A 72,089-nucleotide genomic window follows, 5' to 3' on the forward strand; every position below is an offset into this window, starting at 1 on the left:
TGGTTTCCGTCACGGTGTCCTGTTGCGCCAAAGCAGTTTAGTCATGCTGGCCACGTGACCTGGAAAGCTGTCTGCAGACAAACGCCGGCTCCCTCGGCCTGAAAGCAAGATGAGCGCCACAACCCAATAGTTGCCTTTGACTGTACTTAGCTGTCCAGGGGTCCTTTACTTTTACCTTTACCATGTCCATGACAAGAAATCTTTCATAGTAACTTATTTGCCTTACTGGTATTAGTGTGGATTCTTGCTCCTCGCAAGCAGGATTTAGTACGGTGATGCCATCCTTTCCCATTCTTCTACAGTACCTCTGCCCCTCCAGTTTTCCACTTTCCGGTTCCCTGCAGATCACAATATAGATTAATACATCCTTTCTTTTTTCTTCTTTTTTTCCAAAAGAAATTATTGGTTTTAACAGATATAACATATAAGACATACAAAAGAAAGAAACATTACACTACTAAAAGAAAAAAAAAGAAAAAAAGAGAAAAGAGAAAACAAAAATAACACACATTCCCTCCGAAATTCATTTTGAATTCCATTATTGACTGACTTCCTCAAATCCCCCCTAACTGAATTTCATTGTATCACCTTGTAACAGTTCTCCAATATCATCTTTCTACTACAATTTACTCCTTCAATTTACTATCTTCATCTCTTTTCTTATTGACTTAAATCCATATTACTATTCAACATTCTTATTTTAATCATAGGCCTATTTGATACTTTAAAGTACCTTCTAATTATCTTATATTACAATATTTAGCTAGATAATCTTTAAATTTCTTCCAATCTTCTTGATGCTCCTCTTCTTTCTGATCACGGATTTTTCCAGTCAGTTCGGCCAGCTCCAAAAACTCCAACATCTTCATCTGCCATTCTTCTACCCTTGGTATTTCTTGAGATTTTCCATTTTTAGCTAATAGCAGTCTTGCCGCTGTAGTGGCATACAAAAATAGTCTAACATCTTTTTTGGGCAATTCCAATCCTATTATTCCAAGTAAAAAGGCTTCTGGTTTCTTAACAAATGTATTTTTCAACATCCTTTCTTAATGGTGTGTAATTGCAAGTAATAATAATAATAATAAAAATTATTTATATCCCACCCTCCCCAGCTGAAGCCAGGCTCAGAGCGGCTAACAACAATAAAATAGTACAACATTCTAAAATCATTTCATTATAAAATTAATTCAAATCAAATTGATGGCAACCATTAGGCTAAAGTTCTGCGAAGATTGCCAAAGGAGGGAGTCAGGCTGTGACCTGACCAAAGGCCTGGTGGAACAGCTCTGTCTTGCAGGCCCTGCGAAAAGATGTCAAGTCCCACAGGGCCCTAGTCTCTTGTGACAGAGCGTTCCACCAGATTGCAGCCACAGCCGAAAAAGCCCTGGCTCTAGTTGGGGCCAGCCTAACCTCTCTGTGGCCTGGGACCTTCAGGATGTTTTTGTTTGAAGACCGTAAGTTCCTCTGAGGGACATACCAGGAGAGGCGGTCCCGTAGGTACGAGGGTCCTAGGCTGTATAGGGCTTTAAAGGTTAAAACCAGTACCTTAAACCTGATCCTGTACCCCGCCAGGAGCCAGTGCAGCTGGTATAGCACTGGGTGAATGTGATCTCACAGCGAGGACCCCGTAAGGAGTCTCACCGCGGCATTCTGCACCTGCTGGAGTTTCTGGGTGAGTCTCAAGGGCAGCCCCATGTAGAGCGAGTTACAATAATCCAGTCTGGAGGTGACCGTCGCGTGGATCACAGTGGCGAGGTCAGGGCGAGAGAGGTAAGGAGCCAACTGCTTAGCTTGGCGGAGAGGAAAAAATGCCGCCTTTGTTATAGCTGCAATCTGAGCCTCCATGGAAAGGAAGGTGTCGAAGATTACATCCAAACTCTTAACGGACGGTGCTGGCAGTAATTGCACCCCCACAAGAGATGGGAGTTGCCCCCCCAATCCCATATCGTCCCGTCCCAGCCAAAGGACCTCTGTCTTTAAAAGATTTAATTGGCTTTAAAAGACTTCAATCGGCTCCCACGTAACCATCCAGCCACAGCTTCCAAACATCTGATCAGTGTGTCTGGGGCCGAGTCAGGATGGCCATCCATCGACAGATAGAGTAAGATCTTGTAGTCTCTCGTTCAAATTTCAGCTCGGCTATGAACTCACGAGGTACATAAGAAAATCCCTGCTGGATCAGACCAAAGGTCCATCTAGTTGAGTCGAGTATCCTGTTCTCACAGTAGCCAGCCAGCCACCATCTCTTAGCCTCATCTACAATAATATGGAGACACAGATGATCATAACACTGACCTATCTTGTGAGCACATTCTTACTGTTACAGAGGAGAATCAGTGAAACACTCAAGTGCTAAGCCGTGTCATGCAGTGCCTTCATGTTTAAAATGAAATGAGTTGGCATCATTTTCATGAAGGTCTGCTATGGTTAAAGAGAAAGAAAGAGCAGGGTATTAGACTAAACTCCTCACCGATGACCAACATTCAGCTTGAGTGCTTGCTTTATGGAGACATCAATATTAGCTCTTAAAAGAAATGGCTTCCAGTAACTAACTTGGGAGCCGAGTTATGATCTGGCACAGTCTTGTTCACTCTAATAAGGGCCTCAAACATTTAATCCTAGTGAAAGTCCAATGCTTGGCACCGCGCACAATGAAAGGATTATTATTATTGCCAGTAGTTAATTTCTAACAACAAGGATACTAGGGCTCAAATTTGTCTGGAAGACATGTTCTCTCCCAGAGGAAGCTTTGCCCACCAATCCCAGATGTGTAGATAAATGCTCTGTGTTATCTCTTAAAAACTACAGTTCATTGCCTTGTTTCTACTGGGGGTGGGTGGGAATTGTCCCATTAAGAGTTTCTGAAGTGTGACTTTCACAGAAAGCTTCCCAAGATTCTCAGTGAGCAAGCCGAAGAAAAAAAAGGAGAAAATAGAGGGTGGGAATTGGAGAAAAGGATACAATAAACAAACAAATAATTTTGTGTGTGTAGTGATGGCACCAAATCTCCTTCGCTCTGAACACAAACTTTGGCAACTCATAACGCTTCTCCTAAAAACAAAGGCGAGCATTGAGAGTTCTGAATTATTGTGGCTCCGGTTTTAATTTGAGCCCTAGAATTCCTGTCTCCCTCCCTCTTTTGCCAATCGCACTGCAGGGAAGGCCAGCAGAGGCCAGCAATGCAGAGTGGGACACCAGTACACACAGAGAGAGTCTGGAGGAAAGTCGGTTTGGAGTGCACCCTTAGTGAGTGTCACGTGGTTATTAGAAATCCTCTCTGCTTCACAGCGGGGGGCAGTTGCACTGGACCCCGTGGCCGCCCACTCCCCTCCGGGGGTGGGAGACTCAGTCCCACATCACCTGGTGGTTCCTGGCCACGTCATCCAGCCAGCCAATCCACTGGCTGGGGAGGCGTGGCCAGGCATCATTTAAACTGAGGCACGAGCAAGGGAGCTTCCTCTCAGCTCGTTTCCTCAATCTCCCGTCTGCTCTCCCTAATTTGCAGGTTTCGATATTGGCCTTGCTATGGACTTCGGTTGGTCGCCATTGAGGGGCCTGGTAGGAATTTTTCCACTTGGCAAATTGGCATGGGCCATTTGGTTTTTGCCTGTCTCGTAGAAATCGTCACAGCTTTGTAAGGTATGGCGGTTAGGCATTGGTTGATCATGTGATGGGGAGGGAAGGTGTGGCCATCACCTGCCCCTCCAAGCTTAAGGGTATTCCGTTAAAGGAATCCAGGGGTGTGGATCTTGTCTGAAGACTGGGGCAGGGCTAGGGCCATGACACGACCCCATCGGTAACCCTGGGGGAGCTCAAGTTAGTTTGCATCGACGGGGCTCCCCCTACCCTTGACCCTTACTGGACTTCCTGTGTGACGGGCAGGAGTCAGATATAGTCGGGTCAATTCCAATGCCTAAGCCAATACTGCTCACATTCTGTAACCAATAAAGTTGCGGCCAAAATTTGCCCAGTAACATTAACCTTATTCATCAACGATGGGGTGGTTTCGGGGTCTCAACACACGAACAGATGAGCACAATGCTGAAGTTAACTGCACCATCCTAATTTGTACTAGCTGGGGCTGTGGCCCTTGATGATCTTTTCTAACCTCTGGGCCACATGGGAACAGGGGGATGGTGTGGTCTTCCAAGCCCCTTTGGAGTCCTGGAGAAAAGAGTGTGCCTTATTTGACCCCTGTGAGTGATTATCTCTGTTCTCAAACAGCCAAGTTGCTGAGCAATAATTGGGTGAATTCCTTTTCATGCATTTAAATAGATCTTGATGCAGATGCAATTTATGTATATGCTGGGAGCTTAATCATCCAAACTATCACACATACAGGAGAGATGCATCTAAGAATGTCACTGCCATGTAAACCAACGTGATCTATCATAAGAGAATTTCCAGTGTCTTGCACCTGCGGTTTCATTTCATGGTGATAAATAGGATTTCCATAATCCAATATTGCTACTGTACTTGGGATAGTAGCAGCCGCCAAGCTATGTTAGGCACATAAAATCTGCCAGGAGATGGAAAACAAAGACTTTTATAGGGTGTGTGATCATGCCGTTCTTGTGGAGTGTGCTCTTTATCATTTTTCTTTTTTAAAATCCTGGTCTTCAATCATAAATGACTTTATCAGGTAGGAATCATACTGATGTCATTGGAACTCATTTTCACATGAAAACCCTGAGTGTATGAGGCCAGGATCTCAAATGCCACCAATAAATTCAGGAGGCTTCAACATGGTCTGAAGGCAGATGAGGCCACTCCTTTGCTGAAGTGAAATAGGTCTGGTCAGTGTCTGGGCAGCTGAGGAGCCATAAGTACACTGCCTTGGGTTCCATGATGGAAGGAAAGATGGATGGAATTAGTGTCTGGGGGGGGATACTGGCAAAATGTGCAGAACTCCCCCCCCCCACAAAAAAAGCTCAACAATGTTTTGAGTGATTTCCCAAAAAACGCTCAAAACCTTTCCAAAAAAAGCTCAATATAGCAACCCTAACCCTATCAACAAACTGCTGACTAGCAGTTTAGTAGGATGAACTAAAATGAATATAACCCAAATAAAGTGCAAATAAAGTCTGTAAGAACTGAATACAGTGGTACCTTAGCACACAAATGGCTTGGCTCCCAAACAAATTAGCTCCTGAATGCCGCAAACCCAGAAGTGAGTGTTCCAGTTTGCGAATGTTTTTTGGAAGCCAAACTTCTGATCTGGCTTCTGATTGAGTGCAGGAAGCTCCTGCAGCCAATCGGAAGCCGCACCTTTGTTTTCAAACCGTTTTGGGAGTTGAATGGACTCCCGGAATGGATTAAGTTAGAGAACCAAGGTACCACTGTACATAATCACACTGTGGCTGATGGGAACCTGGTCCCTCGCAGTTAGAATGGTACATGCTTCACCAAGTGCAATTGCCACCACAGAACTTTGTAAACTAAAACTGGCATGAATGACACATACCTGCCAATCACCTGGAGGCAGCCTGGGTGCATTTGTGGGTGAGGAATGGCAGCGGGCTGAGGTGGCCCTAACGGTGGTGGCATGGTGCGCAGGTGTATGCCAGTTTGGGGATAAAAACAGCTGGAGGAGATGCTGACAGGAGAGTAAATCCACTGCCACTTCTGCAGGAACTCTTGGAGATAGGCTGAGGATTCCCCTGGCCACAGTGCTGTTGAGTCTAATCGAAAGCATGGCCTCTCAATGTGCCCCTGAACATTTCCCATGAAAGGACTTCTTGTTTCCTGAAGTGTGTTTGTCCAAATATTGATACTGTACCGCATAACCAGTTAGACTTTCAGAAGGCCACAAAATTCAGACTACATTGAGACTTTTCAAAGAGAGAAAGACTAGAGCCTGCTATGTTGAAGTACATTTCAAGAGCCCTTGCCGTGCTTTGTGGATGAATCCAGAGAATTTGAAGAGGCTGCTAACTCCTGGTTGACAAGCATTCACAACTCAATATTAAGCCAAGGGTGCTTTCCATGTGGAATAAAAGAAGACCGGAAGGGAAGGTGGAAATACTGTTTTCATGCTTTGCATGCTGTTTTTTTTTTTTTTTTAATTTTAAAAAGATCAACAAATAGTTGGCTAGGAAATATGCAAATGGTGGTGGATAGAGTCTCAGGATCAAATTGCATGTGATATAGTTCATGTGCTTTGTCTGTGAGCTCTGTGAGCCCTTTGATGGCCAATATGGGGAGGTCACATGGGCTGGGACTGTAGCATGGGCAGCGGTGAGGGAAGAAGAAGAAGAAGAGTTTGGATTTGATATCCTGCTTTATCACTACCCTAAGGAGTGTGACTAGCCCAAGGTCACCCAGCAGCTGCATGTGGAGGAGCGGGGAATCGAACCCGGTTCACCAGATTACGAGTCCACTGCTCTTAACCACTACACCACACTGGCTCTCACTGGGAGGGGACTTTAACCCAGACCCCATGATATGGTCTCGACGTTAACATATGAGAGTGATGGAGGTGAAATAGTTAAACAGGTTACCCAATCAAAACCCAGGGGGGTGGAGTCAGAGGGACTATAAAATCAGCTCTGGGAGGGGTGAAGGGGGGAGTTCGTTGGGAGTTGGGTGGTTGGTTGGAGTGGGAGTGAATTGAGATAGAGTCTGTGGGTAGGTTGAGTTAGTGTAGTGAAATAAGCTGAGTCAGGAACAGTTAGGAACTAGGATGACAAGTAAATATCTGAGAGGTGGTTTAGTGAGTGAGAGCAGGTAGCGGAAGTTATAGGGCTGGATAGGCACCCCATGATTGTAATTGACAGATACCGTTTATGAAACCACACGCTTATTAAACTGCAATAAATACAGTGGTACCTCGGGTTAAGGACCTGAAACTGTTCTTAACCTGAAGCACCACTTTAGCTAATGGGGCCTCCCGCTGCTGCCGCGCCGCCAGAGCACGATTTCTGTTCTCATCCTGAAGCAAAGTTCTTAACCCGAGGTACTATTTCTGGGTTAGCGGAGTCTGTAACCTGAAGCGTATGTAACCTGATTCATATGTAACCCGAGGTACCACTGTAAACAGAAGTTTATGTTCTAATTTAACCCTGACTGGACTCAGTATTGTACCAGGTAGGGCCTAGGTGGTGGCAGCGAGAAATAAATTGGTGGCACAGGGACCAATAGACGGTGAAATGTCCGGGGACCCTATGTGATCACCACACCCCACCCCACCATTTGCCGTGGGTGCATGGGAGCTTCCATTGGAGTGAATGGGGACTTCTCACCAGCACTACAAACATCAAGCAGGGATGGCGGATGGGGGGCTATGAATCAAATCAGCCCCAGTGCCACTGTTGCTCACTGCAGCCGCCTGGCATTCCTCTTGGTGCATTTGCCGCTGGTGCCCATACTGCCCCTGCTCACCCCATTGGCAGCTCCGGCCATAAGGGCCCATCAATTTTGAAGGGGCTACTGTAATTGGGTGGACCCCGAACATGGAGGGCACCCCCAATGGCACTCTGACCAGTGCCCTCTCAAACCTAAAGACATCCCCGTTTCAAACTTTTAAACCAAGAGCTCCCATTGCATTCATTTTGCATGCTGTTTCCTTCTGACTGTTTTTCTTTTGCTGCATTGGGGAAATTTGACTTGGGCTGTATATCATCCATTAACGCCGCTGTTTTGGCGTACTGTTCTTCTTATCTCAATGAATTTTTAATGAACAATTGAATAGGGGAATAAATTATCGGTTTTCCACCCAAACCACCACTGTCTGACAGTTTCTAATTGAACATAATGATTTTATTACTGTATTTGACTGGAATTTAATCAAGGCTCGTTATTGTTAAAATAATTTCCTGTCTTTGATGGTTCCGCCTCTCTTTTATGTGCTACATCCCTGAAGGAAGAGAACAAACGGGAAAACTTGGACTCACCTAGCAGGAGGTGTTCATTGGTTTCTTCCTGCCAAATTATGAATGCAGCGTATCAGTTTAGCTTGACGAGGAGATATGAGTAGAATTTGTTTTCCCCCTCCTATGTAAGACAATGGGAAGATGTTGAATAGGCGCAGAATGACTTTTCTCAGTGAGAAGCTTTAGAAACCTGCGTTCTCAAAATCCCTTCAAATAAACTAAATTCAGGCTTTTTAAAAAAGATTATCTGTATACATTTGTTTCAATGCATTTCAAAAGAACAGTTTTGCTGGATCAGCGTCTAGTTTGGCACACTCCAGTAGGGACCAAGCAAATGCTTTTGTGAAGCCCTGAAAGAGGACAAAGTTTCCCTTTGAGACACTATGCCAATCTTTGGACAATGAGGTCAGGGGCACAGGGGCACAGGGATGTTGGGGGTGCGAGTGGTCCCTCCATATAATTGAACAGATCTATAATCTTCATCTTCATCTTTGGTGATCATTTGTGGCCAAGTAAGCCAAAGAATTGATGCTTTTGAATTATGGTGCTGGAGGAGACTCTTGAGAGTCCCATGGACTGCAAGAAGATCAAACCTATCCATTCTTAAAGAAATCAGCCCTGAGTGCTCACTGGAAGGACAGATCCTGAAGCTGAGGTTCTAATACTTTGGCCACCTCATGAGAAGAGAAGACTCCCTGGAAAAGACCCTGATGTTGGGAAAGATGGAGGGCACAAGGAGAAGGGGACGACAGAGGACGAGATGGTTGGACAGTGTTCTCGAAGCTACCAGCATGAGTTTGACCAAACTGCGGGAGGCAGTGGAAGACAGGAGTGCCTGACGTGCTCTGGTTCAAGGAGTCACAAAGCGTCGGACACGACTAAACGACTAAACAACAACAAGATTGTCAGTTTTAACAGTGGGTCCGTAAGTGACTGTGGAGGCCAGTTCTGGATCCACACGTCCTTCCACAGTGGGGACATAGGTTTCCGGGAGGGAGTTGATCATGGTGAGGGTTTGCCAAGCGTGTCTTCCTCATAGCACATTTCTCCCTTTCATCCTGAGTTCGAGCATCTTCAAAGCCCATGACACCTTTGGTAAAGGCTGTTCTCCAATTGGAGCGCTCGCAGGCCAGTGTTTCCCAATTGTTGGTGTTTATACTACTTTTTTTTTTAAGATTTGCCTTGAGAGAGTCTTTAAACCTCTTTTGTTGACCACCGGCATTACACTTTCCATTTTTAAGTTCAGAATAGAGTAGTTGCTTTGGAAGACGATAATCAGGCATCCGCACAACATGACCAGTCCAACGAAGTTGATGTTGAAGAATCATGGCTTCAACACTGTTGATCTTCGTTTCTTCCAGTACACTGGCATTAATTCCCCTGCCTTTCCAAGTGATGTGTAAAGATTTATAATCTATAATCTCTCCAGCAGTGTTTCTCAAAGACTGGGCTAGGAGTCACCAGCGGACTGAAGGTTGCTTTTCAGGTGGGCCTCAATACCACAGCCTGCCCAGTGCCTCCTCATTCGATGGCCTTGCTCCCTGCCCATATTCTATGGTAGGCAGATAACTCAGTAGTAACGGTATAACTGAAATGGAGCTTACAGAGAAAAGCTACAAGAAGATGGTGTCCTTCCTTGGATGGCCATTTGCTCCAATTTGCAGAGGACAACCCTCTATTTGAAAGGGTGTCCAGTTCAAGTTTAGTTTAAACACAAAGAAGCACCAGAAAGTAAAGTCAGGATCTTGAAGTTCCCAACCAACAGTTTGAAGAATGTTTATTGCTCAGATAAGCCTTGGCGTCCAGCCCGCTTCGGCTGCGCAGTTCTGCTAGGCCTCCGGACTTCAAAGGTCACATTCCAAAGGCTCTGAGCAAACGCAGAGATTAAGCAGCGGTAAGAGAAAGCTGTAAACTCAAACGCTTTCTTCAGTGTGCTTAAATAAAGGCCACTCAGGATATTAGCAGCTAGAAGCAGTTTTTATTTACAGCAGACTATCCATTGTCTATCACAGCGAACAGCATCGTGAAAACACGTCCTCTCTCCTCAAAAGCGAAAGTAGAGAGAAAAAACAAAGGCTGGAGACTCTCGGAAATGACGCATAGTCTCCCCCCTCCTCCCAAATTGTAGGCAGGGCGTACACTCTCAGCTGTTTAACCCTGTAAGCTCAGGTTCTCCTCACACAGTTGGGGCTCATCCGCACTTCTCCTTCTCCCGTGCCCATGCTTTTTAGGTGTGAGTTAGAGCCCCTTTTCAATTACCCCACTGCTTTCCCCATAAAAACCCACTGTTCATTGCTGAATTGGAACAAACATCACTCTACACGAAAACACCCATTGATGTTCGTTCTCATTTAGTGGTAAACGGTGGGTATCCCCAGGGCATCAGGGGCTGGCTGGATGAAGAAGGGAGATGCTAGAAGAATCAATGGGGGTCAGAAGAAGAAAGAGGGCCTTCCAGGACAGGGTTAAAGGCTGAGAGTTGCAGTGTGAGCACAGACTCAGACAGAGACAAGTCAGAGATTGCCCCTGTTATGTATTCAGTGGTCTGTGCTTGCCTGAGCTTGAGTCTGGACTAAGGATTCTGAGCCCCTGTATTCTGATTCGATACCTGATATCCAATCACAGAACATTTCAGGATTTGGGCCACTGCCATTGGCCCTTAAACTCTGCGTTATGATTCGCAGCTTGGGAGTTTAGACAGCCAATCACCTTGGGAGTGGGAGTGGCCCAGGCCTTCAGAAATGTACATAAGTAGTTGCTTTGCCCCTGCTGTCCAGTTCTGTTAGTTCAATAAAGGTTTTTTATTATCACTGTGTCTTGCTTCGTGAGAACCCACCTACACTTCAGCTGCTGCTACCCAGGACAGTTCCAGTCCTGGCAGCTCTCCTCCCACCCTGACACCTTGATCGAGAAGAGTCCTGCATGTTGCTGAGCAATGGGCCAGACAGGCCCAGAGGAGGAGCTCGCCCCTTTGACACAGCCTTCGTTGCTTGGGAGGGATCCAGAGTGAGAGGCTAGAGGGGCGATGGAGCTAGTGGTCAGTTTCAGCAATGTCTCAGCTGGATTGCATTCTGTGCCTCCTGTGTGTGTGTATGTGCCTGCCCTGTGGTTGACCTGGCTTGCTTGCCAGCTCCTTGACACGGGGGAAAGCAGCAGGACAAGCAAAAGTATGGACAAGTCCTTTGCATCTGGACAACAGACTGAGCAGGCAAAACAGGTCACCTGGCCACATTTTGCCCCACTTCTGTATTATATATAGATATAATTTCAAAATTTGCATCACCACATAGAAATCAGCATATGTAGCTTTTGTGCAAAGTTGTCTTTTGTCCTTTTTAGGTGATGTGTAAGTGGCAATTCTGGTCTTTCACACTAAAGCAGGAGTGAGGACTTGTGACCCTCTAGATCAGGGGTCAGCAAACCTTTTCAGCAGGGGGCCAGTCCACTGTCCCTCAGACCTTGTGGGGGGCCGGACTATATTTTGGAAAAAAAATATGAACGAATTCCTATGCCCCACAAATAACCCAGAGATGCATTTTAAATGAAAGCACACATTCTTCTCATGTAAAAAAACCAGGCAGGCCCCACAAATCACCCAGAGATGCATTTTAAATGGAAGGACGCATTCTACTCATGTAAAAACACACTGATTCCCGGACAGTCCGTGGGCCAGATTGAGAAGGCGAATGGGCTGCATCCGGCCCCCGGGCTTTAGGTTGCCTACCCCTGGTCTAGATGTTGATGGACTATGCCTCCTGTCTTCTCTGACCACTGGCCAAGATGGGAACTGTGGTACAGTGGTACCTCTGGATGTGAATGGGATCCATTCCGGAGCCCCGTTAGCATCCAGAAGTGAATGCAACCCACGTCTGCGCGTGTGCAGGTCGTGATTTGCCACTTCTGCGCATGTGCATGACATCATTTTGACCATCTGCACATGCGCGAGTGGCAAAACCCGGAAGTAACCTGCTCTGTTACTTCCAGGTCGCTGCAGCGCGCAACCCAAAAATACTTATCCCGAAGCTACTTCAACCAGAGTTATAACTGTACAACATCACCTAGAGGGCTTCTCCAGCCCCTGTATTAAAGCAAAATTGCAACCATTTCCACTCAGAGCTCTTTCCAGAATGCAGTACCCTGCCTGAGTAGGTTCTATACAGTATTCCTTTTCCAGCAATTGCCTATAGATTCCATATCCTATTGGCGAAAAGAAAGCTGCCGAATTAGTTAGGGGGTATTGCCAACGTACATATTTAGCCTCTTGTCTGTGCATTGAATTAACACGAGATCATTTGTAACCATTTTCACACACTATTTTTAGAAACATTTTCCCACTAATTTACCATCTGCGATGGTTTGGCCCCCCTCCCTCAAGTAAACACTTCTGAGAAATAATTAAAGTGTTAAGAGCCTGGAAAAAAAAATCTGCTTGGTGAGCAAACACACTCCTCCCCCTGCCTCATCTGTCCCATGTAATCCTGATAAGTGCTGCAAGCTGAAGACAGCTTAATTAAAATGAATGCAGATTTAACAGCAAGGAGCACAGCAAAGATGGAATAACTGAAACAAACATTTGCTCCTCTATTTCATCCCTCCCCCCCCCCCCCACTTTCAAATAAATGTGCAGAAAATTCTAGCTAGCAGTCAAAATTTACATTATGTGGGGATGGAGAGAAGATTTGTTGCGGAAGCAGGGTAGCCATGTGTCCTACTTTACAGCAAGCAGTCCTCTATTTTCTTAGCCGGTTAATGTTTATTGATTTTCCAAATTGTTAACAAATTAAGCAAATTTAATACAACCTTTCCAAGAAAAAAATTCCCGCCTCCTTCTTAGATGTGTCCAAAATTAACCCTTATTGCTGTTTATAAAAAGGTAAAGAGACCCCTGACCATTAGGTCCAGTTGTGGCCGACTCTGGGGTTGCGGCGCTCATCTCGCTTTATTGGTCGAGGGAGCCGGCGTACAGCTTCCGGGTCATGTGGCCAGCATGACTAAGCCGCTTCTGGCGAACCAGAGCAGTGCATGGAAACGCCGGAGCGGTACCTATTTATCTACTAGCATTTGACGTGCTTTCAAACTGCTAGGTTGGCAGGAGCAGGGACCAAGCAATGGGAGCTCACCCCGTCACGGGGATTCAAACCACCGACCTTCTTATTGGCAAGTCCTAGGTTCTGCGGTTTAACCCACAGCGCCACCCGCGTCCCATATTGCTGCTTATATTTCATAGTTATCTCTCATTCACATTTCATTTCCCCCTCTTTTATCCTTATCCATCAACTATCCATTTGTTAATTCCTGCTCGTACATTAGTTAATATTTCCAGTATTGTCAAGTGTGGATTACTCATCCGTTTATCAATCCACATTAATTCATTAATTATTATTTATGAAATAAATAATAACGTTCACGCAGATGGAGGGAAAATAAATAATAATCGTCCCTTCACCTGTGTATATAAAAACCTACTAATTCCCTCTCTGTCATTGTTTTCCATTTGATTCTTAGCGGCAGCGGGCAGTCATATACTTGAAGTCTGTTAGAGGATAGTTCAGAAGCAGCTCACCCGGTGGGGCAGCACTGCTACGCTAGCTTCCTGGCTGGTGGATCACTGTTTCTCATTGGATGGGAGAGGGGAGGCAGGTGCGGTGCCTACCCATCAGCAGGAGCACCAGGTTGGCTGCGCTGATGCGTTTGCACCACACTGATTGCCCCACCATGTTGCTCTTCTCCATCCCAGTAAGCAAAAGAGGCCCACCTGCCAGATAGCTAGTGCAACAGCTCTATGCGATTTGGTGAGCCGCTTCTGGCACTGTCCTCCATTTGAAGATCAGTGTGATGGCCTGGGATTCAGACTCGGATGCTGAACCTGAGGGATCCCAGCCTGCACAGGATTCCCCACCTCCAGAACCAGCTGAGCCGGGACTGGGGCATGAGCCCGAAGCGTCCTCATCTGTGTTGGATCCTCAGGTGCAGACATCAGCTGAGTCTGCTCTGGCTCCTGAGGTGATGGAGGACCCATTGCCTGCAGGTGCTCCACTCTCTGCCCCGTCAGGGGACGCTGAGGTTGCCTCTGGGTCCAGTAACCCTCCAGCCTCTCCTGAGCTGCAAAGGCTCAGGGCTGAGAGGCGGAGGGAACTAAGTTCCTGCAGGAGGAGTGCTCGCTTCCAGGCCAGGAGAGGTGAGTCACCAGAGGATTGGGGCCACCCTATGCCTCGAGGCAGATAAAAGCCAGCTGGCCCTAGTCCCAAGTTGCGGGAGCAACATTGTTGGTTGCTAGTTCCTGCCTGAGCCCTGTCCTGCCCTGGCTCCCTGCTTGCATGTCTGTTCCTGACTTCACCCGACTCCCTGCCCTGCACCCAGCTTCAGCTACTACAGGCTGCCTCCACATCACACCTTTGACCACAGACCGGACTTGGACCTCACCTCTCGGGTAACCCACGGGACCAGCACAATCTGCCTGGTCCAAGTCTAGATTAAAGATGAAGAACTCCTAAAAGGGAAAGCAGCTGCCTTGAAGTTGCCCATTGGCAGCTCGTACATGGACACAGCAAACCTGGTCACAATATTCTCCACGGTGGTAGGACTTGAACCAATGGCTTCAAGTCCCAGGAAGGAAGATTCTGACTAAACATCAGGAAGAACTTTCTGTCAGTAAGAGCTGTTTGACAGCGGAATGGTCTCTCTCAGGAGTTTGTGGACTCTCCTTCCTTGGAGGTTTTTAAGGAGAGGTTGGATGGCCATCTGTCATGGATGCTTTAGCTGAGATTCCTGCATTGCAAGGGGTTGGAGCCGGCATGGTGTAGTGGTTAAGAGAGGTGGACTTGTAATCTGGTGAACTGAGTTCGCTTCCCCACTCCTCCACATGCAGCTGCTGGGTGACCTTGTCACAAGTCTCTGAAGTCTCTCAGCCTCACTCACCTCACAGAGTGTTTGTTGTGGGGGAGGAAGAGAAAGGAGATTGTTAGCCACTCTGAGACTCCTAGGCTTAAGCGGAATGAAAGGCAGGATATCAAGTCCAAACTCCTCCTCCTCCTCCTCCTCCTCCTCCTCCTCCTCTTCTTTCTTCTTCTTCTTTGACTAGATGACTCTTGGGGCCCCTTCCAACACTACAATTCTATGATTTTATTATTGTCTTTCTAGTTAAGTTACAGCAAATAATTCTAAATTTGCATCAATACATATACATTATGCAGACTGGATTACTGAAACCTCCTTGGAATCCGTTATGGCTGAAAAGCAGGCTATGAATGCAATTTTCAATGTACATTTAATCTTTGAGGAAGGGGAGTTGGGTTAGGATGAAGAAAAATGTGCATCACTTGAGCCATGGTCCAAACTAGCAATGGGCTGAAAGTTCAAACCCCCATATATTATTTTATTTTTTTGGGGGGAGAGGTCTTGGCAGAAGGAATCTATTCACCCATTTCCCCTTTTGCCTTTCCACTCTGACACACATACCACCACTAGCTTGCAATAATGCCCATTCGAGCAGCGCCACATCATTCTTTAGCATCATTCCTGGGTTATTCTATGGAAAAACAAAGAGGGATCTCTAGTGGGAGCCATACTTTTCTTCCCCTCCAAATGCCCTGTGAACGATCCTTGATGGTGATGTAGCTTCATATAGCATCCCGGGAATGAGAGATAAATGGATAAACATTATAGGTTCCTGGAAAAATAAAGGATTAAATAGTCCAAACCCTGTCGAAAGCATGGAGAAAAGGGTGAAAATCCACACTGGAGCTGGAGATGTCTGAAAAATGGATTTTCAAAAAAAATATATGAATCCGTTCTAAAGAGACAGCCCATGCACTATTGTTGGTTTCATGGATTCCTTTTATTGCAAGTTATTCCGCAAAGCTAACCTGATTGTTGCCCAAGGTATGTTTGGAAAGTACCGTATTTTTCGCTCCATAAGATGCACCTGACCCTCTATTTTTTAGAGGGGAGATGCAAGAAAAAAAATATTCTTTAAAGGGAGCGCTGAGCAGAGCCTGTATGCATCCCGGGCTCTGCTCAGTGCTCCCTTTCATGAGCCGCACGGCGTGTGTGTGTGGCGCTTGCAGGCTTTTCCCCAAGGAGGGAGAAGGGCAGCCCATCACTGACGGGTTGCCCTTCTCCCTCCTCAGGGAAAAGCCCCCAAGAGCCGCACACACACTCCGCACAGCTCTTTAAAGGGAGCGCAGCTCTTGGGGGCTATTCCGGGAGGTGGGGGAAGGAACTGAGGGGCTAAGCCAGAAGCCAGAACAGCAAGAGGGAGCGCTGCACAGTGATCCCTCTTGCTGTTCTGGCTTCTTGGATAGCTGTGCAGCCTGCATTCGCTCCATAAGATGCACACACATTTCCCCTTACTTTTTAGGAGGGAAAAAGTGTGTCTTATAGAGTGAAAAATACGGTAACTTCCTTCAGTGGCTGGACTTATCCGACTGGCTGGCTAAATCAGGTGAAGGCAGCAGATGGGTCTCAAACCCTCGGTGAGTTAGGGATTTCCCCTGCATGTGAAGACAGGCTCTGGCAGATTGAGTGGGTGAGACCAGTAGTGGGGCCAACGGTCAAGAAGGCAGTTTCTGCATATCCTGCAGGGGCACACGCTGTAGGGGCAGATGTGGCATGTTGACCTGGGAAAGTAGCCCACCTAGGAGAAGGAAAATTCTGATCCTAAACCTCTGCTACCATGTGGGACATCTTCAGAAGAAGAAAAGGACTGGGAGTAAACCCTACACAAATCTGGAATTGTGTCCTAAAATGGATGGATGGCACCTTGTATGCCTCCTTCCAGAAATCTCTGCAGCCAAGCTGGTACCAGACATATTGCTCTGCTTTCCTTTGGTCCACATCAGTGAGGCTGAGAGGGGTGTCTTGTTGTTTGAGTAGCCCAGAACCTCCATACACATTGCCCTAGGTTGGCAACCAGGGAGGTCACAGCAATGCTTCTAGCAAAGCAGTTGGACTTCGCCCCTAGAGGTTCACTCCATTGTCTCTCGAGACAAATGGATGCGAACAGCTATGTTTGGAAATTCACTGGGGCAAGATGGTGGCAGGGGAGAGAAGATTACTTACACTTCATATTATTTTTTCACTTTTTTTCCTAACATCCCAAGGAGAACGTACATATCTGCCTGCATGGAGAAGAAATCAACAAGTCAAAATTGCTCATCTTATGAATTTGAAATGGCATAAAATATGCTATTCTCAAACATTAACCTGTGAGAAAAGGATGAGAAATTGAAAAAAGTGGCTATTGAATAGCAGGCATTACCAGGTTCCTTCTATAATTATAACGGCTCCTTGGTCCGCCTGTCGCTTGAATGACCAAGTTTTCATGTGTGGTTTGGGTGATACCGAAAACCACAAGTGAGTAGTTCTTGGAACTGTTCTGAGCATAAGCAGTGTGTTTTTTCTAGAAATTTTGTAAATATTTCCCTATGTATAGTGTATGTCTTAATTACACAGCTACGCAAAAGACCAGAATGACTGAGAAGACCCATTCAGAAACATAATAAGGAATTTTTAAACATGCACATACACGAATTATATAATTGCTCTTTCCGCAGTAGCTTTTCTAAAAGAGACTTCTTGGTTCCTTCTCACTTAGACTTTTTGGGCTGGGTGGGTTTGCATGCATTTCATTTAAAAATATAGGCTCTGCAACTCATCATTATGTGACTATTTTGAGGTTCCTCTGATGTCTAAAGTAGGATTGGGAAACCTGTGGCCCTCTAGATATTATGGAACTCTACGTCACATCAGCATCAGCCAGCCCGGAGACAAAGTAGTATAGTTCAACCACAAAAATGGGTTCCCCATTCCTGATCTAGAATCATGGAATTGTAGAGTTGGAAAGGACCCCGAGAATCATTTTATCCAACCCGATGCAATGCAAGAATATACAGTTGTCCCATATGGGGATCGAACTTGCAACCTCCACATTTTCAGCACCATGTTCTAACCAACTGAGCTATCCATGTCTCAAAGGAAATTAAGACATTTGGCAATTGCCTGCCACATTCATAGAACCAGTGTGGTACAGTGGAATGTCTCAGTGGGCTGAGGGAGACCTGATTTCAAAGCCTGGTTCAGCCATAAAGCTTAGTGGGTGACCTTGGGTCAATGACTGTCTGCCTACCCTACATAGCTGTCAACCGTCCCTTATTGGGTGGGAAACTCCCTTATCCCAGCACCATGTCCCGCTGCTGTCCCTTATTGATGATGTCCCTTAAAATTCCCAGGTTTCAAAGGAAGCAGCTCCTCTCCCTCCCTCCCTGCCGGCCAGGGAGGAGGGAGGCTCCAACTGTTGCTTGGCTGCCTGGCCTGCCCCCCTCCGGTCTCCTCTCACCAGCCTCGGCCCCCGGGAGCCTCTCCCTGCCAGGACTGGCAGGAGCCTCGAGCCCTTCTGCCGCCATCCTCCTCGCGGCCACTGAACTGAGCATCTCTGCCTGGGGCCTCCCCTCTGCCCGCCGCCGCCACTCCTGCTAGGCCGTACTGCGTCTGCGCCACCGAAGGACCTGGATGAGATGGGCAGCCTGGCATGGCCTATGAATTGCTGAGGAGCCTTGAGAGGAGAGTGAGGGCAACCATAGAGAAAGCAGTTCAGAGAGAGGAGGCGGAGGCACGGGCAGGTGTTCCACGGGCTAACCATAGAGGGGGAAAGCGGAGGAAGGACCGCAAGCACTTCTCACATAGATTTGTAGTGGTAGACTAGCATAGATGGTCTCATCTGCGGGTTTACTTTAGGCGCTATTTCCCCCCCCCCTCTTCCTCCCTCCCTGCCTGATGGAACTGAGAGCTACAGATGGAGCATGAGAGAAAAGATACAGAACTCCAGCAGCATCTTCGTAGCTTGGACCTTGTTTTGCACGAAAAGTGGTTGCTGCTTGTAGTTATTTAATTGTAGTGTTTCATCAGCTGGTGTCTTGAGCAGCAACCTTTGGAAACGAAGGGCTAAAAGCCCGTGCTGCTCTCCAAAATTATCTGGTCCCTTTTAACTTCGTATTTCAGCTGGTTGACTAAAATCCCTTATTTTGGCTGCTGATCCCTTATTTTTGAGGCTGCTGGTCCCTTATTTTCAAATCTGTAAGTAGACAGCTATGCTACCCTACCCTAACTAAACAAGGGACCATGACTGAGCTCCTTGAAGGAAGGTTGGGCCATAAATACCAGTGATTAGGATGATAAATAAAATTATGATGATGAAGAAGAAGGCCAAGATATGATACCAAGGGCAGTAACCACAATGATAACACTGCATGAAAAGCATAAATATTAATTTTATCCAGTGAAATATTTCCACTCACTTCATCTCCATTCCAGGGGGAGAAACAGCTTCACTTTTTGAATTTCTGTTTGTATTAGACGAAGCCCCCTGTACTCAACTAGACTGGGCCAGCATCTAAACACTGGGTCTTCTCCTCTCATTGTCTCTCTCCTGTACTTAAATTTCTTAAATGCCACAGCCTTCATTACTGAAAAAGAGGGATTTAAAACATGATTTAAGCAAATATCAAGTGTAGACTGGATTATCAAAAATGTCTCTCAGACAGTCAAAAAGCACTGAGGGTAACAGCAATGCACAGACTTCCTCTCAAGCTGTTTTGCTGTTCTAGAACTCTCCGCAGGGCTAGACAGACAGATTCGTATGGTCCAGACAACATTTTTTGAGCAGCCCACATAAAATATGGGATAATTTGGTTGAGGCCAAGATTTTCAAACTGTTGTACTTTTTAAGATATTGAACTAATCAGCCAATCGAACACATGCCATTATAAAAATGTGAAGTTGACAAACTTTACAGATGGAAGCTGAGAACACGTCTCACGTGGAAACAAAAAATGTTATTCAGTGAGTGATTGATTGATTGCCCAACCCTAAAGTTCCAGGGTAGGGTACAACATTAAGACACAATACTTAAAACTTTAAAACAGCTTACAATTGCAAAAATAAGGCATGTCCTAAAAACAGGCAGGAGCAATCCCATGTATAAAGTTTTGAAAGACAATGGAGTGACCCTGTGTCTGTCTACTCAGAGACATTCCATTGAATTCAATGTTCCTTCATCCCAAAATGGGCTGGACCGAGACATTTTGCTGCTATCGGCAGAACAGCAAATGCCATCTCCCTGCCACCTCTCTTCTTGAGTTATCCGCCATTCAAAATATCTAGAGGCTGGCTTATTGAAGATCTAAATCCATCTTGGTCAACAAGTTGATGAAGGTGCAGTTGTAATCTCCTGGCCAGATGAAGATGTTAAAAGGCTGTCTTGGCACAAGCTGCTACTCTATAAGCTCAAAGCTAAGTAAATTATAGAAGCAGATGGTGGACAAATTCCCTATATCAAAGGAGAGGGAGTAAGCCTCACCACATCTGGGGTCTTTGCTCAATTAGCTACCATTGTGCCATCTACTTTAGAACGTTTCTGCAGTAAATATCATACATACAGCCACCACCGCTCCACCCCCTGCAGCCCCAAATACTGTGTAAGCTAATTTGAGCACTTAAGGGAATGCCAGCAGTATGGTGGTGAGTACTGTTGTACAAGAATCTCTGCATCCCCAGCTTGAATATAGTCAGAACAGTTCTACATCATTATTCTAGGCTTTTGCCATCTGTGCACCATAGCCACCCTGAGCATTGTGTTTAACAACTGGAAGAAAAGCATACAGTTCCTCATAAACACGCAAACAAATGGGAACCCTAAGACAAAACGTTGTGAGGCATCATCACCCCTTAGGAGGAAGTTACAGATAGGTAGCCGTGTTGGTCTGCCATAGTAAAAAAAATTTTTTTTCCTTCTAGTAGCACCTTAAAGACCAACTAAGTTAGTTCTTGGTATGAGCTTTCGTGTGCATGCACACTTCTTCAGATACCTTAGGAGGAAGTTCTTGTGCAGGGCTCCAGCCAACTGGCCTGGCCTTCAGCTACGTGATCCAGTATTTCAATGGGTCTACTCTGTTTCTGTGTGTTGCAACATTGCATTAAAAATGTGCATATTTGGGGAAATGCGTATTAAAATGCTGATGGATTTCCACGAGGACTATTTGAAAGATAATAACTTGCAAACTGACGTGGAAATGCAGCAAACTAAACTTACGAATGGAAAAAACTGAGAATCGGATAAGACCACAATTGGCAAATTTGTCCATCCATAAGCTTGGCACATAGAAACGAAAGCAATCTTGCAACACTCTGCAAGATTGGCTCTTAATTTCTTTCCTGATCCTGATTTTGAAAAGTTCCAAGACATAGTATTTCCCTATTTTGACAGGAAATTTACACATCTGTAAGAGCACCAATAATCCATAATGGATTTGAATGAAACTTCAAGCCAAAGGCACATCCCTTCCAGTTTTTAAAATACAAAGTGGCAAAAATGTACAGAATTTATCCCCAAAAAGTGTATTTTTAACATTGGCAAGCGATGCCTATAATTTTATTCTGGAACTTTCTTCCGTAACCTCTCATTAATTGCTAAATTACTCTTTTGGCAAAGTTTGGGAAATAAAGTCAAGCTATAAGCACTTTTGCTACATGCCAAGAACAAATTAATGGTGGCAATTACCAAGCTATAGTAGATTTCCATAGAGTTAGAAATTAGGTGGGCAGGTCATAAGTTAAGAACTGTATCAGATCTACATAATATAAGGGAGTCCATTCTAGGTGAACTATGTGACTTTCCTTTTATCAGTATGTTTACCAGGGACACTAACATACATTTCTTTTCTTGGGGGATGCTGGGTGGGTAGGCAAAGGGATTTCAAGGAGGAAGAGGAGAGGAGATTTACAGCCAGGCTGAATCTTCTGAGTCCTACTTTTGAATACCTTGAAGATTGCATTTCAAAGAAGTGTGGTTTGTTCTACGAGCAATTCTTGTGGGTGGGTGTGTATTGCTCCTATATGTTTGTGTGCATACATACAAACAAACACATACACACAATGCTATTTTTCTGGAAAGCCACTTCCGAGCTGGAGAGGAGGTGGGGTTGCGGGCCCCATGCCCTCCCCACGTGCGCGGGGGCTGAATCACAGCCCCCGCGAGACTGGGGGAATCCTCGGATGCGTCATCTCCCTGGACCAGGCTATTTAGGGCCGGCGCGGCCGAGGATTTCCCTCTCTTCTTATTGGCAACTCGGTGTGTGTGTGTGTCATTGGCCACCCCAGCATCCAGTTCAGCAAGAGTTGATGGTGTGCATCTTTCAGATGCTGGAAATGATATTTGGTTGGATGACATTTCTTCTGGGATTAGGGATTGATTGCAGGTCTGAGGGTATTGGCGGCGAGCTATTGCTTGAGTGGCGGTTAGGCATTGGTAAGGGTACTGTTATGCAGATGAGGGGGGGAGGAAGTGCCATCGCCTTCCCCCAAATCGAAGGGTAGTCCGAAGCCTATGGAGGGGTGGGCCTAAGGCACGCCCCTGAGCGGTGACCCCGGGGGAGTTCCTAGTTGATGTACATCAGCAGGACTCCGCCTGCTGGCGGGGTTAACCCTTGCCAGTCTTCAAGCAATCAGGCTGAAGCCGGTTAGTCGATAGGACCAATGCCTAAGGCAATACCGCTCAATTCCTGCAATCAATAAAGTTGTGGCCTTTTTCGCCCATTAACCTAAAATGCTGTGTCAGTGGCATAGCATGTGGGAGGCACAGGAGTGGTTGTCCCAGGTGCAAAATTGTTAGGGCATAAAAATATCAACATCTGGAGCTGCACACTTCCATTGCTGGGCTCCACTGAAAACAGCTTCTCCATGCGAACCAAGAAGTCACCTCTCCAGGCAATGAAATGACCCTTCTTTTCTTATCTCTGCAGCTGCAATCTCCTGGGTGACGCAGACACCAATAGGCAGTTGAATGTGCATCCATTTCACACCACTCCACGTGGCCCCGAGCACTGGTAACCCAGGCTACGCCACCTGTTGTGGTGAGTTCCAGCTGGAAAAAGTCATATACAGTGGTACCTCTGGTTATGAACTTAATTCGTTCCAGAGGTCCGTTCTTAACCTCAAACCATTCTTAACCTGAGGTACCGCTTTAGCTAATGGGGCCTCCCGCTGCCGCCGCACAATTTCTGTTTTCATCCTGAGGTAAAGTTCTTAACCCAAGGTACTACTTCCAGGTTAGAGGAGTCTGTAACCCAAAGTGTTCGTAACCCAAGGTGTTTGTAACCCAAGGTACCACTGTATAACATAGATGAATATATAAAAAATAATTAAATCTCATCCAAAATTTGGTGGTGGGGAGAAGAAGGAATAGTGACATACTGTCCCTCCCATACTGTTTCTTTTTAATCTATCACACTTCTGTAGCTTGATATATGTAATAGTAGAACATGAACCGAAAATAAGGGTAATTGTAAATAATATTTCGGGGGGGGGGGGGGAATCTACATTAATAGAAACCTTGGATGGGAAAACTTTAAATTGTTGGTTTATAAAAAGTAATCCAATTTCACTCATTTTTTTTAACTTCCTTTTTGGCCCACAGAGAGGTTCATAATTTCTCTTTTGGCGGCTTTTACATCCAATCATTCTTATTAATTTTATTTACTTTCTTCAGTTGCCTGTCAGCATTTCCATTATAAACCTGTAGTTTTACTCCTTCTGAACTCTGCCATAATAATTTGCTTGGGATGGATTTTGGCATGCAAGATACACATTTATTTTCACCGCATGTGCTCCACATTGGCACATGCATTTTAATTTAAACGAGAAAATAAGAGTAGAGATGCCGGTACCTTCATATGCCACTTTCCATTTTTAAAACAATTTCAAACTTCCAGTTTGAATGTGAGGAGAGTATTTCATCACAGGAATTGCTTCCACCCATTGAAAGAACACCCACCCACACAAAATGCACAAGAAAACATTAGTGTTATATTTTCTGAGGCCATTCTCAGATGTAGGAGTCTTGCGACTTTTGACCCACAATGCACAGCATCAGTGGTTCTGGAGTTGTATTAATCAGCCCTCCTGAGCATCCTTTTTCTTCTTTGACTTCAACTAAGGAGGAGGCAGCTGACAGGCAGCACCACTTCCTATGATTTTCTACAGGGGTGGTACCATATGTAGAATTTCCTCAACGCTCTAACACAGTCATACAGAGACAGTATATCTGAAGGAGCGTCTCCACCCCCATCGTTCTACCCGGACAATGAGGTCCAGCGCCGAGGGCCTTCTGGTGGTTCCCTCACTACGAGAAGCCAAGTTACAGGCAACCAGGCAGAGGGCCTTCTCAGTAGTGGCACCCGCCCAGTGGAACGCCCTCCCACTAGATGTCAAAGAGAACAACTACCAGACTTTTAGAAGACATCTGAAGGCAGCCCTGTTTAGGGAAGCTTTTAATGTTTGATGCATTGGTGTATTTTGATATTTTGTTGGAAGCCGCCCAGAGTGGCTGGGGGAGCCCAGCCAGATGGGCAGGGTATAAATTATTATTATTATTATTATTATTATTATTATTATTATTATTATTATCATCATCATCATCATCATCATCATCATTATTATTATTAGTGAAAACTATCTACAGTATTTCCCTGCTGGCCCAGGGTGAGAACTTCAGTACATAACAATAGCCATCTTGAAATATCTAAAGCGCTGTGTCATGTGAAGGATGGAGCAAGCTTGTTTTCTCCTGCTCTAGAGGGTAGGATCTGAACCAATGGTTTCAAGCTACACGAAAGGAGTTCCCCACTAAACAATAGGAAGAACTTTCTGATGATAAGAGCTGTTTGACAGTGCAATGGCTTCCCTTGTGAGGATGGACTCTCCTTCCTTGGAGGTTTTTAAGCAGAGGTTGGCTGGACATCTGTCATGGATGCTTTAGTTGTGATTCCTGCACAGCAGGAGTTAGACAAGATGGGCCTCGGTATCCCTTCCAGCTGTACAATTCTATAATTTGCTGGGTGTGGCAACACCTATGATTTGAAATTAGGCAGGTCCCCCCTCATGTTCCCAAACTTCTTATTTGGGAATAAGAGGGACATGGGTGGTGCTGTGGTCTAAACCACAGAGCCTCTTGGGCTTGCCGATCAGAAGGTTGACGGTTCGCGACAGGGTGAGTTCCCTGCTACTGCCAACCTAGCAGTTCTAAAGCACATCAAAGTGCAAGTAGATAAATAGGCACCGCTCCGGCAGGAAGGTAAATGGCGTTTCCGTGCACTGCTCTGGTTCGCCAGAAGCAGCTTAGTCATGCTGGACACATGACCTGGAAGCTGTACGCCTTCTCCCTTGGCCAATAAAGTAAGATGAGCGCCGCAACCCCAGAGTCGTCTGCGACTGGACCTAACGGTCAGGGGTCCCTTTACCTTTATGCAGACACATAATTTACTTATGTATATTTGCTTTAAACATTTGCTGATTTATTCTGTGAATTCCTGATCATGGTACCTCAGGTTAAGTACTTAATTCGTTCCAGAGGTCCGTTCTTAAACTGAATCTGTTCTTAACCTGAAGCACCACTTTAGCTAATGGGGCCTCCTGCTGCTGCCGTGCCGCCGGAGCACAATTTCTGTTCTCATCCTGAAGCAAAGTTCTTAACCCGAGGTACTATTTCTGGGTTAGCGGAGTCTGTAACCTGAAGCGTATGTAACCCGAGGTACCACTGTACATTGCTTTGAGGGTTGTTGTTTTATTAAGTTGCGGGTTGTTTTATTAAGTGGTTCTTAATAATAATAATAATAATTCAGCTCACATAAGTGCTTGCTTAATGCATGGCTGTCTGGATGCAGCCATTCCATCGTCATTCCATTACATGAGAATCCTGTGGAACTGTGTCTTCAGGACTGTCGCAAAGCATAAATTCCTAGTGAGCGACAGACTCCACACTGTTAAGGCTCTTAAGTACTTTGAAAGGGAGTTCTTTCATCACAGGCATATCGAACTGTTTCTCTGACAGCGAGGCTCTCAGCATCTGCAGAAAAGAAAGTGTGGATTATTCGCAGGGAAGCTGACAGTCAGCCATGCCTGACTGCGGCACTGGTACCTAACGGAAGAGGAACTGCGCTAGATGATGCCGCAGATTAATAGATAAGTCACGACGGCGCATTGAGAGGGAGGCAGAAGGTGGGGAAGCTCGTGAACTCATGGGAGTGATTCATTCACGGAGCATGATAAGCCATGAATCATTGTTCAGCTTTGCGATTCCCACACAAGCAAGCTAAACGCTCCCATCTTGGGGATGGCCGTTTCCAAACCAGGAGCCAGTAAATGGCATGACCAATCAGCTGAGCATGACAGAATTAAATTAAACGAAGCTCCCTTCTTTTAAACGTGCCCATGAAAGTCAGCCCAAAGCAGCCATTTAAGATCAATTACACATTACAGTAGATACCACTCACAGGAGAAATACCTGTCCGTCAAACTGCTGCTGAGATGTCGATTGTCCAGAGGAAGATCTTTCCCTTCAACAGTAACATCAGAGACGCTACTCTGATGTCGTAGGAAGAAAATGGTTAAAAAGTAATTAAGTCTGCAATGCTGTGCACACTTTCCTGGGAGTAAACCCCATTAATTAAGGTTGACTCCTAAGCACGCTCTGTGGGAGTAAAACTCCATTCATCACAGTGTTTATATATGACTAAACATGCATAGGATTTCAGTTAAGACAGTACAGACCCTCCAAGTGTCGCTATTTTCCAGGGACAGCCCCAGATTTACAGAAGCCATTTCGTTTCTGATTTGATCCCAGAATGTCCCGCTTTTCCTTAGAATGTCCCTATTTTCCTCAGAAAAATGTCGGAGGGTGTGGAGCTATGAGTCCCCCAAGCCAAGAAGATATCTGAAGACAGCCCTGTATAGGGAAGGTTTTTTTAAAAAAAATGTTTTGTGTTTTATTATGTCTTTCTATACAGTGGTACCTTGCTTTACGAACTTAATCCGTTCTGAAAGTCCATTCTTAAACCAAAACTGTTCTTAAACCGAGGTGTGCTTTCCCTAATGAGGCCGAGGTAAAGTTCTGAAACCAAGACACTATTTCCGGTTTTGCAGAGTTTGTAAACCAAATCATTCTTAAACCAGACTGTTCTTAAACCGAGATACCATTGTATGTTGGAAGCTGCCCAGAGTGGCTGGGGCAAGTCAGTCAGATGGGTGCGGTATAAATATTATATTATTATTATGGAATAGGACGTCCCTATTTTCATTGGAGACATATTGGAGGGTATTGTGTACCCGACTATAAGTGCCAAGGTCAGACCACTAATGCATAATAATATTGTTACATTGCTGTGCTGGATACCAAATCCCAGCCTTTAAAACCCAGTGTTGTAAAGTGGATAGAATCCTGAATGAATTTACTTTATTACGGTCACAGAACAGCATAAGCAAAACATCTAAATAAATAGCATAACAGTAGCACTAAGCGGATGATTATTAAATAATGGGAGCAAGAACCAAACGTAGATTAAAACATATACATAGAATACTTGATTAAACATAGGTAATGGATGAGTAAAAACTGGTAAGAGAAATTAAAAGAGAGGAGGTCTATTCTTAACCTGAAACTGTTCTTAACCTGAAGCACCACTTTAGCTAATGGGGCCTCCTGCTGCCACCACGCTGCTGCTGCACGATTTCTGTTCTCATCCTGAAGCAAAGTTCTTAACCTGAGGTACTATTTCTGGGTCAACGGAGTCTGTAACGTGAAGTGTCTGTAACCCGAGGTACCACTGTAATGTGCTGTCAGTTGATTGGCTGCCATTGGTTTAAAAGGGAAACCTGTCCAACAGTAAGGTGGTGGTGTAGAGGAGTGTGGTCAGAGAGAGAGAGAGTTAGAGGTCTTCCTATTTGCCTTAAGGTGCAGCCAGGTACTCTGTTTGACTGTATGAACTGCTCATGTATTATAGCCTGTAGATATTTGTATATATAAAGGTAAAGGGACCCCTGACCATTAGGTCCAGTCGTGGCCGACTCTGGGGTTGCAGCGCTCATCTCGCTTTATTGGCCGAGGGAACTGGCATACAGCTTCCAGGTCATGTGGCCAGCATGACTAAGCCGCTTCTGGCGAACCAGATCAGCGCACGGAAACGCCGTTTACCTTCCCGCTGGAGCAGTACCTATTTATCTACTTGCACTTTGATGTGCTTTCAAACGTTGCTTGGAGCAGGGACCGAGCAATGGGAGCTCACCCCGTCATGGAGATTCGAACCACCGACCTTCTGATCGGCAAGTCCTAGGCTCTGTGGTTTAACCCACAGCGCCACCCGCGTCCCATTTGTATATATAGCTCACAATAAATATACTGCATTGAAGAACCTGGAACTCTGAGCATTTCTGCTAAAGCGCCATGAAGAATTCGTGACACTGACTTCCACAACATTTTTAATGGGGGGGGGATGGGCAACCACAAAGTGTGACATGGCCACACATGCATGCCGTGAGGCATACTCGCACTACGTCATCATGCCCCCCAGCATTTGCATGCTGTGTCACTGTGCCCCGCTCCATGTATGAATGACGTCAGCATGCCTGGGACGTGATTACATCATTTGCTGGGGGGCAAGCTGGCGCCACTGGTTCTGGGTGATATTTAACTAAGCCGTACTCAGAATAGATCCTCTGGAATCAATTCCCTTGAGCCCTGTGGACGTATATACAATTGCATTGTTAATGTTCCTAATAATAATAATAATAATAATAATAATAATAATAATTTTTTGCAGTTTGTCTCAAATTTATCCAAATTTATCCAAAGGCCTTAAGCATGCTACAAAACCTCCTCTATGCACCGAAATCTCCCAGATCCCTGAAATAATGCAGCCTACTTGCTTGATTTGTCTAGCATGCAACGATAATGGAAGCTATACTGATAAACCCTATTGGTTGTGCCTGACCCAGGTTATTTTCAGGTCAGCCAGAGGCAAGGAAGAGCAAGAACATTCTGAACTGTAAATTATAAAAAAGGGAAAGGGAAAAAATATATACAGACAAAAGAGAAATACTTTCCTGCTTCAGGGCAGAACGTCTGGTGTTAGGAAGAAAGTATCCCCAAGGGCAGATGATTCTACTGAGCTATAAGAAGCACCAGTTGTCTATTTGTGCCTTTGCCTGAGGCACATAACCCTGACTATTGGCTGGCAAAAGATAATATATTAGACAGACTTTTGCTTAATCCAGACCAGCAATTAAAGTCCTGTATTACAAACCAACCAACAAACAACTGCAGATCTGCTGACAGTCACTTTAGACAATACTGAGCTACATTGTCCAATGGTCTATGACCCCATAATGAAATCTTGTGGGTAGTTCATGATTTGGTACGAACATACATATCTTCTTCTTTGGCAATCCCTCGTAGCCGAGTAAGATTGTCTTCCATGAACAAAGTCTTAACTGTGAGTCTGTAAGTGGCTGTGGAGACCAATTCTGGATCCACATGTTCTTCCACAGTGGGGACAGAGGTTTCCGGGTGGGAATTGATCATGGTGAGGGTTTGCCAAGCATGCCTTCCTCTTAGCACATTTCTCCCTTTCATCCTGAGTTTGAGCAACTTCAAACCCCATGACACCTTTGATAAAGGCTGTTCTCCAATTGGAGCACTCACAGGCCAGTGTTTCCCAGTCATAGATGTTTATCTACATTTTTAAAGATTTGCCTTGAGAGAGTCTTTAAACCTCTTTTGTTGACCACCAGCATTACACTTTCCATTGTTAAGTTCGGAGTAGAGTAGTTGCTTTGGATGATGATATTCAGTCATCCGCAGTTGAAGAATCACTGCTGGGACACTGGTGATCTTTGCTTCTTCCGGTACACTGGCATTTATGCAGTTGTTCACCCTCCCACCAAACGACAAGGAGCAATAAATGGGAATTTAGGAGACACAACTTTATTAACAATAACAGCCAGGATCTGCAACAAGTATCCCTGGAAAATTTATGAAGGCTGGCTGAAGGCTGAGGTTGGTGGAGCAGTGCCTCCTCAACCCTAAAGGGTCAAGCACCCGTGACTTTACATTTCCAAATTAAAGAGCCACCTTTAAACTACATTCATCTTGTGTCAGATGCTTAGTGAATGGCATATTGATGCAATTCGTAGGAGGATTCCATTCATTGTTGGGAAGCACAGTAGTCTACATCTATTAAATGTGGGCTACTGGGGTAAAACGATCCATCCCATGCGAGTCAGGGTCACTGGAAAGCTGCAAACAATAGGAGCTTTACATTAAAAATAACACCACATTTTAAACAAGAGACGTATTGTTCCCACTTCCCAACATGGAGAGAGAAAAATAATGTTGCTCTTAAACAGCAAGCAGAAAGAAAGAAGAATGGTCTATAGAAAAGAAAGGAAGTTATTGAACTGATGAAAATCTAAACAGGCCATGATTATAGAAATGGATTTTGCATTTTTTTTTTAAAAAAAATAGTATTTTCCCTATCTTACGAAGTCTTACGAAGAGCCACACGGCGTCTTAGTAATACTTAGCCTTTAGAAGTGTTTGTTTGCTCAAAGTGCTTCACATATAGATAAAAAGGTAAAAGACCCCTGGATGGTTAAGTCCAGTCAAAGGCGACTATGGGGTTGCGGCGCTCATCTTGCTTTCAGGCTGAGGGAGCCGGTGTTTGTCCACAGACAGCATTCTGGGTCATGCGGCCAGCAGGACTAAACCACTTCTGGCACAACACTGTGACGGAAGCCAGAGCACATGGAAATGCATATATTCTCACAGCAATTCCTATAGCAAGTCTGCAAGACAGCATCCGCCAACCTTCCAGATGTTTTCAACTGCAAATCACATCAGCCCCCAGCCGACTGCGCTTGCAGTCCAGAACAGCTGGAGGGCACCAGGTTGCCAAAGGATGATGCAAGGGATGGCTGGGGAAATGAGTATAATATTGTATTTGCAGTGGCTGGGGCTGACGGACAGTGTCTTGCTTGTGGCAGAAATGAGGATCTGTCCATTTCACTCTCTTAGCAAAGGACACCAATGACATAATGAGAGATCATGTTTTGAGTTATGGCCTCTCAAAACTCCCTGCCTTATTTGCGGGCAAAGAAACTGGAGAGGAACATTTAGCTGGGGAAGGAGAATTTCCCCAAAGATCTTTTGAAGGCGGGTCTCACCATTATTGGTGGCACAGCTTCTTTCTTCGTTCCAGAAAGGTGTTGTTGTTGTTGCTGCTGCTGCCAATGCAAGTGGCCACATCAGCAACTGTGATGATAGCCTGGCCACCATTTTGTACCTTCCAGAGGGTCTCAAACTTAGTGTTGTTCAAGAGCTTGCCAACGTAACACCCCAGAGACAGTATGCCTGAAGCAGCGTCCCCACCCTCATCATTCAGCCTGGACACTGAGGCAGGGTTGCCATATTTCAAACAGTGAAAATCCAGACAGAAAAGTTGTTGAGCTTTTCTTCTTCTTCTTCTTCTTCTTCTTCTTCTTCTTCTTCTTCTTCTTCTTCTTCTTCTTCTTCTTCTCCTCCTCCTCCTCCTCCTCCTCCTCCTCCTCCTCCTCCTCCTCCTCCTCCTCCTCCTCCTCCTCCTCCTCCTTCCTGCTAAAATTGTTGAAAGCTGCCATACGTCTGGATTTTCTGGGGCATTTTTGCAATTTCCGCCCAGACACTGCTTCCGACTACAATATTTCGGAAATGTCCAAGAAATTACTCACTGCGAGAAGCAAAGTTACAGGGAACCAGGCAGAAGGCCTTCTCAGTAGTGGCACCCTCCCCGTGGAACACCCTCCCTTCAGATGTCAAGGAGATAAAGGACTACATTAGAAGACATCTGAAGGCAGCCCTGTATTGGGAAGTTTTTAATGTTTGATATTTCATTATGTTTTATATATGCTGTAAGCCTCCCAGAGTGGCTGCGGAAACCCAGCCAGATGGGTGGGGTATAAATATTATTATTATTATTATTATTATTATTATTATTATTATTATTAACTTCCTAATGGATGGTGGACCTAACAGACCTCTCCCATCATTGCTGGACTACTCTTCCACCTGTTTTCAAGTCCCCAGTCCCCATCTGAGTGAATTCTGGGAGGCAGATCATTTAATGCTCAACAGACAAGACACATTTTGGGGGCAAACACAGGGCTCCTTTCCCCCATCCCTAATACACATTCCTTTTGTCTAACAATCAGGTTGGGTCAGTCAAATTTTGCAGGTTTCTGAAACATTGTCCTAACCTACTGAGTCTGTTTGCCAGCAGGAAAAGTTTGGTTTGTGCACACCCCGTTTCAAACAACGACAATATCCCCCTCCCCACTCCCATCTTAAAATAATTTTCTAAAGCAAGTAAATGAAGCCAGCAGTTTTTCTCATATGCAGTTTTTAACAGTATGATATCATTCAACGTTACAAAGAGCTCCCAAGACCTCTTACATTATTTAACACAAAAGAACAAAGGGATCTCCCGGATTCTCTAAAGCAAAATTCCAGAGGCATATGTTGTGAGCTTTAACAGCTCTCAGATAATGTGTCCTAGCTAGAGAAACCTTTAGTCTAATCCAATCGGAGTAGTCAGTGTAATGCATTTATGATTCCGTAATGCATGGTAAGTTCTCTTGCTGCTTTTAAATCTTACACATATGCTCCGTTAATCCCATCTGTCCCTCCGTAGTTGTAGTCTGGCACCAGCAGAATTATCTCTGAAAAGAATGTAAATTCCATAACACAGCTGCAAGCACAAAGCCGCACGGCGGCCGTCAGACAAAATGACAAATGTTCATGTTTTATGGGTGTAAGTTTTGCTTTGGAATATCTTTCCTTTCCTTTCCTTTTGCTTTTATGGATGGCCTATAAAGCAAGGGCCATAGATATCAAAAATAAACACACAAAATAGATTCGGATAGATGGCAGATGATCGGTTCCTTTCCTAAATGAAAGGCTGTCACAGTATTTAATATACGGATCAAATTTGCAGTGAAGACTGAACCGAGGAGAGGCTGACTAAGCCTTATGAAAACATCCCCTGGATATTGTTCACTTAAGAGATTCAGTGTGGTGTACAGTTTTGTGTGTTGGACTAGGATTGGCTAGGAGACACTCAGTTCTGAAACTGGAATACCCAGGCCAGTCACTATCAGCAAACCTACCTCACAGGGCTGTTTTTATTTATTTACAGTCGCACCTTGAAAGTTGAACGGAATCCGTTCCGGAAGTCTGTTTGACTTCCAAAACGTTCGAAAACCAAAGCACAGCATCTGATTGGCTGCAGGAAATTCCTGCAGCCAATCGAAAGCCACGGAAGCCCCATCAGACGTTTACCTTCCAAAAATAGTTCACAAACTGGAACAGTCACTTCCGGGTTTGCAACATTCGAGAACTAACCTGTTCGAAAACCAAGGTAAGGCTGTATTTAAAATGGTAGTATGCCTCTACATTATATATATAAGCTGTGTACAACAATTAAAATACAACAAATGTCACACCAAAATTAAAACAGATCACCAGCTGACTATTGCAGAAAATGTTTTCGTCAATTAAAGGTAAAGGTAAAGGGACCCCTGACCATTAGGTCCAGTCGTGGCCAACTCTGGGGTTGCGGCATGCTTCTCGCTTTACTGGCCGAGGGAGCTGGCGTACAGCTTCTGGGTCATGTGGCCAGCAGGACTAAACCACTTCTGGCAAACCAGAGCAGCGCATGGAAACGCCGTTTACCTTCCCGCTGGAGCAGTACCTATCTATCTACTTGCACTTTGACGTGCTTTTGAACTGCTAGGTTGGCAGGAGCAAGGACTGAGCAACGGGAGCTCACCCCATCACGGGGATTCGAACTGCCGACCTTCTGATTGGCAAGTCCTAGGCTCTGTGGTTTAACCCACAGTACCACCCGCGTCCCACCAGGCAATTCGTCAATCTTTGCCACCAGGCAATTTGTCAAATGCCTGGTGGCAAAGAAAGGTTTTCAGCAAACATTTGGAAGTTACCTGCTGGATCTCTGTGGGAAGAGTATTCCACAGGAGTGCGCCAATAACACAGGAGGGCTTGGTTTTGTGTCGAGAGCAGGGCTGCGGCTCAGTGGTGGAGCACTGCATGCAAAAGTCCTCAGGTTCGATCCCCAGTTTCTTCAGGTAGGGCAGAGAGACACCCCTTCCTGCCATTGATGACAATAAAAGGCGCTTACTTGTGCCCAAGATTGAGGGGGGTCCAACGTCATGTGTGTGTGATGTCATGCACATAACGCATGACGCACATGGGAGGAGGTCAAGCGTGGAACAGCTTCAATGGCTGGTGGATCTTTCTTTCTTTCTATCTTTCTTTATTGAATTTATATTAGTAATAATAATAAATTTTATTTATATCCCGCCCTCCCCAGCCGAAGCTGGGCTCAGGGCGGCTAACAACAATAAAATAGTACAACATACCAAAATCATTCATTATAAAATTAACTCAAATCAAACTGATGGCAACCACTGGGCCAGAGCTCTGTGAAGATTGCCAAAGGAGGGAGTCAGGCTGTGCCTTGACAAAAGGCCTGGTGGAACAGCTCTGTCTTGCAGGACCTGTGGAAAGATGTCAAGTCCTGCAGGGTCCTAGTCTCTTGTGACAGAGCGTTCCACCATGTCGGGGCCACGGCCGAAAAAGCCCTGGCTCTAGTTGAGGCCAGCCTAACCTCTCTGTTGCCTGGGACCTTCAAGATGTTTTTATTTGAAGACCGTAAGTTCCTCTGTGGGACATACCAGGAGAGGCGGTCCCGTAGGTAAGAGGGTCCTAGGCTGTATAGGGCTTTAAAGGTTAAAACCAGCACCTTAAACCTGATCCTGTACTCCACCGGGAGCCAGTGCAGCTGGTATAGCACCGGGTGAATGTGATCTCGCAGCGAGGACCCAGTAAGGAGTCTCGTCGCGGCATTCTGCACCCGCTGGAATTTCTGGGTTAGTCTCAAGGGCAGCCCCACGTAGAGCGAGTTACAATAATCCAGTCTGGAGGTGACCGTCGCATGGTTCACAGTGGCTAAATCTGGGCGAGAGAGGTAAGGTGCTGAGGAGGAGCTGGTCATCAAAGCCACATTGTGCTTGGCTTAGCACTAGGTCTCTTTTGCCCTCTCAACATTGAGGGGGCTTGGTCCCCTCCCAACGGATTGGGGTTAATGGTGAAAATACCTTGGCCCCAGAGAGTTGGTGGGCCTGTCAACAATACCAAATCTATGGACCAATGGTTTGAGTTGGTATTATGCTGCTTTCTAGGAGTTTGGTGCCTCAGTGAAAAATGCTCAAACTCCCCAACTATTTTTAAACAGGTTAAAAAAAATAGGTATGTGTGTCTTTAATCCAGTCGTATTGTGATACGAATATATAACAAAGAGCAAACAGGCAAAAACTATGCAGGTTTGATGCGGCCGTAGCTATTTTGTCAAGCTGGGTTCATTCAGGTCTAAAATGCACATTAGATTCACCACAGGAATGCTGCTTTTAAAAACACACACACACACACACACCTCCTCCTAAATGAATAATTTCTATCTCAGTCATATCCCACTGGCTGGTGGTTGCTTCCATCACCTTATGATTTTCCAAACCCCCATTGCACATTCCAGACAGCTGCTGTCCAGGGTGAGGAGCCTCACAACCCCAGTTGTGATATAATCCATCCATATGGTACGTTGTTCTGAACATTGTTTCAGTTTTGGGGAATCACACACAAGGAGGACTTTCCTACAATATCTCCATGGCTGGTATAATGGGAATTTTGGCCCTCAGTCAATTTGGCAACCGTCATCAATGGGAGCGCGCATGGAGCTAATCGCGACATCTTTCTCTGAAGACCAAAGGCTAGTTCCTTGACCCCGCCACAAAACATACACACATACACACAACCTGTATCCCTTTCATTTGATGCTTCGCTGATACAGAAAAAAGCACCTTCCAACTTTCATCTTCCCACGCCATGGCAAGTGGTTTCAGATGGTGTTTTGTGACTCACCACCCATTAAACAAGCCACAGTACCAAAGGCATTGGAAATGACTTGCAGCTGCTGTCTGATCCGAGCTCAAAGAGAATGCTTCTGTCTCGTATCAAACCAAACACACTCAGGAACATTTGTGGTGTCACTGCAGGACGAACGTCTGGGTTTTTAATGTGGGGTGTGTATATCATGTGTATCCAGTTATCATAAAAACGAGTGTATGGTAGTATTCTGGATACAAGATTGATCTGTTTAAAAAATGTCGGAAACTTGATATCACAGAGACTCGGCGTTCTGTGACTTAGAAGCCTACGTGGCTGGGAGTCCGTTCCAAGTTTTGAGGATGTGATTTACTAAATACACACCAGTAATGATTGTCTCTTTGAAAACGTCTGAGCCGCTGCTTGAAGTGGGAATCGGCTAGGGCAGGATGTCGCCCCTCTTTGTTACAAAAACTACAGGGTCGCACCAATGCCGAGACTGCTCTAATGTGAAATGAAGCAAGTCTGCATTGCTTCCTCACCCACCTCCTACTTTGAAAAGCTGAATTCATTCCCTTATACAGTGGTACCTCGGGTTAAGTACTTAATTCGTTCTGGAGGTCCATTCTTAACCTGAAACTGTTCTTAACCTGAAGCACCACTTTAGTTAATGGGGCCTCCGGCTGCCGCTGCGCCGCCGGAGCACAATTTCTGTTCTCATCCTGAAGCAAAGTTCTTAACCTGAAGCACTATTTCTGGGTTAGCGGAGTCTGTAACCTGAAGCGTATGTAACCTGAAGTACCACTGTATAGGGAAGTTTTTTATGTTTAATGTTTTATTATGTTTTAATATATGTTGTAAGCCATCCAGAGTGGCTGGGGCAACCCAGTCAGATGGGTGGGGAATAATAATAATAATAATAATAATAATAATAATAATAATAATAATAATAATAATAATGGACATCCCTATTTTCATCAGAGAAATATTGGAGAGTATGTTGCTAAAGAAAAAATGGCCTTGGCCCAGTCTCCACCCCCACTGTTCAGCTCGGACACTGAGTTCCAGCTCCGAGGGCCTTCTGGCGGTTCCCTCGCTGCAAGAAGCCATGTTACAGGGAACCAGGCAGAGGGCCTTGTCAGCAGTAGCTCCCACCCTGTGGAACACCCTCCCATCAGATGTTAAGGAAATAAATAACTATCTGACTTTTAGAAGATGTCTGAAGGCACCCCTGTTTGGGGAAGTTCAATGACTGATATTTTATTGTGTTTTTAATATTTTGTTGGAAGCCGCTCAGAGTGGCTGAGGAAACCCAGCCAGATGGATGAGGTATAAATAAATTATTATTATTATTATTATTATTATTATTATTATTATTATTATTATTAAAAATGACCCCCCTCCTCTCTGAATTGTATTGTTGAAATTAAGAAACTGGAAGAAACTTAAGTTGGAGTATGGGATCTGTTCAATTCAGTTCTGATTCCCACAACAAATTCCTGGGTTCAGAATACACTCAATCTAAGTGTATGTCTTTTGTGCTTGGCTCCATTTGGTGGATCTCAGGGCTCTAGCAAAAGAAAAGAAACAAACCCAAAGTGGATCCCACAAGCCTGAAATCTGCCCTCCCCTAATGTAAGTATATCAAACATTTCTACCCCATTCCTCCTTTCATTGCTTTGCTCTGCAGACTTGACTGCTTAAGATACAAACTGCAAATACATTCAATTAGGTGAAAACCGGCATTCTGTTTTCTGTTTGTCAAAGCGTAGAACATATGGAAAGGGCATGCAGGTAGATAGATCATGGACCATATCATGCAAGCCCTGATTTAGATGCACTCAGTTGCGCTTGTGCAAGCGAAAGTGAAATTTTGTTTACTTGCCCATACGGCAATTTATGAGTCTACTTCCAGACGCTAATCAATAGCGGGATATGCAGTCTTCCAGCCCTAGCAATTTCAGATTGCTCACTGTACCGTGGTCCGGAATCTTACTCACACATTGAAACAAATGTCTTTTGTTTAAAGACAAAGGGAAAAAAACTCTCCAGAGCATTGTAAAAAGTATTATAAGCCTTTTACAGACAATTGTTTGGTATAAAAATGAAATCAATATTTGCAGTGGGTTTCCCTTTATTAAGTGTGTACTTATGTCAAAATGTGAGCTATCTCCTTGGTGCAGCTGAGGATAATAGGAAATCTTTGTTTTTCTTGGCTGGCTCTCTCTTTTCCCCACATCAGCCTCTCTTTGAAAGCTCGGATTCAGATTTTTTGACTCAGTCCATTAGCTATCTCCCAGATCCGTCTGAGAAATTGTGGTGCGATGCTATCATGCCGTCTAATCTCTTCAGATTACCTTCCACCATAATTGATACTATACGCTCTGTGCTGTTGTGAGATTAAATTTTGGGGGGTAGGAAGGGGGGTGGATACTGTTTGTTAAAATCATTTTAGATCAAAATACAATTAAAGTCTTCATAGATTGCCTTCCATTTAGTCATTTCATAAACCACATAGTGCGTCACTGAATTATGTGCAAATCCTTAGATAAAAATAAACCCATAGGTGTTTTCCATTTTCAGATGATCCAGGCATTGACATTTCCAGCAGTGCAGATGGAAGATTATAGTTATTTTCCAGTAGTTTGTTGTAGCTTTAGGAGCTCCATTGAATGCAAGGGCTTCTTGCATATCTAGGATCTGATCCTTTTATTTTAATAGAGAGTACTTTTCATCATCCATATGCTCACAATTTAGGAATGTAATAATGCATCGCTTTCTGTTCCACCCTGTATTTGAACGCAGCGATGTTTCCCTTCTGCTGCAGGTCATCTTCCATGAAAATCTTATTCATCCGGCTATCTGCTATGATGAAACTGAGTAAGCTAATATTAAATGTATTACGTTGTCATTAGATTATTCTACCCCATTCATTTCAGTTCAAAGGAAGCACAATGCAAATGGGGGGAAGTGCAATCAATTGTGTATCGTTTGCAGACGGAAAGCAACAACTACAGGAAATGCTGATCATATTTAATGGATTGATTACCAATGAACATCAAACAACTTTCGTTCCTCTTTCTATCTTTGTTGGAACTGCATGGTGAGTCCCCCCCCCCCCCGGGGAAATAAAGACACATGACACAATTATTAAGGTTAATAATAAGGCCACACCTTTACTGGTTACAGGTTATGAGCTTAGGCATTGGTCCTAACTGACTATATCTGGCTTCAGCACATCTGCTTGAAGTCCGGGAAGGGTTAACCACCAGTAGGGGGAGTCCTGCTGATGCACATCAACTAGGAACTCCCCCGGAGTCACTGCTCGGGGACGTGCCTTAGGCCCTCACCTCCATAGGCTTCGGACAGGGCCACACCCCCTGGAACGCTTTATCAGACTACCCTTCCTCCCCTCTTCCATTTACAAAACAATACCAATACCAATGCCTAAGTGCCAATACCAAGAAAGTTGTGACAATTTGCTATGAGGTAGGCGAAAACCAAGTGGCTGGTGCCAATTTGCCAAGTGGAAAAATTCCTACCAGGACCCCTCAACGGGCGACCACCCAAGGTCCATAGCAAGGTCAAGGAACGAAAACCTTAAAGGGCGGGAGGGTGGGAAACAGAAACAGCTGGTATGCGGGAAAAGAGGGAGATCCCCGGCTGTGCCTGCATTTAAATAGGGCAGGCCATGCCCCCAAAGCCAGCCGATTTGGCTGGCCAGGGGGTGACGCGGCCAGGGATTCCCCGAATCGCACGGTGGCTGGGCTCCAGCGGCCGCGCGCATGGTGGGTCCGTGACGCCCGCAATCCCACCTCCTCTGCAGGGCGGAAATGGCTTTCTTCAACTTCACCCTCAGATACAGTCGTAGCCAAACCCTGATTACAACTAGGCGCAGATTGGAATTGGTTCGCATTTCATCTAGTCCAGTGGTGTCCAAACATTTTTCAAAGAGGGCCAGATTTGATGAAGTGAACATGCGTGAGGGCCGACCAAAGTTCTTGACCTTCTTTTAGGATTGAAGTTGTTGAGCTTCTTTTATGGTTGAAGTTGTGGAGCTTCTTTTAGGATTGAAGTTGTTAAGGTTTTTTTTTAGGATTCTACCCCAGGAAATAAACTGCCACAGGGGCCAGATCAAACCGACCGGTGGGCTGGATTAGGCCCCCGAAACAGACTTTGGACATGCCTGATCTAGTGCAACCGCCTGCAATGCAGGAATCTCATCTAAAGCATCCAGAACAGATGACCATCTAACGTCTGCTTAAAACTTCCAAGGAAGGAGAGTCCACAACCTCTTGAGGGAGACCATTCCAGTGTCAGAAGGTTCTTCCTGGTGTTTAGTAGTAATCTCCTTTATCGTAACTCAAATGCTTTGGTCTGAGTCCTACCGTCCTGAGCAGGAGAAAGCAAGCTCATTCCCTTGGCCAATGGGGAGCCCTTGAGATCTTTAAAATGGTTCTTATATCTCCTCCCAGTCTCCTCTTTTCCAGGTTAGCATGGTGATGCTAGGGCAATTCCTAGTGGGGAGGAAGATGGGGAGGAAGTGAGAATGCTGCTGCTGCTGCTACTGCAGGGATGCCAAAGATGTGGCAGCAGGTTCTGAAAGTCTGAAACAGAAAAGAGGAAAAAGGGTCCCTTGCACAAATGTCACAAATGTTCTCTTTGAGATTTGCTCAGAGGGAGAAATACCTAGCTACTGCCCTCTTTCACAATTTTTTTTTTAACAACAACAACACAACTGGCTTACCACAACTAAACGTTTCTATTTAGATAATCACTCATTTGATTAAAATGGCTACTTCTGTCAGGCATTAGTAGACATGAGCGGTTTATGCAAGGGGGGTCAGCATTTGTGGCCAACTGCTGAAGGCCACACTCCAAAAGCGGATCTCCTGCCAATTATGGGAGGTTCCTGATCCTTCTGCTGCTCCTCACTGCTGTCTCAGCCTCTTCTCCTGCCCTCTCTGGGTGAACCCTCTTCTAGAGGATCTGAGATGAGGTCCAAATTAAGTTCAGAGGAAGAAGCAAGAGAATGGGAAGTGGAACTGTTGCAAGGGAAAAAAGATGGGCACACCCAAAGGGGTATACTGAGAGCATCTTGCTCTCCAAACACTGAGAATATGTATCCTAATCTCTTTACATCTAAGCAGCCAGGAGCCAGTGTGGTGTAGTGGTTAAGAGCGGTGGACTTGTAATCTGGTGAACCGGGTTCGCTTCCCCGCTCCTCCACATGCAGCTGCTGGGTGACCCTCAGCTAGTCACACTTCTCTGAAGTCTCTCAGCCCCACTCACCTCACAGAGTGTTTGTTGTGGGGGAGGAAGGGAAAGGAGAATGTTAGCTGCTTTGAGACTCCTTAGGGTAGTGATAAAGTGGGATATCAAATCCAAACTCTTCTTCTTCTTCTTCTGGTTGGGATGTTCACACATTACATTCAGTGAGTGTATAATCTGTGTACCAGTGTACACAATTGTTGAGGTGCACATTCAACGAGAGTTTGTGTACACCGCAGTTAAACTGTAGATATCACTTTGTCAAACAGACACTTCAATATGTGTAGAGGCCATTTGTACCTGTGCTCAGCGTAATGTGTGAAAAAGCCTGTCGTCTTCCAGTACAGTGGTACCTCGGGTTACATAAGCTTCAGGTTAATCACATCGGAGGGGGATTCCAGAAGATGAGCTTTATCAGCTCAGTCGTAACAGAGATTCCGACATGCCTTGCCCTTCCACTGCCACCACTGCCATCCCTACCAACCTGCTCCTTCTGCCATCTCCTGCTCTGCTGCTGCCATGCTCCCTGCCCCATCAGTTGCTAAAGGAGAAGCTGTACCATCATCAGTGCTGATTTCAGGCAAGATTGTACCAGTTTGGGGTGAGCTCTCACCATGGATGGACATAATCTTGCCCCAAATCATGCCAATGGTGGCACCGCTTCTCCACTGATGGCAGGTGGGACATCTGTGGGCATGCCACCTGGCATAGTGGCATGCCCACCTGGCATGAACCACACCTGCATTTGATGTTGTGGGTGAATGCAGCATTGAGAATGAATACAAATACAGCCCACAGAGCAAATAAAGAAAACCAGAACAACCGAGGACAGCTCCCCAACTATCAGACGGTTTGACACCATTACATTTTATTCCTGGGTCGTTCTGCTCCAGAATGCTGTGAGTACATGATGTTTCAAGAGTCCACAGCTCTGTTTGTTTACCAATACAGGGCGCGTTTTGCTTTCCAAGCTCTATAGAGAAGAATCAAAGCAAATCAGGAAAATAACAGTGTGATTATTTAATTCAACTCGATGCGGGAACCTTATGCAACTTAACAATCGAAAAGAGTGATACATGATACTTCTGTGTAACTTTTCTCCCGCAATTTGTCAAGTACAGTCAAAACTCACAGGCCTAGGCTGAAATAGTCCTCCTCATTAACAGTAACGCCAGAAACTGATTCAAGACATGACAAAAAAGTAAAATGTCTAGATACCCTAAATGATGATGCCCTAGAATATTTGGTCATGGAACTGGCCAGAGTAGTGTTAAGTGGACTTAATTTTAAGCAATGTTGAGGGTCCAGTATGTCATGTCAATGTTGTGGAACCAAATTGGGAACAGTAGCCACAGAACTAGAAATGTTACCTCGTTGTCTATCAAAAGATTACCTCTTTGCTAGTTAAAGTAAAGGGTGGGGGAGGGGATTTCAGGATCCAAACTGATAGCTACCCATTTCTTACAGAATCTGGACTAAAATCACCTTCCTGAGTTGTTTCCCTGGGTCAAATTTCAGAGGGCAAGTTCCTCAGGGTACAAGTCTTTTTCATCTGCATTATAATAGTATCAGCCATAACAACACACTATAATGAAAGCATTCTGCCTTGTGAAAGACTAACATGACTTGGCCTCACAGGCTCCTACTTACAAGTTATTTGGATCAGTCATGGAATATGAGTGCAGTCCCAGGACTCCTGAGATGCCCACTATGGAAATCTTTGCTTCACTTGCAGACAATGTTTTGCCACCATGGACATCCCCTGTAGGCAGTAAGGGCAAAAACGGGGCATTCTGTGATCATATTGTCAGTTTGCAGTTCTTAGTGCAGAAAGCATTGATCTGATGTGTACAGATATTTCCTATTCTAATTAATTCAATAGGGTTCTGGAAGTTTCTTACGGACAGCGCCAATCCTGAATGTATTGAATTTATGACCATTATGCTCATTTGCCTTCAGTGGCAGTAAAGCTCTGCTGGATGAAATACAATTGCCTCTGGTCTATTTTTTGGGAATCCTGCAACAGGTTTAAGTTTCTACTTTGCAAACTTTCCTTTGGATCTACTCTGGATCAATACTGAGTAGAATTCCATGACACATACTCTCAGATAAGTATGTCTAGGATTGCATCCTTAGACTTGTTGAATTAAAACCATGACTGATAATGACTGTTAATGGCACTTGCTGTAATTGCATAGGGCTGCCATACGTCTGGATTTTCCTGGAGATTACCGGGATTTCAAAGGCAGAATTGACGTCCCGGGGGAATTTCTGAAAGGTGGCACTTTGTCCTGGATCTTAGGCAAGTCAGTTGAAAAATCGTGCTTCTTTGAAATCTTCCTAAAAAACAACTTACAACTTTCAGGGTGTCCTGGTTTTTACTTTTTGAAATATGGCAACCCTATAAGTGCATGATCTAGCCCAAGTTAAGTACTCTTAAAATTCATTGATTTTGATGGGAAAGAAAGATTTTAGCATGCAGTTTTCCTTCATGGAAGATGACAAAACTTAGAAGCGTTCTGTTTTGGTTGGATCACTTCCTTCGTAACCAACAGCATTTCCTTTTTAAACATGCAGTTTTATCAGACCAGATGGAATCTTTTGCCCAAATACACATTCTTAAGGCCCGCCGATACAACAGATTCTTTCCCTCTTCATGCTGGATTTCATGCCATATTTCAAATTGCTTCTCATCAGCAGCAACACAACGCCATGTGAAGAATCCCTGACAGGCACTTTCAAACAGTAGGTCTATTCCCGCAACAGCCGACTTGTTCATCAGCCATACAAGACTGACTAGCTAAACTATGTACCTTTTGTATTTTTAACAAATGGAGTCATTTTTCTATGTCACCGCATATTTTGCTGCCTGTGACAGAGATTACCAGCGCTGTGGGCCTTCTCAATTATCAGGGAGGTAAATGTTTCACAAGGTCCATTCACACTGCTTTTGTCAAAGTCCTTGATACATTTATGAGCAATGCTATGGATTTCCTTGAGAGTAAGCCATGTTGACATCGGTCGGGTTTTACAATTGAGTAACTCTGATCCAAGAAATATGTCCTTTCTTTTCCCTTGAACTATTGGTTTTATGCATTTGCAAATGTATGGAAATATAATCAATTACTTAACCGACTAAAGCTCACGCAATCAGCTGATTAATGAGGTGAGTGCCTTAGTTAGAATATCAATTACAAAAACCCAACAACAAATCCATGTCTTGTGAGAAGATAAATACATGGCAATAAATAAATAAAGCATGTGCTATTGTTGTATGTGATGGTCTGACGTTTACCAGCATTTACTTCTTTCCCTCTCATAAACTCATAATGATTGAAATTTATTTTTCTCAGGCAAAACCCAAAAAAACCAACCTGAATCTGGCTGCCACATCTCATGGAGAATCTGCACATAATCTACCCGTGAAGATGGAATTGTGCTCATTTCTTGGTCAAGAAATACCAAGAAATTCATACTCTCTAACAGGTCTGAAGCTCAACATCAAAAAAACGAAGATCATGGCCACTGGTCCCATCACCTCCTGGCAAATAGAAGGGGAAGAAATGGAGGCAGTGAGAGATTTTACTTTCTTTGGCTCCATGATCACTGCAGATGGTGACAGCAGTCACGAAATTAAAAGACGCCTGCTCCTTGGGAGAAAGGCGATGGCAAACCTAGATAGCATCTTAAAAAGCAGAGACATCACCTTGCCAACAAAGGTCCGTATAGTTAAAGCCATGGTTTTCCCAGTTTTCCCAGTAGTGATGTATGGAAGTGAGAGCTGGACCATAAAGAAGGCTGATCACCGACGAAGAGTCGGACACGACTAAACGACTAAACAACAACAACAACAACAACAACAGGCCTTTGGAGATGTGCCAATCTCAACAACATTTAGTTGCGTACTGTCCAACAGGCCTCAGAGACTGCAGATATTATTTTGGGGATTATAGACAGGGTTATTGTTTATTGGTTTAATGGTATTGTGTTTTCATATGCTGTAAGAAAACCCAATGATGATGATGATATTGACTGCATTTCGTGCATTCTCTAAGCAATCTGTATACTCTCCAACACAGCCCAGAGAATATGCAGATTTTGACTTCAGTCTCAGACAATTGCTCCACACAACTGTGCCCTGGAAAACTCTATGGTAGTGCAAAGAACTCTAGGAATAACTTCATGCATCTCTCTGCTCCTGGCAACCTCTCCTACCCAGCTGAAGATGAGAGGGACGATGGGTGATGTGTGTGGAGTGGGTGCAGAATAATTTGGCCCTCCCCCTGCTCCTAGTCATACTAAACAAAGGAGCCTTTGTTGGAATGAGTTGCCGACCAGAGCTCTACAGAGTTAAACAGTTCTCTGATTATTGAAATTGCGAGATGGTCAGGAGCCATGAAAGCTTCTTTGTGTTAGCCATAAATCTGCTAAATAAACAACTTTGAAGAGGATTGTAAATGCAAATTATAACTTTAAGCATGCATGGTTTGGCTTTTTCGTGTCTTAAGTATTCTTTCACCTATGATTTAGTGTTTCTATCATCAGCAATTGCTGCCCCATAGCATGTTTCAATTCTTAATTATTTATGAATCTTTGAGTCCCCGGCCTTTAGAAATTAGGGATCAGAACCACAATTATTGTAAATCTGACCTTAAAAGTGTAAAGTAAGCCTCAAGGACACTAATCACCCATTCCATTTTTGAGACACTCTCAGCGCTCCTATAATTAAAGCTATACTAATATTCATTCAGATCTCTCTCTTTCCCCCTCTGCCTATAAATTGCACCTCTTTCATTGAAGACATGCCCCATAGTCAAATAATGCACATCACATTTGAGTATGTATATCTTTTTGTATGATTTATCACGCGTGCGCACACACACACACACACGAACACTGTCTTACATATATTCTATAAACCTTTACGTAGGTTTCTTCATTGAAATTAACTAGGAGGAAGTGACTCCAGGATCCAACATAAAGATGGAGAAATAATGTTAAACGCCTGCACCCGGCCGCTATCTGAACATTCTCGATTGTGAACCAATAGTCCCATTCAACTGGAAACTGAGGTTATCCTGTCCAAGCTGTAGGTGAGGTACCAGCAATGTTTTGTTTTCACAGTTCGTGCAGAGGACAGGGAAGAATATGAAATATGGAAGTGTTTATTATTCTGAAGTATTTATTCATGTGGCAAAATTAATCTGATACTTTGGCATTACTGCTAAGAGAGCTCGTAACTTCAAAACAAATGTGCACCGTTCCATTTCAGTACAGTGGGAATTGTTCTAAAAGGTAAAAGTAAGGTAAAGGATCCCTGGACGGTTAAGTCCAGTCAAAGGCGACTCTGGGGTTGTGGCGCTCATCTCACTTTCAGGCTGAGGGAGCTGGCGTTTGTCCACAGACAGCTTTCCGGGTCATGTGACCAGCATGACTAAACTGCTTCTGGCACAACAGGACACTGTGATGACTGCCAGAGTGCACAGAAATGCCATTTACCTTCCTGCCGCAGCAGTACCTATTTATCTACTCGCACTGGTATGCTTTCGAACTGCTAGGTTGCCACAGAGCAACGGGAGCTCACCCCTTCGTGGGGATTCGAACTGCCGGCTTTCCGATTGGCAAGCCCAAGAGGCTTGGTGGTTTAGACCACAACACCACTCAAATTGTTCTAGATCTGACCATATTAAATAGTATGACTTGGGATTGGTCCCACGTGAAGCAAAGAAGGTGATCTCTATCAAGTGGTACCAGTTTCAGCCATCAGTTTTATGATATAGCTAATTGTACCTAATACCCCATTTGGGAATGGCCAGGAAAGAGCTAAGCCCCAACAAGCTCAGTCTAATTGGACCTTCAGAAATTATCCTCAACAAACTTGCTTCATCTGTGTACCTTATAATAGGAAGTCAGGTGAACAGGGCCTCCCGACCACACCACCTGCTTCTGTTTTTTTTTTTAAATAAATTTTTATTAAAGTTTTACAGAAAGGAAAAATAGAAATTCTCAAAATAAAAAAGACCATAAATTACAGAAAAAAGAAACACACAGAGATACAAGAAAAAGAATCACAACTGATTAAAAAAAAAATAAAAAAATTAAATTTAAACAAAAAACAAAAAGTAAAAAACAAATCCATTATTCCCAATAACCTCGAATTCATATGCTTATGTTCTTGACCTCCTCACGCCTCCCCCCTTTTGTATTCCCGTTTAGATATTTAATTCAGCAAATTCTTACCCTTTTTCAAATATTTAAACTTTATACCATGACACATTCTATATCGATATTTTCAGCCAATCATCAATACCTTTTTTGCATAATCTTATTTAACTTTTATCACTAATTACCACTTATTACCAACCCAAGCACAGTTTTAGCGTTCATTAATTTTATAGTATTTCTGAAGATAGTCTTTAAATTTCTTCCAGTCTTCTTCCACCAACTCTTCTCCCAGGTCTCGGATTCTGCCAGTCATTTCTGCCAATTCCATATAGTCCATCACCTTCATCTGCCACTCTTCCAGGGTGGGTAGCTCTTGTGTCTTCCAATACTTTGCGATAAGGATTCTTGCTGCTGTTGTTGCATACATAAAGAAAATTCTGTCCTTCTGCTTCTGGATGACTACACCACCTGCTTCTGGATGACTACAGTGGTACCTCAGTTTACGAACTTGATTCGTTCCAGAAATCCGTTCTTAAACCAAAACCCTTCTTAAACCAAGCCACACTTTCCCTAATGAGGCCTCCCGCCGCCGGTGCCCTTCCACCATTTGGCTTCCGTTCTTAGACTGAGGTAAAGTTCGCAAACCGGGACACTAATTCCAGTTTTGTGGAGTTCTTAAACTGAATACAGTGGTACCTCGGGTTGCAAACACTTTGGGTTACAAACAGCTTGGGTTACAAACTCCCTAACCCAGAAGTAGTACCTCGGGTTGAGAACTTTGCCCCAGGATGACCACAGAAATTACACGCTGGCGGTGCGGCTGCAGTGGGAAGCCCCATTAGCGAAAGCGCGCCTCAGATTAAGAACGGTTTTGGGTTAAGAACGGACCTCCAGAACAAATTAAGTTTGTAACCCAAGGTACCACTGTAGTTCGCAAACAGGGCTGTTCTTAAACCGAGGTACCACTGTATTGGGAACAGTCTGTACCTTCAATTCTGCATTGCTCATGTGATGGACACATCAAATTCATTGATCTTAATAGCATTTAGGTGAACCACTTGAACCAACAATGTAAAGCTACCAGAAACTGCAGAAAGTAGTCGTGCTTTGGATTTTTTTCTACTGTGGGTTCTTTCTCTCTTCTTTTTCATCCTGGGTTATTTTGTGTTTCTTATGCACATGAAATATCTCACTTGACTCCCACACTGACCTACTGACATACTTATTAGCTGCCCAAATGCCTGGCGCTCACATGCAATGCCATTTTAAACTTCTTCCCTAAGGTCCTTACTGTTTGTGATGCAGCACTTGCAAAGAAGGACAATGGACAATGATGCAGGAATTATTTCTATGTGCGAGCAGGGGTGTCAGATTGTCTCATTAGAATGGGCAAGTGTCACAAGATTTGGTTGTGGGAGGAAAGAGAAAAACTTTTTTTCATGTTGCGTGTGTATGTTGTTTAAGCCCTCTTTTCTTTTTGCATTTCTCTGTTGTTTACATCCCATACTTCAAGGATTTCAGGCTGACAACCATGGACTCCATCTACTTTATTGAGGCAGGTTGCTAAAAGATAGCAACGTACAGTCGTACCTTGGTTCTTGAACGCCTTGGTACTCTGTCAGGAATGAGCCAGCTCCAAGCGAAGGTTTGCAGTCAACTGCAGAAAGCAGCCAGGGACAGAGAGGCTTTGATGTTAGTCAGACAGGGGAGAGCCGGCAACTGCAGACTTCGGCTCTTCCTGACCTTGATGGAGAGGTTGATAAGGCAGTAGCTGAGAGCAGGCTTGAACACAGCCCAAGCTTGCTGGAAGCGCAATCAGACACGAAGAAACTCAGAGACAGCCTCTCAGACCCGGAAGAAGTTGGAGCTGATCCAGTAAGTCCAAGGAGTCAGCAAATGGGAGGGTTGTTAGACAGGAAGCAAAACAAGAGACATATGGGTTGTAAGTTCTCTATCTGCTGGAGACTTCGGAAGGAGTCTTCAGAAGGGTCATCTTGAGTAATGATGCCGGAGGCTTTGTTAGAGCTGCCCGGAGCTATCTGTTTCCCCGCTTCTCCCCTCTTCAGCCTCTGAACTATGACCTTCTGCAAACCACGGTTGTAAATCTATAGTCTCCCTCTTCTCCCTCTTCTCCCCTCTTCTCTGGGAAGTGCAAGGGAAGTGGGGGGGGCGGTGTCCACCATTCCTCCTCAGACCAGTCCCTGACATGCACTAACAAACTGTGTCTTTCAAAAACTCATTCAAAGCATTTGGCACTTCATCCAACCCTCTGCATCCATGCTCTGAAGGATGGATGACCGCTCAATATGCTAATGCCACTCTGGTTGGACGAAAGTGGCCACCCCACCTGCTCTGCAAACTCCTCCCCTCCTCCATTACATAAGGAGGCAATTATAAAAAAAATAGTTTCTTTGTTTAAATGCTTCCAGTTGTTGACAAACACTCACTGTTTAGTCCCCCCCCCAATTCTTTTTCCTCGGTCCGTGCAGCTGTGAGGACAGTTTCACCCACCCAGTGCCTAGCAGTGACCGATGTTTTGACGGCTTGCCAGACCTTCACCAGTTCCTTCTCTGCTGTCTGCTTTCATTTTAAATAAAGCATGGCATCCCCATCGCTTTTCTTTCTTAATGCAATGATTTCATCCGGGAAATGCAGTTTTCTCTCTCCTCCCCCCAAAGAAAAAAGGGGGTCTTTTGTGATTGTGATGGCAATAGAAAGCATTATAAAAAAAGCTGCTGAGAGTTTTCTTTACTTAAGCCAGGAATAATAAGGTCAACATCTGACAGAGTTCCAACTGAGCTTAAACACATATAAAAACCAGCTCTTTAGAAACAAAAAACCTAAAGACACATTTGCTCTGAGGTAATTGCTGACATAATTTTTTTGGGGGGTGGTGGTTCTCAGTTGTTTTAACCCTTTTCCCCTTCTGTATGGCTTTTGAGACAACGCCATGAATAGGAAATAGATATAAACTTTACTTGGCGACAGTGTGTCTCTCAATCATGTTTCAGTTCCTGCACAGAAACGTACTGGACTTTGATAATAAAGGCCTGCTTGGTTCTTCTCCCCCCCTTTTTTTTCTTTATTCCTACAATGAGCCCATTGAAAAATCATCATCATTTTTATTCCGCTTCACTGCCTTATAGAGCCGCTATCCCTTAGAAAGGAAATAAAGTTACAGAGGCTTAGTCGGAGGCTGTGAATGGGATCTTGTTTTTAACTTTCATAATGATTACATGTATTTATTCTGTGCTTCAAATTACACTCACTTGATTGCTAACATGAGACTTCAAGGTTCTTATTAGGGTGTTTGTGGTTTAGGGACTGGACAAATTTACTTAGCTGTTATTCAGCCACCAGTAATGTGCTCCATTTATGAGGACTCATTAGAATATTTGCTTTGCTAGTATTGGTGTCCTTGTCATTTTTTTCCTTTTCATTATTTTTTTGCAGAATTTGTTTTCGTGAGGCCACTCCATGCCTTGGAAATACAGGCAGTTGCCTTATACTAACAATTAGTCCAGTTTTCTCAGTTTATCTACACGATTGGCAGGGGCTTCCAGTGTTTCAGATAGAAGTCCATACCAGACCTACGTAGAGATGCCTGAGATCTTTTCCTTGCAAAGCATATTCTCCACCACTCAACTACGGAAAGAAATTTTGGCGTGTATTCAACAAAGTTGTCCATTGAGCGCAATGATTTCTGCTTGCACAACTGGACTTCCTCTCCCATGTCCCCACCGTGCCCATCCAAATCTGCTCTGGAGGAATCTACAGAGCAGATTTGGGGAGGTGTGGGATTTGTGGAGAGATGAGAGGAAGTAGTATTGTGTAGGTGGAAGTCCGTGCACTAACAGGATGACTTGGTCAGATACAGTTCTTTGCTTGGTGACAGTTGCTGTCCAAATGCTGCATCAGGAGAGACACCAAGTTCTCCAAAATACAAGGTGTGATGGGAAAGTAGGGTGAATCACCCCTGTATGCCATAATGGGAACTGCCGGATTCGTGGAGACATGTGGGAGGCGTTCGTCCGTATCTCAGCTAACATATGCGCACATGTCTCAGCATTTGTTGACAGGCCTACATTCATGCGGTAGTGTTTAGTAGCTGTTAATAGTGCAGTGCGTTGTGATTGAAAATGGAGCATATATATATGATTTTTCAAATCTCCTGGACTTCCCTCCTCCTCTTTGTGGGTCCTATTATTAATCATTTCCTCCTGCATCTTTTATAATAATCCAGATCATTTTCATCTCCATTATATCCAAAATTCACCATTAAACTACAAGTGTTATTCCAATCCTACTAACAATTTTAACTGCTTACAATGGTTTTTAAAATTAATTATAAATTTACCCCATTCTTTATTAAAATTTTGGTCTCCCTTATTTCTGATTCTTCCAGTCATTTTTGCCATTTTGGCATAATCCATCAATTTAATCTGCGATTCTTCTCTGGTCGGGACTTTATCTTCTTTCCAACTGGAAAGAGATGGAAAGAGGGCAGAAAATATTTTTAATGCTATATCATGGCCGTGTCTGTTTAACAGTTCAATCTCTGAATATTTACCCCAGAAATAAGTCCCACCCACAATATTCCATATGATTTACTCCCTAGCAAGTGTGTTAAGGATTGCAACCTACGTAATTTCCAACTTATTTCCATTTCTTTCTGATAATATTGATTAGAAATTGATGAAATAGCAATTTCTGCAGTGATTTGTTAGGTTATGTCCTTCCAGCAACTGTATATGCACTTGTTATGATAAGCAACCCCTTTCTCCCTGCTATTTAACACGGCAGTGACAACCGTTATTACTTTCACTATAATTATTGTTACAGAGTGCCATGTTAGTTAACGGTTTCCGTAAACATAAACTTCAATATTTGCGGAACGATTCAAAATAAACTCTTCTATTTCGGTCACATTATTCACATGCTTTCTTCACTCGCTCAGCAAACGCCTCCCACGCACATCATTCATTGATTAATGTGTTTAGAGATTCCATTGGTTTATGGCTTACTAGCCAGGGAAGTGTTATGTGTTCATATCTAACAAATGGGTTTAGCTACTGGGGGTGTACAGCAAGAAACATATAAAACAAGAGCAGAAATACAAATAAAATTATGTTTTACACTGCACCAAGAATGGTGCTCTAGAAAGGATGATGCACCCGAATATATCTCTCCCCCCAAGACAATATGTGACAAGCACTGAGCACTTAAGAAGAGCTACGTTGAATTGCAGTTGCACCCAAATTTTGTGATACAGTGGTACCTCGGGTTACATACGCTTCCGGTTACAGACTCTGCTAACCCAGAAATAGTGCTTCAGGTTAAGAACTTTGCTTCAGGATAAGAACAGAAATCGTGCTCCGGCGGCATGGCAGCAGCAGGAGGCCCCATTAGCTAAAGTGGTGCTTCAGGTTAAGAACAGTTTCAGGTTAAGTACAGACCTCCGGAACGAATTAAGTACTTAACCCGAGGTACCACTGTACTCATTTTCACTTTCATATCTTGGCTTTCAGAGATGCATCCCCTGTCCCCCACCTCATTTTACCAATTTTGCACTATTTATTTGGCACCACTTATTTTGGACAGCTTTTTTTATATATAAACCTCACATTTGGCAATGCTGTCCATGAAAGATCACACAATGTTATGGCTACTGGTAAAAAAGCAAACAAAAAACCATGGTGTTACATGGCGACATAACATTTCCTCCATACTTCAGGAAATCAGCCCTTTAAAAGGGTTGAGCTAATTTGTCTACATTGAGTCACTTTTGAAAATCCTAGAATTCCATTCCATTTCCGTATTAATCTGCAATCTGTATTTGAATGTTTGCTTTCTGTCAAAATGGCATGTAGTTTTGCCTTTTCATACATTTAAACTGCAAAGAGCTGTGTTGCAACATGATAGCTAAGTTCCAATCTTCATATTCGCCGAATAGATGCATATCAGGTCATTCTGTAAGCTAATTCTTTCTTTTTTTCCAATTAATTTTAGTTAATTTTCTAAATTTCATCCCATATGCTAATTTAAGAAGATACTTTTTTAAAAAAAATAATTTTTATTAATTTTCCATTTTACATATATAATCACATCATTATTATTCTCTTTACTTCTTTGGCTCTTTAGAGCCTATTGACTTCCTTCCCTCCCACCTCTTGGCTTTCAAAAGTATCCTTTATTTCACAGCATTTTATATATTTTCCAATTCTAATATAACTCATTACAAAATACCTCAAAGTTTAAATAAATGTAGAAAGGTAAAAAATTCTCATCACAAGTCTTTAGATAACCCTACCAGTGTTGTTAATTGCTTACAACGGTCTTTCAAATATTTTATAAATTTACTCCAGTCTTTTTGGACTACTTGATCGTGCTGGTTCAGATTTTTCCTGTCAGCTTTGCCAGTTCCGCAAAGTCCATCATTTTCATCTGCCACTCTTCTTTCGTTGGGACTTCCTGTTGTTTCTATTTTGGGGCTAAAAGAATTCTTGCCACTGTTGTTGCATATATGAACAATATTTTATCTTCTTTTTTTTGTATTTCTTTACCTGCTATACCCAGTAAAAAGGCTTCTGGTTTTTTAACAAAAGTGTTTTTAAACATTTTCTTTAACTCATTACAGTGGACCCTCTGTATACAAATGTAATTCGTTCAGGGGGTCTGTGCACACCCTGAAAAATCTGCATCCAGAGGCGCCGCTTCTTTACGTGTGCACTTCTGCGCATGCGCAAGCGGCGAAACCCAGAAAAATAGCTAAAGGGGCCTCCTGCTGCTGCCACGCAATTTCTGTTCTCATCCTGAAGCAAATTTCTTAACCCGAGGTACTATTTCTGGGTTAGCGGAGTCTGTAACCTGAAGCGTCCGTAACCCGAGGTACCACTGTATAGGAGTAATCTGTGTCTACATAAATCCCCATTACTTTCAATTAACTCTTTTTCAATCTTACTAACAGGCCACATTACTGAAGACACTACTGCGTTATATAAGTTACACTTTAAACTTCACAACTGGAATTATTGAGTAATAATTAGGACTGGCAATGTAACCCTATGAGAATAATATCAAGGATTTCCAGTGCACAAGTGGTCCCTCTGTGTGTTTGTGTGTGTATGTTTTCTTCTTTGGCGATCACTTGTAGCCAAGTAAGATTGTCTTCCATGAACATGGTTTTAACAGTGAGTCCGTAAGTGACTGTGGAGGCCAATTCTGGATCCACACGTCCTTCCACAGTGGGGACATAGGTTTCTGGACAGGAGTTGATCATGGTGAGGGTTTGGCAAGTGTGCCTTCCTCCTAGCGCATTTCTCCCTTTCATCCTGAGTTTGAGAATCTTCAAAGTCCATGACACCTTTGGTAAAGGCTGTTCTCCAATTGGAGCGCTCGCAGGCAAGTGTTTCCCAGTTGTCGCTGTCTATGCTATATTTTGTGTGTGCAAGCACCTTGAATCACTCTTTGAGCAGTCTTTGTCCTCCAACATGCTTCCATTGCTGTACACAACCTTTTGCAATTTTATCAGCTTTAGAATGAATTTATTCCGTAGTACATCTTAATTGCAAAATGTTTCCCTTTTGTAACTGAGATAGAAGAATTACTATGGCAACATGTTGCAAATGTACTCCAAAGTATGCCAAGAATGTCATACAAGGGTGGGGGGAGTTTGTGAACTGGGGTTGGGAAACATCACATTTCTTAAAAGACATAATAGGAAGAAAAATCAATGAAAGATTACACATCTGAAAAACACAATTGTTGGCGAATACTTTTATTCAAGTTATTGTTTCAAATGGCTCCCATGTGTGGAAAACAGTAATTGAATTTGAAACCAAAACTAAATAGTTTGGTATAGCCGTAAAAGCCACAGGACCCAGTTGCAAACTATGAGAAAAGATGAACAGATTCAGGAAAGATGCAATTTCCCTTTGCATTTCAGGTTTCTTGGAATCTGGATTGGAGAAAGAAGACACCTTTGTCTCTTTGGTGACACTGGAAGAGAAGGAAGGCATGGACTCTTTGCAGCCCCTGAAGTCCAGTTTCATGAGGGTTATCACCCAGCTGCCTGGTAAAGCTACCAGAAGTTGAGATTGTCGCATAATCACTGGGCTTGTTGATGTTCCAATATTCACTGAGATCGCCTCTCAAAGGAGCCACAAGGTAGTGAATCACAAGGGGCTTCAAATAACATTTCCTCACATATTCACAAACATACCACACCATGAGTAATTAAAGCAACTGGTAGCTTTGTCAGGAGTTGGATATTCAAACAACAGAGCTGAAAGTGGGATCACAGAGGCCTGGTTTATTTTCTTCCAAGGAAGGAGTTCGGGACTCCCGTTTTATATTCACAGTAACCCTGACCAGTGGGCTATGCTAAGAGATAGTGAATGGCTCAGTGAGCTTCATGGATAATGGGGAGATTTGAATCCAGGACTGCCCGGTTAGGGCCCAGCATTTTAATCTGTGTACCACAGGCACAAAGGGACACGGGTGGCACTGTGGGTTAAACCACAGAGCCTAGGACTTGCCGATCAGAAGGTTGGCAGTTCGAATCCCCGCGACGGGGTGAGCTCCTGTTGCTCGGTCCCTGCTCCTGCCAACCTAGCAGTTCGAAAGCACGTCAAAGTGCAAGTAGATAAATAGGTACCGCTCCAGCAGGAAGGTAAACGGTGTTTCCATGCACTGCTCTGGTTCACCAGAAGCGGCTTAGTCATGCTGGCCACATGACCCGGAAGCTGTACACCGGCTCCCTCGGCCAATAAAGCGAGATGAGTGCCGCAACCCCAGAGTCGGTCACGACTGGACCTAATGGTCAGGGGTCCCTTTACTTTTTTTACCACAGGCACACGTTAGTGGGTGTCCCAGAACTCCGCAATCCCACTACCATCGAATTTCAAAAGTTAGCAAAACTTAATTTTAATGAACCTGTTTTGAACACCTGCACTAGCACTGTTGAAGGCAGCTCAGATTGTCACCATCACCATTTGCTTAGTGCTTTCAAGTGTTCAAACACTTCTCATGCATTTTCCCTATATCAACCAAATAATGTAAGTCAGAAAATATCCCCCAAGTTGCAGAGGTGAGAAGCAGTGGCGCAGCGTCGGTTGCTGGTGCCCGGGGCGTGTGTGTGTGCCAAGCACAGGGGCGCATGCCAGGCAGGGAGCACCAACCCAACCCTCACCGCGGATGCTGCCAGAGCAACCCCACCCCCACTGGGCTGCACTGTGGTCAAATGGGGGGCATCTGGTTTACACCCCCTCAAAAATTGGGCGCCCGGGGTCATGGCACCCCTGCCCCCCTGCTATGCCCCTGGGGGGGACTGAGGCTGAGAAACAGTAGCATGTCTAAGGCCACCATCATAATGAATTTGTGGCAGAGAGTCTTGTTCCATAGCTCAGTCTGTGAGTGACTGTGATCTACTGGTTCCCTAAAAGAATTACCTAGAAGATGTATGCATGTATTTAAAGCTGTCGTATGGAAGGACAATTTGTTTATTTAGGCCTCGTGCATGAGCTGAGATTTCTTTGTTTTTGACCTTTCAAAAAGTGCTCATTCGGCAGTCTGCATCCTCTCCATACAGAGTCCTTGAGTATAGATCCCTGAGTAGAAAAAAGAAAGGCTTTGGTAGTAAAGAATCCAAACAATTTGGAAATGCACAGATAACTTCCTTATTGTTTCTAATTGGTGGCTTTATATACAGCAGCAAAAGGCAATTTAAACAATACTTTCTTTTTATGACTTATGCAATTATGTAGGCTGCCTGGATCACATCCAGCCTATTGGGATGTGAAGAATTTATTTTCTACACTTGTAACTCCAGGTTTTCTGCAAAACAAGAAACCTCCCCCTAAACAAACCAAAAAACTCAACAATAATGGAATATATGTCTCACTTTTAAACTTAAAATCCATTGTTGTATATTGTTTTAAATGTTTGTTTTGCTATTGGGATTGTAGTTCCATTTGTGTTTCTCAAGCTGGTCTCTGACCGTAATAAATTTCATGTTTCATATGTCTGTAGTTATTTTCTACTCTGAATCTTACATTTCCAAACTCCCCACCCCAACATTTTTGCATCCTAGACCAAGTCCACAACCTATGACCCATAAGGAAGAGCATCATCATCTGATGATGGCCTATCAGGGAGCCAATTAACTGCCTGACTTTGCAGATTGCCTGTGACTGCATGAACACCAGTGGATGAGAGTGGGTTGTCAAGTACCGGTACCTGACAGGCCACAATATATGGCTGGTGGGCTGTGTTGAGCCTGATGAGTCACATTCCTTCCAGGCCTGTTCTAAATACATGGCAGTGATGACTAATCAGGCCTTTCACAAGCAATTGCATCCCAGTCTTAGAAAGACAGCGAGGAAGACAGTGAGCCATCAATGCAAGTAGATCGGAAACAAGCAGCGGCATAGCAAGCGTAGCTTTTGCTCCGGGCAGAGAGTGAATATGGGGAGAGGAAGAGGTCTGCGTCGATTCCTTCCCCTGATCTCTGCAAATTCAGTGGAAAGTGAGCATGAGGCTACAAAAGCTTTCCATGTGACCATAAATTCTGCACAATCAGGCTTGCTAATTGCATAGAATTCTTTATAAACATACAGCTGTCGTTCTGAGAGTCTGGAGAGTCCTGTGTGAGTGTCTGGTCCAGTTGGAGGATGCAAGGCAGTAAATAGATTGAGGTTGAATGCCGAAAGACAGAAGTACTGTTTCTGGGGGACAGGGGGCAGGCAGGTGTGGGTAACTGAATGGAGTAACTTTGTGGGGTAACTGTGGCCCTAAAGAACCTGGTACACAGCCTGGGGGTCATTTTGGACTCACAGCTGTCCATGGAAGTGCAGGTTAATTCAGGACAGCCGTCTATTAGCTCCATCTGGTACACCGGCTGAGACCCTACCTGCCCACAGACTGTCTCACCAGAGTGGTGCATGCTCTAGTTATCTCCCGCTTGGACTACTGCAGTGCACTCTATGTGGGGCTACCTTTGAAGGTGACTTGGAAACTACAACTTATCCAGAATATAGCAGCTAGACTGGTGACTGGGAGCAGCCACCAGACCATATTATAGCAGTCCTAAAGGATCTTCACTGGCTCCCAGTACGTTTCCAAGCACAATTCAAAGTGTTGGTGCTGACCTTTAAATCCCTAAATGGTCTTGGGCCTGTATACCTGAAGGAGCTTCTTCATCTCCGTTATTCAGCCCTGACAGATCCAGCTCCGAGGGCCTTCTGGTGGTTCCCTCACTGTGAGAAGTGAAGTTACAGGGAATCAGGCAGAAGGCCTTCTCGGTAGTTGCACCCTCCCTGTGGAACACCCTCCCATCAGATGTCAAGGAGATAAATAACTATGAAACTTTTAGAAGACATCTAAAGGCAGTCCTGTATAGGAGAGTTTTTTATGTTTGATGTTTTATTGTGTTCTTATGTTTGCTGGAAGCTGCCCAGAGTGGCTGGGAAACCCAGTCAGACGGGTGGAGTACAAATAATAAAATTATTATGACTATGATGATACATAGAAACCTCATCTACACCTACCACCGAACCCTGTATGTGTTAGTGTGTGTGCATATATATCTCACTTTCTTGTTTGCTTAAAATGCCTGTCAGGCACCATTCCACACTAAAGCAAATGTGGTTCACTCCCTTGCAGGGTACACTGTATATCATCACATGAAAATTATATTTCCTGAGGCGACATATGCTGGGCAAATTTCTATTGCATACTTTTAACCAAATTAATTTTGTAGAACAGTAATTGATTTGAAGATGTGAGGAGACGTGAACACTGCATTTTTATAGGCTAGAAAGCACCCTGGCAATTAACTTAATGGAATCCTGTGAAATTTTCACCTCAGACTCAAAGAAGGCACAGAAAAGTCTGCAGTGAGACTTCTTTGGGGCTAAAGAAAGTGAAGCAAAGATTGTAAGCTTTCTGTCTTGCTCAGACTATGCCTTTTTGAGGTGAGGATATTGCCTTCTGGAAAACTTGCTGTCTGTATGCTCAGGGGACTAGATGTATACATATTTTAGGTGAAATAAATAAGTCAGTTTCCATCTATTTCGAATATTCAGAGCTACCATTGTAAACCACTGGGAGCTACCTGATAATAATGTGCAAATATATAATTGAAGGACTTTATTCACCTAAACTGGCTCTCACAGCTGCAATTTGGATATGAAGAGGCCATGTACGAAAGGCTCTTGGGGAAAGAGCAAATGTTGTTTTAACTGATAATTTTCATGAAAACTAGCTTATGCCCAGGTCTATAGAAAGACATCAGCCAGATTTAGTCTCAGTCAACCCTCCTCATCAATGAACAATTCTTTATTTGTCCCCAAACCAGCCGCCATACCAAAGCAGTTTGAAAGTAGCCAGTGTAATGCTGAGATATATATATATATATATATATCCACTAATTTGCCTCCATCCTATCAGCTGATCCACTATATATATATATATATATATATATATATATATATATATATATATGTGTGTGTGTGTGTGTGTGTGTGTGTGTGTGTGTGTGTGGATCAGGAGTCAGGCTGATAGGATGGAGGCAAATTAGTGGAAAGCATGATTAAAAGTCAAATTATTAAGCATGTATAAGAACAAGACCTGCTGAACAAGGCATGGCTTTTGCAAAAGGAAGGACATCTCGTCTCACCAACCTTTCAGAGTTCTTTGAGTGTCAACAAGCATGTATGGACAGGGGTGATCTGGTAGACAGGCATTACAAATGTGGGGAAGGAAATCAATATTGCCAGATAGCAATGTGTCCATCCACCCTTCGGACAGTGCAGAATTGGCCAGTTGCTATGAGATGCTGAGTAGGATTGAGATGGGGGCATCCCTGATTCCCTCCTGAGATGTCTTGCTTTGCCTACCATGAACTGTTGTGATCTGGGGTGTGTGATTACTTCCAAAACATTAATGCAGGAAATATGTCCATACTTCAGAATCAACTGTGGCGAGTTGCACATTCAGCAAGGATCTAGGGCAGAAGTCTTAAGTGTGCTGTGCTTGAATCTTGTTCTTCCTTATAGGGGCTGGAGTGGCATATGGAACGTTCCTAAGTGGTGGCTCACTGGCCCCCTTCAGATCACATGCCAGAATGATATGATGACATAATCAACTGGAGACCTGCACAAGCATTCAGCAAAGTGTTGATGGGAAACATATGCTCTCTGCAGACTTTCCACCATCTGGACTCCATATTTTTTCTAAACTCTGCAGCATCGCGTTCACCTGCAAAACCCTTCTGCTTCTTGAAAGTTGCAGCATAGGTTATGAAGCTGAGGAGGTTTATGTAGGACTCGGGAGATGTGTAGCCTGGGTTGGTTTTCACGTGGAGATAACCGGTTTCTTTGGAATTTGATGCATCGATTTCTAGGCCACTGGGCATGAGACGTCTTTATGGAACAAAGCTTAAATAAAAATCACTCTTATTTGGAGGCAGGGAGCAGGAGAAAAACGGCTCACGAGATGTTCAAAACTTCAGATTGACTCAGAAAACCAATCTAAGTTCTTCAATCTTCCCCCCTTCCCCACAGAGCTCATGTAATTTCCAAGTTAATCCAAGAGGCGCTTTTGAGAGCTCATCTATCTTCAGACACAAATTCAACATGTATAGTCATAATGACATGTATTTCACAAGTATACAAAAAGAAGGTCACGTTTAAGTGCAGTACATTACAAATTACATTATACAAATGCTGAGGTAGCTCACTCGGTAGAGTATGAGACTCTTAATCTCAGGGTTGTGGGTTTGAGCAAAAGAGTCCTGCATTGTAGGGGATTGGACTAGATGACCCTTGTGGTCCCTTCCATCTGTACAATTCTATGATCTCATGTACTGGCTGTGTCCTTGCCTAGAAGATCACTATCATCATCCATGCTGAAGATGCTCTCTGACACTGAAATCAGTCTGGAAGTTTCAGCTCACACTGCAACATATTTTTTGGCAGGTGTGAAAACATAGAAGCATATCTAAACACTTTTTCAAGCAATCACAAGGACTGCTAAGTGCCCCATTTAAGATGCTGCTCAGGACTATTAAAGTCCTTCAAAACTTGAACAAAGTCACAAAGCACTTGCAGCTGATCCTACTTTAAAAAAGTAAAGGGACTCCTGACCGTTAAGTCCAGTCATGGACGACTCTGGGGTTGCGACACTCATCTCGCTTTACTGGCTGAGGGAGCCGGCGTTTGTCTGCAGACAGCTTCCTGGTCGTGTGGCCAGCATGACTAAGCCATTTCTGGCAAACCAAAGCAGCTCACGGAAACGCCATTTACTTTCCCGCTGGAGCGGTACCTATTTATCTACTTGCACTTTGACGTGCTTTCGAGCTGCTAGGTTGGCAGGAGCTGGGACCGAACAACGGGAGCTCACCCCGTCACAGGGATTCGAACCACCAACCTTCTGATCGGCAAGCCCTAGGCTCTGTGGTTTAGGGACGTGGGTGGCACTGTGATCTTACTTAGTGCCCCTGTAATATACAATGGGGGCATGCCCGCAAATGCCCACATTTTAAATACCAATGTCCTGAATACTGGACATACCACAAAGAGAAATTCAGTGTAAATTCAGACAATGGAAATTCAAACAAAATTATTATTATTATTATTATTATTATTATTATTATTATTATTATTATTATTAAATTTATATCCCACCCATCTTGCTGGGTTTCCCCAGCCATTCTGGGCAGTTTCCAACATATATAAAAACACAACAAAGCATCAAACATGAAAAAACAAAATATCCTATACTAGCAACAAACCAACCAATAAATCAATAGAAACCACCAACAACAACAACAAGAACAACAATAACAACAGCAGTTTACAGTTATATCAAATTAAAATAACTGCCAACCCCAACTAAACATTTAACCAACATCAACCCAATGAAAACAAAACAGAGGAACCAAAATTAGAACTGTTTAAAAGATTTTAAAACATTTTAGCTAGTTGCCCCAACAGAAAGTAATGTGGGGAATTTCTAGATCGGAATAACGAATGACTTGACTTCTAGCTTTGATGGTGTTGTGTCCTGATGGCATATGCTTTGGCCATTCTCTGATGCATACTTGGTTCATATATCTTTTCCCCACTATAATATGCGCCTCCGCAAAGCTCTGATCTACATGTTACCTGGTGCAAAGGAGGCCATCTTTAATGCGTGCCTTATGTAGTACTTCAGCGATATTTCTCCTACATGACAGTGTGGGTCCAATAGCATTTTCCATAGCATAAGAGATCAGTGGAAAGTGGAAGGGAAGGACGTATTGACATTTATTTGAGACAGCTTGTCCAACACAATTTTGGGTCATGCCTAGGTCGAACGAGCGTTGGCAATCGCAGGCTGTAGTATTTAACCAAAGCTTTCACTTGTTAATTAAATCCTTTATCATTAATGAAAGCCACCCAGAAAATGCTGAGGTTTCTCTTCCCGAGCTAATGTATATGCATAAGTGGCCCAAGCAAACTCAAAACGTTTATGACAAAGATGCCTTTTGTTAAGATAGAGGTTTGGTTTATGGATTATTCAATAGTTTGCAGCAAGAATAACAATGTATAATTGCTTTAAAAGATTGCTTGTTGTCCCTTTTTACTCTGTGCATAAAAATATCCATAAATCTGTACCTCGAAATAACTTAGTGCTTGCTCTTTATTTTATATTCCTAGATGTGGTTAATGTAAATCAGCTTGGAAAAGAGGAACTAGGCAGGCTTTAAAAGTTGTACTTCCAGAGTTTCAAACATGCTATGCTCTCAGCTCTCCCTGCGGCAGAGAATCCAATGGTCTAATACTCAAACCTTGGACTCTACCAAGAAGGCAGGTGGACATTTCACAAGCCCTTCTGGCTCTTCAAGTTTATTTTGGGGCATTGAGGTATTGGTGTGGGGAGCAAAATACCATACGCTCCTTAATGTTGTTGTTGTTTAGTCGTTTAGTCGTGTCCGACTCTTCGTGACCCCGTGGACCAGAGCACGCCAGGCACTTCTGTCTTCCACTGCTTCCCACAATTTAGTCAAATTCATGCTGGTAGCTTCGAGAACACTGTCCAACCATCTCGTCCTCTGCCGTCCCCTTCTCCTTGTGCCCTCCATCTTTCTCAACATCAGGGTCTTTTCCAGGGAGTCTTCTCTTCTCATGAGGTGGCCAAAGTACTGGAGCCTCAGCTTCAGGATCTGTCATTCCAGTGAGCACTCAGGGCTGATTTCCATCAGAATGGATAGGTTTGATCTTCTTGCAGTTCATGGGACTCTCAAGAGTCTCCTCCAGCACCATAATTCAAAAGCATCAATTCTTCAGCGATCAGCCTTCTTTATGGTCCAGCTCTCACTTCCATACATCACTAACGCTCCTTATTAGGGTTGTCCAAACCAGTCTCTCTTTTTTCTAATGCTTTTTACATTTTTCCAGGGTTAACTTCCATTTCCACATGTCTACATAGGTTTGCAAAATAAAACAAAACAAAACTCCTCATTAAAATTGATCAACCCGTCAGTGTGAATTTGTATGCAATTTTGCCTATGCATGCATTTTGGCAAAACAAATCTTCTCTAATAAAGTGAATATTTGGTGTTATTTTCAATAATGTGTATGCACTGTTGTGGGCACTTCACCCTAATATAAGGATTTTTGTACACATTCCTGTGGGACGCGGGTGGAGCTGTGGGTTAAACCACAGAGCCTAGGGCTTGCCGATCAGAAGGTTGGCGGTTCGAATCCCTGCAACAGGGTGAGTTCCCATTGCTCGGTCCCTGCTCCTGCCAACCTAGCAGTTCGAAAGCACGTCAAAGTGCAAGTAGATAAATAGGTACCGCTTCGGCGGGAATGTAAACGGCGTTTCCGTGCACTGCTCTGGTTTGCCAGAAGCGGCTTAGTCATGCTGGCCACATGACCCGGAAGCTGTACGCCGGCTCCCTCGGCCAATAAAGCGAGATGAGTGCCGCAACCCCAGAGTCGGCCACGACTGGACCTAATGGTCAGGGGTCCCTTTACCTTTACCTTTACACATTCCTGTGTGAATTTCAAAGGATGACTGGCTGTGTTTTGGTTCGCATATCACTTCAGAAAGTTCAGATTTGATAAGTTTGCCTGGGGCTTTTCTGCAACTTGCCAGAACTCAGTTCCAGCACCTCTCAGGTGGGTGCCATTGCCATTACAGTCGTATCTTGAAAGTCGAACAGAATCTGTTCCAGAAGTCTATTTGACTTCCAAAACATTCAAAAAGCAAATTGTGGCTTCTGGTTGGCTTCAGGAAGCTCCTGCAGCCAATCAGGAGCCTCAGAAGCCCCGTCAGACGTCCGGGTTCCAAAAGAACATTCGCAAACTGAAAAAAATGTTGAAATATACATTTATTAAGAAACCAGAGGCCTTTCTTCTTGGAATAATAGGTTTGGAATTGCCCAAGAAAGATGTTGGATTGCTTTTGTATGCCACAACTGCTGCTAGGGTTTTGTTGGCCAAAAATTGGAAAACACAAGAAGTGCCAGCAGTGCAGGAATGGCAGATGAAGATGATGGAATTTTCAGAGCTAGCCAACCTGACTGGAAGAGTCTGTGACCAGAAGGAGGAGTACCAGGAGGAAGGGATGAAATTTAAAGACTATTTAGCTAAATATGCTAAGATAACTTAAATAGAAATACTTGCAAATACCAGATTGGCTTAGGATTTAAATATGTGATGTTCTAGAATAATATGTCTAAAGTTAATATGAAAAGAATGAAAGATGTTAATTGACTAAGTAAATTTTATGAGTAATTAGTTTTGGAAAGCTGTTACAATGATATACATTGAAACTCAGCCAGGGGGATTCGAGGAAGTCACCTAACAATATTAACAATAGTGGAACAATTATAGTTAGGATTTATGTTTGTTTGTTTATAAATTTGGAAAATCAATAAAAAAAATTAAAAAATAACATTTGCAAACTGGAACAATCACTTCTGGGTTTGCGGTGTTCAGGAGCCAAAACGTCTGAGTTCCAGGGCGTTCAACAGCCAAGGTACGACTGTATAATAGAACAAGGGAGACATTAATGGTGAGCTCCGGCACCTCTTTTTCTAGAAAAATAGCTCTGATTTTGGCTTTAAATGTGAATTTCTCCTCCACCCCTATTCCTTAAACTCTTTCCCATTCTATCCCTTTGCTAGAAACCAAACTGTAGAATTAAACACTGGAAGCTTGGTGGAATACCTGAAGAATAGGAGGAAGCAGTATTCTGCTCGCTTTACTGAAAAAACAAAAAGCAACAACCTATGACTTCCGAGGAAGCTTCAAACAGGTGCACAGTGGAATGACATCAGTTTACAAATTGTGGCATTTCATTCTGACTCAAAGGTTGTGTCGGCCCTCTGTTTATGCCGAGAGGAAACGGAAGCGTGAACTGCTGTGAGCGACAAAGCAACTTTTCCGGACTCTGTGAATCAGCAAACAACAGGATTCTCGGGTACCCCAGGAAAGCATGGACAAAACGATGGGAAATTACCTTCCCTAACAAATGGAAGGAGAAAAGGAAGTCATCAGCGGTGCTCCCTCCATCCCAGTTAGCTAAAAAAGGGCAAACAGGAACTCTGCAGAAGATGTGTAAATACCAATTTCTTCATTCTACACTTGCAGCTAATCCCAGCTGCACAGGGGGTGCCTAAAAATAAAGACTGTTTTCAAAAGAGGGAAAGGTCGTTTCCCTTCCTCTAGACCAGGTCATTATTTTGGAGAGGAAACCATGGTTACCAGTAATTAGAATATGTGATTAGCTTCCAAGGCTAAGGGTTAGACCGCCATACTGGATGTATGAATGTGTAAATGACATTCAGTGCAAGCTTTGGGTCCATCTGCGTATATTCAGCCTTTATTAGCGAGTGGAGCAATTTCCACACAAGTATTTTCCATTAAGTCATCAGCGCGATCCAGTCAGGCTTTCTCTATTTGCATCAATTATCTTCCTATAATACCATGCGCTGTAAAGTGGGGGCAATCAGCTCTTCTCAACCTTTTGGCACAAAAAGCTACTCTTGGAGAAGCTAGGGAGGTGGCAGAAAATGATGTCCAACCCATCATCAAATTGAGCAGCGAGTATCCTCATTACCCTCACCTCACCTAGACTGTCCGGATCCCCTGATTATGTAAAAGCATCGCCTGCCCCACTTTGCAGTATCGTTTGTTCACGGAAAGCTCTGTCTCATGAACTTGGGGTGGATAAAAACAGGATGCCAAGAACACAGAGCTTTCAGCGACAGTCACGGATTAACAGAAGCCGTCCTGGTTTCTGATTTGATCCCGGAATGTCCCACTTTTCCTTAAAGGTAAAGGTAAAGGGACCCCTGACCATTAGGTCCAGTCGCAGACGACTCTGGGGTCGCAGCACTCATCCCGCTTTATTGGCCGAGGGAGCCGGCGAACAGCTTCTGGGTCATGTGGCCAGCATGACTAAGCCGTTTCTGGCAAACCAGAGCAGCGCACGGAAATGCCATTTACCTTCCCACCAGAGCGGTACCTATTTATCTACTTGCACTTTGATGTGCTTTCGAACTGCTAGGTTGGCAGGAGCAGGGACTGAGCAACAGGAGCTCACCCCATTGCGGGGATTCGAACCTCCGACCTTCTGATTGGCAAGTCCTAGGCTCTGTGGTTTAACCCACAGTGCCACCCGCGTCCCTATTTTCATCGAAGAAGTGTTTGGGGATATGGAGTTATGTGGCCCTGCAAGGCAAGGAGATAAGTAAGGAGATAAAATTATTATTATCATCATTATTATTAACTATACAATCTCTAGAATAAATCTGAAGACAGCCCTATACAGTCATACCTCATGTTACGTTTGCTTCAGGTTGAGCGTTTTCAGGTTGCGTCCTGCGGCGACCCGAAAGTACCAGAAAGTGTTACTTCTGGGTTTCGCTGCTCGCGCATGCGCAGACGTGCAAAATGACGTCACACGCATGTGCAGAAGCGGCAAATTGCGACCTGTGCACACGCAGACACGGGTTGCATTCCTTTCAGGTTCCAACGGGCCTCCGGAATGGATCCCATTCGCAACCAGAGGTACCACTGTATAAGGAAGGTTTCTTTAATGTTTTAGTGTTTTATTATGTTTTTATATATGTTGGAAGCTGCTCAGAGTGGCTGGGGGCAATCCAGTCAGACAGGTGTGGTATAATAATAATAATAATAATAATAATAATAATAATAATAATAAATAATAATAATAATGGACTTGGGCGCCCCTATTTTCATCAGAGAAATGATGGAGGGTATGAAGAATGTGCAATATCTCATTTGAATATCACTACATTCCCATGCAACTACCAAGTCATAAATACATGTTTAAACTCCCAGGTCAATGTCAGTGTACTAACACAGCTCATCCCCCCCCCCCCATTTTTTTAAAGGCCTTACTTTGTATCCCAAAGCTGCTCAAGCCGAGGCTTTGGCACTTTTCCAGGAGGAGGGAGCCCCTGCAATTACGCTGTGGCTACTGGCACCAGTTTCTTAGGAACCCCTTCTGTCCAAACCAAACCTTGTGCTTTCTATGGTATTTTAAAGGTGGCAGTGGTCTCAGCTGATCTTAGGAGATCACAGCAGGACCTAAAGGTGGCAAGAAACAGGGGCTTCGCCAAAATTGCATAAAACTGAGCCAGTGATTTGAGAAGAAACAGGCTGGTGGAATAGTACCCTCCAATCCTTGGGCCCCTGTCATTTCTCTGGCTGTTCAGCACGTTCCAAAAAAGGAATTCCCTTTTGTCCAAAAAACATATACTGACTGGTTTACCCCTGCGATTGAGGGGGTTGGCACCATGAGATATGCAGATACAGTGGTACCTCGGGTTACATACACTTCAGGTTACATACGCTTCAGGTTACAGACTCTGCTAACCCAGAAATAGTGCCTCAGGTTAAAAACTTTGCTTCAGGATGAGAACAGAAATCGTGCAGCAGTGGCGCAGCGGCAGCAGGAGGCCCCATTAGCTAAAGTTGTACCTCAGGGTAAGAATAGTTTCAGGTTAAGAACAGACCTCCAGAACGAATAAAGTTCTTAACCTCAGGTACCACTGTACTGTGTGAGAACGCCACGCAATGCGTTGACATGTGCACGAGTGACATGGGCATGCATTACATGTGCATGGCATCATGGAATATTGAGGGGGCCCAGCCACCTCCTTGAATTTTTTGCGGGGTGCCTCAGCTCCCAGCCCCTCTTAGATGGTGTCACTGAACCCTAGTTCAGGAACGCAGAAACCTGTGACCTCCAAATGCTGCTGAACTTGTACCATCCCTGCCCATAAGCCAGACAGGTTGGAGTTGATAGGAATTGGGTCACAACCACCTTCATGAGAGCTTCAGGTGGAGAGGCACCCCCGTTCTGGATTCTGCGAGGAACAAAGCGTGTTCTCCTTCATGGAGAGCGCGTGTTGCGGTTGGGGCCGCCAGGACACTACAAAGTTGTGGGGTGGGCTAATTGATCGTTGGCCACTAATCCGATTGGGCTTCCCTTGTTGTTGGGAAGAAGTTAATGTTGCCATTTGCTGCTTGACAGCCAGAAATGCTAAAACTCCTAGCACGAGGCTAGGGCTTCCTCTTTTCGCCCGTGCATCGGATTGCCTGTTCCCCCCCCCCCTAGAATTAGGGTTGTTTGGTTGACCTTGCTATGCCTGTCATGGGGTCGTCTGCTTTTGGGGCAGGGGCCTGGTAGGAATTTTGTCCATCTGGCAGATTGGCTGGGCCAGTTGGTTTTTTGCCTACTGCATAGCAAATCGTCACAACTTGTAAGGTTGTGGTTAGGCATTGGTTTATGGTTTGGTTGGTTGAGGGGCATGGATTGGCTGTGCCTGCCCCTCTAATGCTGCTGCTGCAAGGGATTCCGTTAAAGGAATCGGGGGCTAACTATTGCTTGTCCACCCTGTCAAGGGGGCTCGGGCCACTGCAAGAGCTCCTGGATGCATTTGGGGAGGGCTGAGGGCAGGTTCCCTGCTCCATCACTATCCCCAAGTGCATTCCCCTTTTCTGACTTTCACATGCGTGCGGAATGTCAGACTGTCCCCCATGGTGGGGGCAGATAGTCGCAACCAGTGCCTAAGCAACCACTCACATTTTTGTATTTTAATAAAGTTGTGGCCAAAATTACGCCAAAACCTTAAACTAAAATTTTGGTGTGATGTATGAGTTATTTGGGGTGGCCCTGGGGACCTCGACACACAACAAGCAAATTTGGCACATCCAACTGCAAAGCAGGTCTCTGCAGTTTGCATTTGTTGCGATATCTTCTTTGTTGCGATATTTGTTGCGATATCTTTAGGAAAAGATACGTTCTTTTCCTAAACCTGCAAATGTTACACGACAGAAATAGCTCATCTATTAACACACTTCGTTGCAATCATGTTGTTTTCTTCTAGCAGGGGCTCGTCACATCTGTAACATCTGCTTCTAAAACAAAAAAGGCAATGATGTGCCGAGATAATGTAGGAGAAACTACAAATTCTTAGGAAGGGAGGGTGGCACAGAGAGGGGGGGGGAGAAAAACCCATGAAAATTTATTCTGAACGATCTTTTGTTCAGCCCTTTGAAGAAAGACCTCCATGACCTTAGAAAACCTCCAGCTGCAGCCTGCAAAACTGGGTTAAGAATCTCAGAGAAGAACTCTGAGAGCCCTCTACAGGCAACCACAGTTTATTGACTCCAGCAAGACTGATCTCTTTTGACAAACACTTATTTGGTAACCTTATACTGCTCATCTTTATCTGTCTGGATGTCTGGATGAAAGAAATAGTTTATTTACCATTTATCACAGCCCAGGGTGAAGGCTCACAAGACTAACCTCCCTTTCATGATGTATTTTTTCTGGCAGCACACTCCCATTTAAACAACCTCTGGCATGCCAAAAAAGGGAAAGAATGCGCACTGTCTCTGGCCCTGTGATTTCATTTGGACTCCTCAAGACTGAACTCCAATAAAGGATCTGAGCCAATTAATCACTCGCCACAAACCTTCTCGGGTAATTAGACTTTGAAAACGTTCTCGCTCTCTCTCTTTCTCTCCTAAAGCAGAATGTTATTTGATGGTGTTGTGAGTATCAGGCGCAGTTCAGACTTGCTAACCTTCTGAGAATTGGCCTGTCTGAGCTCTGCAGTTGCTAAACTGAAATTTGATCTTCCCAACCCCTGAATCTCCCTTGAATAGAAAAGGCAGATCATATACATTCTTCATAAAGTAATGAAAAGTAGACTGCCCCATGCCATCCAAAGTGTTTTGTGAAGGGTGGAGAAAGCTGGCCTGACCCTCCAAGTGTCAGTGACAGTCCCAGATTTACAGAAGCCATCCAGGTTTCTGATTTGATTCCTTCCCACTTACTAAAATGGAGCGTGCCCAAGCCAGATACCTGACAAAGCTCCCACTTGCCGTACTAAGAATCGCTTTTACAGAACTATGATTCCAATCGATGCCCTTGGCGGTGTTGGATGGACGGTATGGCAAAGTACATTACGAAGAGAGACTCTGTCTGTGTGGACAACCCTGCGTCGAGGACCTGTGCCATTATTTATTGCAGTGCCTGTTATATATAGACCCTAAAACCCCAATTTATAAAACCCCTGTTTACGAATGGAACACATTTGAATAGGGTGGAAAGGGTGAAGTGGCTGCTGAGCGACACCGGCAACTTGGTTACTTTTAAAGTAGCACTCTATGCACTGGCAGCTAAGAAGATCAGGAGGAAGGAACTAGACAAAATAGAGGTCAACTGCAAAGGGGATTTGGATATTTAATTTGGCACATCTTACCTGAGAATCTTCTTCTATTCTATTTAATGCAACAAATAATTTTAGTAGCCATGACCATGGTTTTATTGTATGTCTGTGCCCGATGATTTTTATGGTTATTGTTGTTGTTGTTGTTTGTTCTCCTTCTGAATGATGCCATGGCCTATGGCTAGTGCTATAAAAAGTTTAATTGGAATTGGAATTGGAGTTGATTCCAGAATTCCTTAGGAAGTCCTGATTTTATCCTTTAGGATGTCCCTATTTTCACCGGAGAAATGTTGGAGGGTATGAAGTTGTGTGACCCCCCCGAGCCAAGGAGATAAGTAACTATGCAACCTTTAGAAGACATCTGAAGGAAGCCCTGTATAGGGAAGGTTTTTTTTAAAAAAAAATAATGTTTTATTATATGTTTATATGTGTTGGAATCCCCCAGAGTGGCTGAGGCAAGCCAGTCAGATGGGTGGGGTATAAATAGCAAAATGATGATGATGTGAGCTGCCCTTAGACCTGTAGGTGCAAGGTGGTATCCAATTTAATAAATGATGGTGATGGTGATGGTGATGATGATGATGGAATAGGATGTCCCTATTTTCATCAGAGGAGGGTATGCATTCAGCTTTACACGCCAGGAGGAAAATATATAAAAGAGGACAAAAAAGAGGTGGGCATCCCCCCCCAAAAAAACCTTTGGCATTCTCATCCACCATTATATTTGTTTTGAGTATACATGATCTTGGCTTTTACACATAACTTACATAATAGAAGTTGAGACTTGTTTGTACTGTACTGTATAGGTAACCCCTCTGCAGTGCCACAAATGAAAATCAATGGTGTAACTTTGGAAAATGTTGGTCACTTCTCCTACCTGGGCAATTATCTTTCCACAAGGGCCAACATTGATGCCAAAATCCAGCATCACCTGAGCTCTTCAAGTGCAGCTTTCTCCTGATTGCAGTGCAGAGTGTTTGAGGATTGGGACATTTGCAGGGAAACCAAAATACTTGTTTACAAAGCTATTGTGCTACCAACCTTACTGTATGCTTGTGAAACATGGACCACTTATAATGTCATTTCCAACTCCTTGAAAGATTCCATCAACAATGTCTCCGAAAAATTTTACACATCACTTGAGAGGTAAAGGTAAAAGTAAAGGGACCCCTGACCATTAGGTCCAGTCGTGACCGACTCTGGG

This window comes from Podarcis filfolensis (assembly GCF_964270895.1).
Source record: "Podarcis filfolensis genome assembly, chromosome: 10".
NCBI classification, from domain to species: Eukaryota; Metazoa; Chordata; class Lepidosauria; order Squamata; family Lacertidae; genus Podarcis; species Podarcis filfolensis.